The sequence below is a fragment of the Rhipicephalus microplus genome, chromosome 2, assembly GCF_043290135.1.
Source record: "Rhipicephalus microplus isolate Deutch F79 chromosome 2, USDA_Rmic, whole genome shotgun sequence".
In the NCBI taxonomy this organism is placed as follows: Eukaryota; Metazoa; Arthropoda; class Arachnida; order Ixodida; family Ixodidae; genus Rhipicephalus; species Rhipicephalus microplus.
In genome coordinates this window covers 114,075,359-114,139,231 of record NC_134701.1, presented here as the reverse complement: position 1 = coordinate 114,139,231, position 63,873 = coordinate 114,075,359, and the positions used below count along the sequence as shown (strand labels likewise).

Here is a 63,873-nt window from a genome sequence, read left to right as displayed (position 1 = left end):
GCTGGTATCATGGTCTGGACTAGACGTAGCTGGCACTGCGGGAACATTTGCTTCGACAGACGCTGGCAGGCATGTTGCAAGCGTCACGCCACAGGGCTACTGATGAAATGAAATTTCATGACCCGCTAAATGAGACCAGGGTGGCGAGCAGGAGCCTGACAGAGCTTTGCTGTGTTACATGCTTTGCTGTCATCGAGAACGAGGAATGTTCGACCACATTGCTGGATGGTTTTCCTAGGCTTCAGGAAAGAAAGGTCACCCGTGAATAAAACTAATGGTTTTTTCACCCACACATTGTCTTCTAGTGCCTGTGTTATTGGTTCGGCGCTCGAATCCAGTTAGTGTAGAATTTGCTGCAATTTTTGCTACGCTTGACACATCGCCGCAGCATTGCCAGTTCCTGGTGGGGTATCTTCGTGAACGACTCTGGCGATAAGCCGAAGATGTCAGAATTTTTTCTTAGTAGCCTTCCTTGTAGAAACACTGCAGTAGCTACAGCTTTGTGGTTTGTGGTGTACACCAGTATGCGGGGAGGTAATCCCCTGCAGCAGTTCACAGCAAGCGCTGTTCCAGACGAGCCAGCTGGAGGTAAGTCTTGAACGTGTGGTTGAACCTTTCGATCTCTCCATTTCCATATGTCTAATAGATAGAATGATGATACAGGTCCTTCACTCGTTCTTATAGAAAGTTGACGGATTCTTTAGAGGTGAACTAGGGCCGATTATCGCTGACCATCTCGTCAAAGTATTCTTCCTGTGGAAATACTTTGAGCAGAAACTCGGTCAGTGTTCTTGTAGAAATGTCTTTTAAAAATTGTACTTCTGGCCATTTTCAGAAGTACTTGTTGCAATTTTCGACAAAAATGAAACCGTGGCATTCACGCACTGCTCGATGCCTCAAGATTCGTTCTGCTTCGCTTGTTTGACCAGCAGGTCAAGGGCCTGTTTTCTACCACATTAAAGCCTTTAGGTTCACTACCAAAGGCATTTGTCTCTTCAAAGTGGTGCCAAAACCCGGGATCCATGGAATGACGGCATCTACAGCGACCGAGGGCAGACAAGCGTCTGGTTATCAACTAGACCGCTCAATCACCCAGGCTGCTACATATCAAGCGACCGCCATTATGATCTCGACGAAAACAAGCGTAAAACTGACCACACCTTTTAATGAAGATGGTAAATGAAATCAAGGCGGCTTTTTCAAACGACGAAGCAAGTTTGCACGATAAAAATGTACTCGCAAACCGATTGGAAAGTGTCACAGGTGAGTTAAAATCTATTTATTTAAAGATAGTGCTGCACTTAATGTGCCCTGATGTGAGCAAGAATTCCTTCGGGTTGCCGAGTACATTAACAAGGCTGTTTCTTACTCGTCCAAACTGCAGTACCGAATTCTGCAGTTGCAGTCATCGGTAGAATGTGCAGCACCAAACCCAACTAAAGCACGGTGGATGGCCCGACCTTAGTCACACCTTAAGGCACGTGATTAGAACTACTGAACTTTAACGGAACGCCTCGCAACTGGCCTGCATTTGGGGAACATTTTCAAGCCGCATTCCACGAGAGCCCCAATTGGAACGATGTAGACAATTTTGCTTTTTTGAGATCACGTCAAGTAAAGTTTATTTCCAACACATCAAGTCAAAGGTCCCTAGGCAAAAGGATCTCACGGACGTTTTGAGAGAGTTTAAATACCCGTACAATAACAGAAGGCATTTCAATATATCACGGAGTTAACTATACATGCATAAAAAAATAAGAGCTTGTTTCTTTTAGGGAACAAAATAAATACAGAGATTGTACATGGGTTACATAAATATTGTGTTCACATGCACAAAAATAACACTTTTCAGAAAAGGAATAAATTCAAAAAACATGATAAAATTCAGACAATTCCGTTTGACCACATGCCATATGCTGAAAAGCAGACTTTACTCACTTTTCTTGAACTTACGTTCAGGTAGCTCGAAATTACTACTAATTAGAAACTTGTTCAATATAGTAGGCATCTGATAGTTTAGAAGGCATTCTCCGTAACGTGTGCAAGAAAAGGGAACTGGTCTGGATTGATTTCGGAGAGTATACGGCATGAGCTGTCAGCCGAATGCCGATGATGTTTGTTATATGTGTAAATGTCACGTGCTCTAGTGATATCATGGTTTATAAAGAGCGGGTGAGTACCTAGTTCGCAAGAAAGTCCATAAAAATTCAATTATTGTAAGAACGCTTTTTTGCAACAACTCTAATTTCTTCATGTTCTGTGCAGACATTTCTGCCCCTATAGACATTTGAAGTGTTGCGGAAGTACGAGGACCACTCCAATAGCTTGGAAGACGTGTGCTTGGCAGACTGTATCGCTTTATTCCTGCCAAAAGCACCATGATTCAGCCGTCATGCGTTACCGCTGTTACTCCATTGACAACTCACTAAACTACAAGCGCGAAGCGGTTGCACTGTTCCTTCCTTAAAAGAGTATTTGTATGTTATTGAGTGTATGTACGCCAAAAATGTGGACGCTTGGCTTCTGAACAGATCCGAATATGACAGCAAGCTGGACATGTACGATGTGCGTTACATATGCCTCCAGATGTGCGCAGATGGCTCTCATGATACCAAAGTGCATACCTAAATAGACTCATGGTGTGCTCGGTTGGTCGACCAGAATGACGACGAAGACCATTGATAGGAGCCCCTGATGCTAACTTAGTAGCGGCAAAAGGTCGTTGTGCCGCTCTATGCACACGTCAGGATGTCATTACTGGGAATGCCTGCAGAGAAATGATGCGGCTCAGCAAAAAAAGCAGTTCGAAGTTGTTCGCGAAGTCATGCACTGACTAACGACACCCACTTCCGGCCCATTCAGAATTTTCCTGACTGGCATAGCGGATTGAGGCAAGACCATCGTTCTAGACGAGTACAACCATTACACCAACACCGCCTTCACATGGACGCACAATGCATACGTCTCTGCGCCACAACAGGCAAGGCAGCGGTTACGATCAGTGGACTCACCGTGCTCGCTGCCTTCAAGCTCAGCATGCGCAACGACGGGGGCTTGCGCGACGGAGACCTGAGCTCCTTGCGTGCAGCGTTCGCCAACGTAAAGCGCGTCATTGTAGACGAATGCAGCATGATGAGCAGCGACACTCTCGCTCACGTGGACGACCGTCTGCGACAGATAACTGCAAATTGTAATGATCCTTTTGGCAGCTTGGACTTCATAATGCGTGGTGGCTTGCGCCAGTTGCCCTCCATTTGCGCGAGCGAAGTGTACAAACGCAGTAGGACACGTGAAATTGTCTTTAGCACCCGTGTCACATGGCATCAGCTCTAGTACTTTACGCTTGCGCAAGTGGTCCGCCAGAGCGACGCCAAGTTTTCCAGCGCCTTGTGTAAGATCGGCGATGGTCACGCGCTCGAACAGGAAGAAGTCCAGATGACTCAAGCCTGCTTCGTCTCCAAGGAAGACGTGAAGCACCGCTGTCCTCACGGCGTCAGGCTATTATATTGCAACATGGAAGCGGAGGCATACAACACGCAGGATGTCATGGAGGACATGGACGCTATTTGCGAGACCCATGCAGATGACACGATTGTGGGCTGCCACAGGGATACCAACTGTAAGATTTCGAAGCGTCGGTTACACTCGCTTACCATTGCTGAGGATCGCAACCTACCGCTAAAGCTTGTGCTATCTTTAGAAAAGCCATACATGCTTACCTTCAACACCGATGGGTCCGATGGCTTGGACAACGAAGTGGAGGGTGGACACAAGTACGTGCAGTTGGATGAAGTGGGCCTGCAGAAACGTGTTAGGCTCCACTTTCACCCCAAAGCGACAGGCGACATTGCTCAAATCAAGTCGAAGTCTATTCGTGAAGTTTGGGGCCCTGCCGTGCCTGTTGACTCCGTACCCATCGAACTGCGCGCACCAACTATCACTTTTGACAAAAAGAAAACAAAACGAGAGTTGTTTTCGTCGCAAGAAGTTGCCGTAATACAAGCGAGCGCTGTCACCATAAAAAAATTCTGAGAGGGGTGATGACATACAGCCAGATGGTGTACAAATATCACAAACTCCATCCTGAAAAGGTCGTCTACGTAGCTTTAAGTCGAGCCATCACACTGGAACGACTGTTTTTAACAAACGCAGAACAGGACTTCACCTTTGCCCATGGCAGAGAAAATCTGGTTTGAACGTTGTCGGATGACTTCGCCGATTAGAAACCATCATTGACTCGATACGATCACCACCCATTGCTTCGCCATCATCCAGTCACCAAACGCTTTGGAAATTTGCAGCGTGAACGTATGCTTGATGCCCACGCACGCATCGATGTTCCGCACGATCATATTGTCTGCGAAGTGCTTCTACTGTGCTTCACGGAAACGTGGATGGACACTGTCGTAAACTGCCAGAATGCAAGTGCATCACCCTCGGAAAACAGCGAAACCATCGAGTTGCTGGAGTTGCCATTTACGAACGCTTCGGCGGGATAACGCTTTTACCGCGCTGCGTTCCATACCAACTCCACTCATTGCACCAGGTGACTTGTGGCGATGCATTTATCGTCAAAACATCACACGGCTTTATAGTCACATCAGTCTACATCTCGAAGGAACCTCACGGAACGACATTAATAAGTTCTCGCTCCACAGCCTCCGCGCGATGTGCACAGAGGATGTGCCAGTAGTCGTGACAGGAGACTTTTGCGTGAATAAACTAGAATGTACTTCGATGCGCAAGTGAGCGGTTTGTAGCGTTTCTCGCTGCCGAACTTGGGCTTCACCTCCTGTCTGACGTCACAAAGCCAACCGCACGCAAAAACACGTGTCTCTATATTGTGTTCTCACGTGTCTCTATACGTGTCTCTATATTGTGTTCACACGTATCTCTATACGAGTGCACTGCGTGCCCTCGCCAACATACTTCAGTGACCAAAAGGTGGTAGTCGCTGTCATTCAGTGGACTATGTTTCATGTATATTCAACAGTGATTCTATAGAATACTATACTAGCTGCCTTTAACACATTCGCATCAATTACTACGCAATTTACTTCGCCATGTGGGCACTGCACTACTCTCATTTTGAACACACCCGAGGGAGGGCCTCCACACATATAGATGCGCTCTATACATAATGAACTGCGAACCGTGGCGACACACCACGTATAGCCCTTAGTACCACCATGCACTGCCCACGGGAGGCGCTACTAGTCAACGCCATCACTATGCACTAGCCTTGTTGTGGTCATCTACTGTGGCCACGCCGCAGGAAACTTGGTTACTTAGCAAGCGCATGTTTACTACAATTATTATTACCCCTAAAATTGCTAGCATTCCGTCGTAAAACATTCGCATATGTTGCTATTGCATTCTTTGCTTCGCCCTTTTGGTGAAATTGTGTTTTTTTATTCTCGGCGTTGACTATGGAAACATAAAGCGAAAAACAGGAGGCCAGAGAAAGAGCTTTACGTTTGCCCGGCTTGACTAACATCTTTTAACTCGTCACTGACGTCTCAAATCTTTGCTAGAGATCATTTAGAGCTGAGTATGACCTTAGAGTGGCCGCGAGAAACAATAGTCAAGGACCTGCAGCAGCTTACTTTTTCTGTCACCCGCCACCCACCTTCTCCATTGCTCGCCCTTGCTTTGCCAATATCGCGAATTTTGATGTTGGCTGGTAGGCGTAAACTTTCTGTCAGAAACTTATGCCTCTCACGGCTCTTAGAAGGAAGTATAATGGTCTCCAGGAGCGCTGATGATGAGAATAGTTATTTAAATATATACCAGGTCTATATTCCAGGGCACATATGACAACTTCTGTGACAGACCGGGCCCACTGAACGGGAGGGGAGGAGGAGGAAGCAACAAAAGGGAGAAGGCAGGGAGGTTAACCAGAAAGCCATCCGGTTGGCTACCCTACACTGGGGGATAGGGGTAGGGGACAAGAAAGACGAGAAAGAGAGGGAAAAGAAAAAGAAGGGTGGGGAGAGACTGACAGTAATTTCACTGCAGCGTGTAGAACTCTACCACATGTCAGAGGCGTTCACACAAGCCTGTCTTTCTCAGGAAACACAGCAGGGCTTTCACTGCCTTGTGGGCTGTCGAGGCATGTGGACGTTGCTGTAATAGCACCTGCACAGAAAGAGGCCGATCATTCAGTCGCCGCATTGCGTTGGCAAGTACTTGTCTATCTGAGGCAAATCGAGGACAATGGCACAGCAGGTGTTCGATATTTTCGTCAGTGCCGCAAACATCGCACGCCGCACTGTCAGTAATTCCGGTTAGCGTGGTATAAGCTTTCATGAAAGCAACTCGCAGCCAAAGGCGATAGAGAAGCGAAGCTGCACGTCGATGTAGGCCGGGTGGAGGCCGGAGTTGTAGTGAAGGGTCGAGCTCATGCAGTCTTGTAAGTCGTATGCTTGGTGTGTTCCACTCAGTCAGTGTGAGACTGCGGGCCAGTTGACGAATCTTCCTCGCCGCATCCGCTCTTGAAAGCGGAATCGGAACGCTGTTCGCTTCTTTATGTGACGTGCGAGCAGCATGATCTGCAGAATTATTACCGCCTATACCACAATGCCCAGGTAACCACTGAAAGACGATGTCGTGGCCTTTTTTTATTAAAAGGTGGTAAAGTTTCACGGTTTGGTAGGTCAACTGGTCATGGCATCCGCGTTGGCGAACTGATATCAGGCACTGTGACGATGGTTTTGAGTCAGAAAACAGCCCATTTACCTGGTCTTTCTTCTGAATTGATGAGTTTCAGTGCATTGCGTAGAGCCTCGAGTTCTGCCGTCGTTGACGTTGTCACATGTGAAGTCTTAAAACACCGAGCTACCCCTTGTGATGGTATAACTATTGCTCCTCCTGAACTGGACGGCGTAGTAGAGCAATCCGTGTAAGTGTGCACGTGGTTACAGTAGTTTTGTTCCAGTAGGAATAGACTCAGTTGTTTCAGGGCATGTGTCGGTAAGTCCAATTTTCTCCCATTCCTTGAATCATTAGGTGAACTCGTGGCCGGCTCAAGCTCCAAGGAGGAAGCAGTGGCTTTGATGCAGGTGCGTACGTCTCAGTAAACGATGAACGATGCTTGTAGACAGTAGTGCCGTATGTCGTGCGGGGCCTTTCAGCAGCTAGGCTCGCCAGGGTGAGAGGGTGCCTGGCATAATGCCTGAGGTGCATGCGAATTGTTTGGGTAATAATATGCGTCTTTATCGAGTGGTCTTGAGTGATAGCAATGGTTTCAGCCATCGAAGCACTGCGGGGTAATCCAAGGCATATCTTAAGTGCTTGGGCTTGAATGCTCTGACTTGCGCGTAGGTTGGTCTTGCCGGTGTTAGATATTGCAGGTAAGCTGTATCGTAAGAATCCGAGAAACAACACTCTGTACAGTTGTAGCATGGATGGTATGGGCACTCCCCAATTCTTTCCTGCAAGGAATTTTAACATGTGGCATGTTGCGATCAGCCGCTTCTTGACATAGTTCACGTGTGGAGTTTACGACAGGTTTCTGTCTATTATGACTGCCAAGAACCTGTGGCTACTGCTGAACGATATGTATTCTTCATTAATCGATATGCTGTAAGCAGACATTAATTTTCGCGTGAACGCTACCACTGCACATTTTCTGCAGGACACCTCGAGGACTTCTTTACGAAGGTAGCATGACGTCGTTGTAGCAGCCTTCTGAAGGCGGTCGCGACGCTGAGGACTTGTCACACCTGATGTCCAAATGCAGATGTCATCAGCGCAGACAGAAAGTTCTACAGTGTTAGGTAGCTGCTCGACTAGACCAATGAGAGTTAGGTTGAATAGTGTAGGGCTTAGCACTCCTCCCTGAGGAACTCCTCGGCTGCTGTAATAATCGGGTGTTGGGCCATTCGTTGTCATCACGTAAAATGATCTCAGCTGTAAGTAGCTGTACACCCACATATATATCTTGCCACCAAGACCTACTGTTTCCGAAGCACTAAGGATGGCTTCATGGGTGACATTGTCGTGAGCCCCCTTATTGTCTAGAAACAGGGCGGCGCACAGTTTCTTACAGGCTTTCTGGTGTTGAACATATGTCACCACATCAACAACGTTGTCGATTGACGAATGGCCGCCCCTGAATTCAGTCATGGATACTGGATAGATTTCGTAGTGCTCTAGATACCACTCCATTCGTGTTAGAGTCATTCATTCCATCGTTTTTTCCACACAACTGGCAAGTGCGATAGGACGGTATGAGGCAATATCCTAAGGAGATTTACCAGCCTTTAGAAGTGGAATGAGGCGACTTGACTTCCGTGCCTGGGGAACCGTACCGGTCTGCCAGGAGTCGCTGCATAGGCGTAAGAGTGCCTTCCGAGCTTCGTCTCCAAGATTACAAAGGGCATGATAGGTAATGGCATCAGGTCCGGGTGCTGAAGAACGTCTGTAAAAAAACTGGCATTCCATACGGGGACCACGTGAGGGTGGTGGGTTGTCAAATGTTCCCATTCTTGATACTGTGGAATTGGAATCACCGGCAATTCTTCTACAGAAATATTCTGCGACGTTAACCTCTCTGCATTGTAGGTGAAGTGCCAAAGATGTAAACAGCTGTCGCTGACCCAAGGTTGGGCTAAGACCCCGGACAGTTCGCCATATTAGTGATAGGGGCTTTCGTGGATCCAATGATTCGCAAAAGGATGTCCAACGTCGCCTAGCCAGTTTATTCATGTGCTGCTGCATTTTCTTTTGAATGCGTCTAGCCAGCTTCAAATCATCTATGCAATTTGTCCGTCGATACCTTCGTTGTGCACGACGGCGTATTGCGCAAAATTTCTCAAGCTCGATGTTGAAATCGGTGCGCTTGTGACTACTCAACAGTGAATGCGTGGTATTCTGCAGGACATTCTTTATCGAGTCCTCCAGGTTACATGATGAGCCATCGGTACAGCAGTCTTCCATTACCATTTTGAATTTCGGCCAATTGGTGTATTTGAGGCCTCTTGAGGACTGGAGCTGGTGAGACCTTCTATACACTGGTAAGTTGGTGTATGGTCGCTGACCCGCGTTTCCAGATCCAAAAACCAGTGCACTTTCCTGGTAAGTGAGCGAGAAACCAATGTAAGGTCCAGGCAGCTGCTATAGGCTGATCCGCGTAAATATGTAGGGCTTCCATCGTTACAAACGCAGAGTTCGTACTCCGAGGCTAAGGACACCAATTTTGTTCCTCTACTGGAGCTTCTCCATAGGAAATGGTGGGCATTGAAGTCGCCAGTGATCACCCATGGCCTTGGAGTCGATGTCAGAATAACGCGGAAGCGCTCGCAGTCAAGGCGGCTTGATGGAGATAAGTAAGCTCCGATAATCGTGAAAGCAACCTTATCCTTCTTCACAGTAAGGCACACATACTGATTCCCTTCATCAGGCGAGACTCTGTGGTGAAGGTAAGCGAGGTCATGGTGCATCAATACAATAACTTCGCTGCAGTCTCTGTGAGTGGAGGACATAAATCACTCATATTCTGACAGCTTGATTGAAGCAGACAGGTTAAGTTCACAAATCACGATAATAGGGAAGCGGTTCACAAATACAAACTGTCTAAAGTCAGACATGCGCGACTTCAGTCCTCTGGCGTTCCACTGAAAGACAGAAGAAACGCCAACTGAACGCCAACTGTTGCGCGCCCGCTGAACGAGCGCGCAACAGACCTCAGGGGCACAGTCGTGAAGAGTGCTTTTCCACTGCTCTTGGGCACGGTTGAACTGAAGGATTGGTGGAAGGGGAGGGAAGTGGGCAGCGGTGCCCTCAACGGTGATGTTAAAGGCAGAGTTAAGCTGCAGGTTTAGCGGGAGATATATACATTGCAAGTTAGCCATGAGGGAAAAGAAGTGACAGGTAATATTTTCTTGCAGTTATAAAAACACGTCACATGCTACGACAAAAAAAAGAAAGCCCCAACATCGAACAGTAAAGTCATTTATCAGCGATGTGGCAGCGAGAAATCACGTACACACATTTTGACGTCATAATATACCCAAAAGGTTAGCGGTGGAAACGTGAGTGAATTCGCGTCATATCTATCCTACTGTATACGTGTTTCTCTTTTAGAACATTCTATATGACTCAGAAAAAAAAAGCATAAAAAACTTTCTAAATTGATTCAGTGTTTGGATTTCCTAAACTGAATTGTCCGTCTTAATAGCCTAGGTTGGCTTTGTTCAAGCTGGTGCTGTCAAAATCAATCATTCCACGGCTGTCGGGCCCCGGAAGTCAAGGCATGCTTGCGCCTTCCCTTATAGTTTCTTGGAAGGATATATAAGGTCAACACAAAGCACGGGAACGCTCGATGACTTCAAGAGTAGTTTATTGCAGGGTGTCTACGAACCTGGAAAGCCTCGGAAACCTTCAAATGTCACATAATTTTGTCCCGTCTGGAAAAGTCAGAGAATTTTCGTAAAACATGGTCAGCTCATGGAAACTGACAGTATGTCTGTGTAACGGTCACAAAAATAAGCATTACGATTTACCAAATCTTAAACAGTCCATTCGTGTGTTCATTCATTTGGGCGTACGGAAAGACTGACGGACGCACCTACGGAGGGACGCATGGAGAGATTCACTGACGGACGAACCCACAGATGAACGGAAGAACTGAGGGACGTACGGATAGACGGAGAGAAGCATGGGCGGATGGACGCACGGACAGATGGAAGCATGTACGGTCAGACCAATGGACGCACGACCGGATGGGAACACGGGCGCATGGATGGACGCTTGGCACCACTCATGATCCATCACTCCGTGGATATGCTGTAAAAATTACTAATGCCATCCAGTTATATTATTCCAGAGGACATGTACACACAACGCCATCTATTGAGTAACTCCTAAACTAGAGAGGGGCTATGTCTGCAAAGGAGGGAACGACCCACTGCCTAAGGACCTTGGCTCCTAAACAATAAACGAAACCGGCATGCTGTGACGCAAGGAATTGGAAAGTGAGTATACCAGAAACAAAAAAGAAGACAACGCACTGGCACTAGTGCCATGCTCAAACACGAAAATACCAACGAACAACTAGAAATAAATTACTACCGCAAGAGATCACTGTCACGCGTTAACAGAAGTAATGCAAAAGCACAGACACTACTGCGTGTAGTACGGCTCGAGTGGCACGACGTGCGCAGTTTCAGGTCGAAGTTGTCGACGTGAAGACACTGCGCCGTCCAGAAGTACTTCGTAGGTAAGATTTTTCACACTTCAGGATAACGTTGTATGGTCCGAAATCACGGATCAGAAGTTTTTCAGACGAGCCTGTTCGTCGAATAAAAGTTTACAAGCACGCTCGTTCACCAGAGTTGCATGCGACGTTTTGACGGCGAAGGTTGTGACGTCTCGGATCGGCGTATTCTTGGTGACTGACGTCTACGCGAGCCAGTTGAAGAGGTTCATGGCGTGCTGAGTGTATTGCTTGGATTCTGGAGCACGTTCATGGCTGTTATTACGCAGGAACACAGCGTGAAACATGGTTTGACACTGTGCCTGTGAACAATGCGGAAATAAGAAAATCGCGTTGATTCTTAAACGACCGTTTTGTATGCGAACGCGACGTATGGAAGGATAGTGTCCCCGATTTTGGGCTGTACATCGAGGTTGTACGTTGACCGTATGTGTGCTTTGGTCTTGTTGGGCATCTCTGCCAGTCCATTTGCGTGTGGACGGCAAGTTGTTGTGTTTTTCGGTGGCTTGTGCAGCTCAGTCTGGAAATGTCCTACAATATTTGTGCCGTCAATGACGCTCCTCTGTCCGTAATCACACAAGACGGTGCTCCATGCCGTAGGACGATGCTGTATACTTCTGCACCGTGCCACTGTGATACGCATTTGTTTCCGCATAAAAGATCAAGTAATCGGTTGTCACATAGTTCATTTCTTTCCTGTGGAGGACAAATTGGAGGTTTATAGAAGGTCCACTCCCACAAGGTCGAAGGGTGCTCGTGGTGGTACAAAGGCCTCTCCCATAGTGCACAGTCAACCCGGTCTTGTGCTTTCTCCTGCCACGTAACACCAGCGAACTTTTAATACTCATCGACTCACATAACTTTCTGTCTCCCCTTCGTGCATTTGCCTTTTTGAGGACCTAGTCAGCTACCTTTAATAGGCAGTGGGTATCCTGCCTACGTGCTGACAACTTTATCATATCAATGCTCATGCACAGTTTTTTATTACTCGGAGCAAACTATTGTAAGACTTTTGGGAACATTTTAGATTCTAGTTAAAAAAAAACTGCAGAGGAACTGGTCTTAAACACGTCCTAGTTGTGACTGTCAAAGTGTGTTGTGAACACTGACATACGTGTGCGCGCATCACTTCCCTTGTTACTTTCCTTCTATATTATTTCCCTCCCCTTTTCCCCTCCCTCCATGTAGGGTAGCAAACCACGTACAACCTGGTTAACATTCCTGGCTTTTTTGCCTATCTCGATCTTTTCTTACGCGTGGACACGGGCTGCTGTCTTTGTACTCTGTTTACACACGCCTGCCTCATGCATCGAACATCCTATCCAAGGTGGACGAGGATGGAAGTAAGCCAAAGATGGTCTTGGCGAAGAAGTCAGGTCTCACAACGTCAATTTGCGCGACTGTTGAGGTTGCACTTGTGTGGGAATGGCCGTAAATAAATATATAAAAATCATCTCCAACATCTTCGCGTTAATACATTCATAACGTGGTTCTTCATGGTTATGAAATTTTGTGGCTTGGATTTATCGTGTCAAAGCACTTCTTTTGTTACCTTCGCTGCAGCACTGTGGTATCACGCAAAAAGGTACACTAAAATTTGGAAGAGACGGGTCACAACGTGAGACACAGCCCTCCAGATTGATTATTTAAACACGTGTACCGGCCACATATTTACCAAAAATTTGACTGATAACCATTCAGAGTTCTCGCTGACGTTGATACAGCCCTGAGAAAATAAACGAAAAGAAACGCCAACTTTCTTTTGCCGCAATATAAATTTCCATGGTTTCAGGTATACTAATTTCTGATAATACGAATGTATTTGGTGGCTCCACGTGATTCACTGTGTTCTAATTTTGCAATGTGCTTCTGCTATGATCGCTTCAGTGAAGGTGCTGCCTCATTCGATGAGTAGTTAAACCTGCTGCTTCTTGTGAGCCTTGTGAAGAGTATACTTTTGTTGGCTCAAAGTAAATATAATACCGTAAAACATCAATTAGCACTAAAATTCTAGCTTGAGATTTTCTTCTATTTATGCCAACGCAAAGCATCAGTCACTTTAGAATAAATAGATTCCTAATTACAGCTCACTTATGATGAGTTACTAGAAGACACGTAAATTAGCATGCAATGAAATATTTTTGTTGCAATAGAATATTGAGTAGCCTGAGTTAACGCTGTGCCTGTTTGACACATTCACAATCTCACGTGGCATCTGAAAGGGCTCAACATACACAATGAAAAACATCAGCATTTTCTCCGCAATGAATCACTTAGCCATCGTAAACTATATATGCTATTTTAAGTACAATATTTTTAAAGTAGCGGCTCTAAATTATATCGCTGTGATTGTATCTGTTGTCCCACTTCCGTTTTGAGAAGGAGATAAAAATAAACTCTCACGTAAAGTACCTGTGGCCTTCCGTATAAAAGCTCGCTAAATGCGATGATAGAACATCGGCAATGAACAGTAATAAACAGCTTGCTTCTTCAATTTTTTTTTCAAATTTTTGCTATCTGTTTCTGTTTTTGTAAGGTTGTAGGCTAGTTTCGCATGTACTTGAGAAATATGAACTTGCACTGCTTGTCTGTTCTGTTCTCTGTGCTCAAAAGACAACTGGTTACGAATTAGGGGCTTTTGTCACTGGTATAAGTATGTACTTTGTACACGTTGCCATTTCAGCACGAATTTGGAAACTTAAAAAAATGAAAAAGTCCCCCTTTTTTTCAGTTTGCCAACTCGGCCAACGCTTTTCCGAGAATTTCGCATGGCTTTACTGCAAAGCATAGTAGCGCCAATGTAGCGCACGGGAAGTACCAGAACCTATGAATGAGAATTTCACTTCCGCTGAAATAACTTACTGTATGATTTTGCAAAAGAACATTGCTATAAATGTATAGCAGCGATTTTTTATGTCTGTAATACCTTTGTAATCTTGCAGCAGACGTCTAATAGTTTCAGTCACCTTTGTCCTATAGCACGAACAACTAGAAAAAAAAGCAATCAAGTCATACAGCTAGCCAGCGAGCCAGTCAGTGCACAGACATACCGAAAAAAAAACAAGAAGCAAGCGTTTTAGCTCGCAAAATTATTGGTAGATGGGGTTAAACGTCTCAAAACCACAATATGTGTATGAGGGACGCCGTAGTAGACGGCTCCGTAAATTTGGAGTACCTGGAGTTCTTAAACATGCACCTAAATCTGAGCGCACGGGCCTCAAACATTGTCGCCTCTATAAAAAACGTGGCCGCGGCAGCCGGGACTCGATCCCAAAACCTTCGGCTTAGTAGCCCAGTGCCTTAGCCACTTGAAAACCACAGCGAGGTTACGAGCTCAAAAAAGCCGAAGTGGGTATTTTAAATTTATGGTTATTTCGATACGTGTTTCAGAGGAGCTAGCAATTGCCACGTGCGGTCATCCCCAACGACGACTGTCTCTTGATTTACGAGGCCGCTATTGCTCGGACGTATATCTCAGAATGATAGGCAACTATGACAGCCGTTTTTTTACGAGTTCAAGTGTTTACTCGAATACTAGGCGCATGTCACAGTGTCCCGATAACTGCAGTATCAAAAAAGAGGACCCGTACTAATTATTAAAGCTTCAAGAGCGCAATCATATGAAAGAGTTACATATAAATAGAACGGTAGTTCGTGGCCTGAAGCTACGCGCAACTTCCAGAACATCAAAATGGTTCTGTACAGTGCCTCTGTGCTTCTTCTTGCCATCACGACTTCGACGGCTCAAGACGCTGGTGTGCCGGTAAGCAGGAATATTAGCACTTTGAAAAAACAAAGCGGCAAAAATGATGGCGTTTTATTATGAACTAAGCCCGCGTCTCTATAAGCACTTCGAGCCAGAGAGATATTCTTCTTCGGAATAGGCGTCACGGCAGTGAAAAAAGATAAGACGCGACAAGCCCGTTGCAAGTGACCTAGAAATCAAATAAATGTGTGCATCAGAGGCCGATTTTGTTCGCCGTAACTACCTTTCTGACTCACTAAAAAACCACCAGCACAGTTCGCGGTGTCATTGTATTTTCGAGCTTGCTTTGATCCTAGTCCTTATTTACTCTTTTTGATAAGTTTCTATTGAAAACAGTCACCATCGGAATACTTTCGTTTCTGCATTGGAGAACCTTATAAGATGCGCGAGTGCATTTTCCAAATGAACAGAGTACGCACATCTTCGCTTCGACGTTTGCCGTCGCTGCGCATGCGTCATACGTAAACTTTTCGCTTGCATGCGTTATACTTAAAAAATAGCATACTACCATATCAGAAAAAAAAAGTCTTGCACTCAACAACGCTAGCGATTTGTGCACAACGGACTTATTGCGAAGCTTCAAAAAAAAAAAAAAAAAAAAACGTTCGTTTTAGAGCAATACTTCACTTTATTATGTTCAGTGGTCTTCAAGTTACCGCCACTGCCTTATTATTTGAAGCTCGATTACGCGTGATTGAAGCTTCGCATGGAAGGAAAAATTATTATGTGATGGGACTCTATAATGAAACTTTGGTATGCTAATAAAAAATAGTAGCATATCCATGGGGTGAATGACGGAGAGTGGGGCGAAGCATTCATCCGTCCATTCCTTTTTGGTTCCGTCCGTCCATGCGTCCGTCTGTGTGACCGCCTGTGCTTCTGTCCGCCCATCCGTGCGTGCGTCTGTTCATGCGTCCACGCGTCCATCCGTTCGTTCACGCCTGCGGCCATCCATGCATCCGCTCCGGCGTCCATCAATGCGTCCATCCGTCCGTGCAGCCATCCGTGCAACCGTCCATGCATCTGTCTATGTGTCCGTTCATCCATCTATTCAACACTCCAAGTACCACCATCTCGCATCTTTTCATCATATATTCCCCATATAGAAGCACCGCCATCCAGCGGACATTCCAAGGACTAAACCAGAGGTGGCACACACACACTTTCTTACGGCTTGCGCTTCGGGCCCACTTCCCACCTTTAACAACATCTAGTTCATGGTATATACTAGTTCACTGTATTCATGGCACTGCGGCCTAACGCTCGCTAAACCTTTCTAAACCCAAAGATGTTACGCTTAGCGAGTATAACGTAGTAACCATTTCTTGTATGACAGTGGTCAATGTACATGCCAATGGCTGCTAATGGCGAATGAGAGACAGGAAAATTCGGCTTTTAGTTAACGTGCACGCCACGAACGTTTTATTGTTCAACAACGCACAGGAGAAATGTCCCACCGGCACTACCTTGCAGGTCAAGACGTAAGACTGGTTACACACTACGACTATGACTACGACTATGAAAGACAAACGGGTGCCGCTATAAGGAGCTCCGCCCCTGAAACGTGCCTCTATATCACTTATGTTGGAATGTTAATGGATCTCACTAGAAACACTGTCTAGTCATTTTCGCTTTCACATGAAACTAAGAGGCGGCAAAAATTGTGTATTTTGTGCCTAAGGCTCCTTTAGACTCAGGTTCAACTAACTTTGCTGAAGCCGTACTCACACGTCAAAAATTTACTTCATCTGTTCACTCGCACCCAAACTCACCAAAATATTGCTCACCAAGACTCACTAAGACTCACGCCTTGATCTTAGTCTGAGTGAGTCGACTCACGATTTCACCAACTCATGCATGAGGCATTGACGTTTTTGAAGTTAGTCTTTAAAGTGAGTTTATTTCAATGGGATCTCTTGGACTTCAGGCAAGCGGCACAGAAAAGTAGGACGCGAACGCCAAATACATGCAGAAAACATTTGAGAATAAACATGATTATATGGTATACTTTATGCTCAGATGAAGGCATGCCTCACTTTGGGCGTTAGAGTGAAGCATTTGTGTGCAGTAGGGCTTGAGGGAGTTCTTGCTTCATTTGGAAGCGTATTTTCTCGTTAGTCTGCATCCGTCCAACTATCGCTCGTTTCGAGCGAAGTTTCAGAAAATTCAAGAAATAGAGAGTGAGATCTTATTATAAGGCAGAGAGGTCGGCCTGAGCTAGTTGCTGCTGCTCTACACAGGAGATAAAGAAAGAAGAATAGAATAAGGAATGAAGGATGATGATAGAAACAGAAAGATGGGGCGCGTATGTACAGTAGCCACTTTGCATTGTATTCTACAGCTCAGTATCCACAGCAGTGCTTTGATAAAGTCTAAAAGAGCCCTTCATTCAAGGTCCTACTCCACACCTGTAAGGACCCTGCGGTCTTGAAGGGCTTTCTTCTGGGTTGTTTGGTTCATGTTTCTGTTCAGGCGAGAAAGTCCTAACTTTTTTACGTGACGAAAAAACGAGAAAAGGAGTCAAGGGGAGCACAAAATTTTGACTGTTAATTCATCATATTCTGCACAAATATCTATAGGCCTCAGACATGCGCAACAAGCGAGGCATACATCAAGTGCAAACCAATCTCTATATATAATCACAGCCTGTGAACTAGGAACATGCTTTCTGCCGGCGAGAAAGACATTGACGCATTAGCGATACGAGAAGAACCTCGTGCTTTTATGTGGAATGCCTCCAACCATTCTCCAGCCGTGGTGTACCTGATTCAGCTGATAACTTTGACCTTTTTTAGGCACGTCTTGCACTTATGAAATATGCACTGCGTCGGCAAACGTGCTTCATCTTTACCTTTTAGTGAGAGCTACTGCCTCGTTTTTTCGCCACGCAAAAACAGCCATACCTCTGTGACCTGTGCAGTACAATGCAGACGAATGAGCGCAATCCCACAGCAATACCTGAAATACATAAAAAACATAAGCTAGAAGCTCAACTTTGATAAAGCAGTCATGATGGCCACGTCGTAACAAGGTTCTTGAACTAGCCCCGACTTGGGGCAATAAACATCGAAATTCGCGCTTTCTTGACGGAATAAAGAGCCTGCATCTTTCTAATACTCACAAGTATTCGCGTGCGTAAAAGTCATCCGCGAGGCTGTGAAGTACCTAAATGCATAGAGTTTCCTAAATATACTCTAGAAGGAACTCTGGCGCTAGTGTTGAGCTTAAACGCACGACACTTTAGTGAGCATGCGAATGATAGGTAGTATATGAATTCGTCTAATCTTCGTACTTCTGGCTTCTTTTGTATTCGCGTGGCTTGAAGCGTGGCTAGAAGCTTTTTTGTCACAAAACAAGGATCAGCAAACGTTCTATGGTTACGCTTCACCTCCTTAAAATTTTAGACTTACCATTCCAGATAGGGTACCGAAGTTCAAAAGGGTTCGTTCTTTTCCTCGAAACAATACTGAAACACAACAAGAAACGAAGTCACAAGTTTGATTCGCCGCTCGCAAGTATGAAGGCTAGGCAAATCCGTGTACTACCCATCATTCCCATGGTCGCCGAACAATGCCAGCGCCAGAGTCCCTTCAAGTTGATTTTAGAAAACCTTATGCCTGTATGCGTGCAGCCGTGTGCCACAGCCCCTATCAACATGACCTGCTCTGATAGATGACCAACGAATATCTCCCGGTACTAAAATTTTGAGCATGGTTACTGCATATAAGTGGACAGGAAATGTAAGTGAGGGAGAAAGAAATAAATATGTGTACAGCTGCACACAAAACTCCAGATGCTCAACATCAATCCAAAGTACTCAGTGCAGTTTTAAATTTCGTCCATTCCTGATTTTTTTCATCATTAGTTTACGAGGCTGTTTAAGTAAATTGGGCTCAGCTTTAAAATATTATGCAATATTTACAAGCAAGCCGCCTAATATTTATTCTGTTGGCACGTTCTATAGTATTTGTAAAGATCCCTCTAGCAATTAACAGTAATAAACGTTCCAACTTTTAAGTACTGCTTCAAAGGACGAACTGTGATGGTTAAAATTCTATCAATAAATGTGCAAATAACTAAAGAGAGGAAATTTCAAGCCCTTTTCATGCCAAAATTAATACGGGAATGAGAGATACCACAGGGAGGAACTATAAATGAAGTTTATCAGCCTGTTTTTTAATTTTGTATAGTGCGCCTAAATCAAGCAGGCGGACGTTATTGCAGCCCCGCCGCGGTGGTCTAGTGGCTAAGGTACTCGGCTGCTGACCCACAGGTCACAGGCTCGAATCCCGGCTACGGCGGCTGCACTTCCGACGGACGTTGAAATGCTCTAGGCCCGTGAGCTCAGATTTGGGTGCACGTTAAAGAACCCCAGGTAGTCGAAATTTCCGGAGCCCTCCACTACGGCGCCTCTCATAATCATATGGTGGTTTTGGGACGTTAAACCTCACATATGAATCAATCAACAGACGTTATTTTATTTCGTTACTAAATAAGTTGTTTCTGGAATAGTAACTACACGCCAGAAGTTCGCCGTTCGCATTGCATTAATTACTGTGCCTCCCAGCCTTGCAAAGCAACCGTTTAGCTTTTGAAAAAATAACACGTGAGCACTCACTCACTCGCATAGGTCCTCTAACTGAGCACTGTGGAGGCTGTATGGTTCCTTAGCCAATGGGAAGGTTGACTAGCCTCCACATGTTCACGCTGCGTTGTCTGCTGAATGTCCCCCTGGCGTCTGCGCGCACACGTTCAGCGAGCAGGCGGCAGCGCAGAAAAAATGGAACATGGCTGCACACAACGACGCTGGTGACTTCCGCTTCGAGTTCATTCTGTCGTCGCGTGCGCTCTGCGGTCTGTGAGTTTCACATTGGCACTTGTATGTCCTTCAGATTTGTGTCTTCGCACTGCCATACTAAGGAAAATTGCGGTGACACTTTCCACATGATGTGGGCGTGCCTAAAAACCCAAAAACTCACCACCCAACCCTTCCCGGAAGGATTGCGAGGCAGCCCTGCTCAGAAGCTCTGCCATGGCAGCGCTCCCGTAGTGCTTGTACGGGGTGGCCACTCCAGGACCGGTCTCCACACTCCCTGCTCATAACTTCAATAAACAAATGCTTTTCATCAGGATAATCGGCAGCAATGTATTCGTGACAACTGCGCTATATTTATAATCCAGTGTCAAATTCTCGGCAAGGTAACGTAGCAGGCGTGGTTAAATAAACAGGTTATCTCGCCCATAATGACCGATCCTATCAAATACTTTGTACAGATCATGAAATGGCACAAAGCGATAGCTCTTTACACCATTAATTTGTTGCTGTGAGCGTTCTGATTGGGCGTAAAGGGGAAGTTCGCATCGAAGCGGGTAATCTGTGTGCATGGGCTTTGCCATGTTGATTTTTAGCCCCAGTTCGCGGCTATTGCCGATGCAGCAAACAAAAAAAATACGACGTGACACGAATAAAAATACGTTACTTGGTAATGTGCAAAAGATGCTAGACGAGGGCAAATGGCTCAACCTTGCGAGGCATTTATAACTGGAACTATGTTTTCGTGCGCAAGCATGTGGCTTTCTTACACCCTGCAGCTTTGACATGGATGACTGGTAGTGGCAGATTGAGTGTAGGAACTAGCATGGAGCAACAGTCGATCCATCGAGCATGCTACGAGCACATAATTGATTTTAGGCGCCGACTGACTGCTTGAGCCGGTACTATTAAAGCACAACCAAACCACCTTTAGTTCAAGGGCCGGACAATAGTTTCTGTCTCGCCTTCACTACCTTTTCTACAAGCCCTATCTCCTCCTCTCCACTTCTTTTTTTGATACAACACTGAATGTGAGCACTAAGTGTTGAGGCAGTTTATGAATCGTGGTCTTCGACTATACACACTTCAATTTCTGCTTGCGCAGTCACAAAAGCAAAAAAAAAAAACCCGGAAAGATAACAGATTATCACACTCGATAGTCTTGCAAATGATGCAATACAAGGCAGAACTATTTGGCGGGACTATAATAAAGCGAGCCTTTATGGCAAAACTATGGAGAAAAAAAAAACACAGGATGGAGCATGACGTCACGCACCCAGCCTTGGCAAGCCAACCCACTTTGAAGCCATCAAAGTCGGCCCTTTTGCTGTGAGATCACGGAATAAACAAGACTTGCCGAAATGTTGTTTGGTTCTCCATAGTGTTTAGTGGGAGAGCGGCAGTTAGGGTGCTTCACAGAGCACCCAGCTGATCCGTACGCTGCTCGGTGTACCCGCCTTCACATCTGATCGGGGTCTCTTTACGTTTCTTTCAGCGCTTGTAAGGCTTAGTTCGTTCCGTGCAAGCGAAAAATTCTGGCGGGCCGTGAAAGGATCCCGAACCAACGTTAAACGTGCACTTCAGTCGAATTAGCGAGAGCATTGTGAGAACAGAACGCATGTATTCCTCACCCGTTTGTGACGAATAATATTATTGTGTATTCTTCCCGGGAGGGGATAATCATCAAGCAGCCGGCAGATTAGTGCGTGCGGAACTTGGGCGGCAGTGTTTCATTAGCCGACTGCAGTCACATGGCTATAGTGGCGACTTCGTTTAGCAAAACGCACTTTGCCGGCACGGGCATCTGTTGGAGTTTTGTTTCGCGAGCGGCCACCAAGTGAAGAGCGCCAGCAGTTTACACCGGTAGCGCTATTCGCCGGTACTTTGATTTATTTACTGCGTAACTAGTACACTGTAGCATAAACACCACAGAAAGCGCAATGCCGTGACGACACAAGGCGGTCGTACCGGCTGATTGATTCCGCGAGCGGCCGGCCGCAGTTTCCGCGGGGACAATTATTTGCCGGTATAGTTTGAGTTAATCACGCCATAGCCTGCTTTGGAAACATTATGTGACTACTACGAACCAGTAGTGGTTTGACCGGCCGTTCGCTTTTCCGAGCGGCCGGCTGTCATAGGAATGCCAGCATTTTGCGCGACGACAATTGTATACGGTGGTCAAAGCATGTTTTCAGAGCACGCTATGCTGTGAATAACTCTAACTATGCCGGATAATAACTCTCTCCGCGCAATATGCCTACGAATTCTTCGCTTTTTGACGGCCGCCCGCGATCAAAACCGAACTGCCAGTCGAAGTGCCACTGACGGGTAGCTGTACCAGTTTGCACCTCATGGCCGCTCGCGTAAAGAAGTACCAGGAAGGCGTGTTTTGCTACATGAATCCGCACAAACAACCTTACTTGCAACAGGGCACAGACACTCATTTGGACATTTTCGCTCGTCAACTTCTCGCAATAATCTTACGCCACATTCTTTGAGACGTGTCTACACAAGATCATTGACAGCTAAAACTCTTTTAGCTTCCAAAAAAAAAAAAACTGTGATTCGATGTCCAAGTTCAGAAAAGTGAGCACAGTGTTCACGGTAGTGCTTCTGCGCTACGAGTGATGAAGCACTTTTCAGAACAAAGCAAAACCGGGAGAACTGAAATCTACCACATGCGCTTACGTTTTGGTCACGTGTTGGACCGACTTGGTGGGCTTCAATCGCGTTGCGCAACGCTCCCTGCTGTATATTTCCTTTCTCTATGGGAAGGCAGAGTCCAAAACAGTTCGCAAGAGGTACCTCTCGTATATTGAATAATAGAGAGGTTATTTGATTTCGATGTCACTTCAACAAACTGCTGACGTCACGAATTTTGACGCAGGAACAGGAAAGTAGAGCGCTATTTTTTGGCCCCTAAACAACCTCTGTGTGCGTCTGCGCGCACACAGAGGTTGTTTAGGGGCCATTTAAGCGAGAGGTGGGTCGAATACACTTATCTAGACTTCCAGATTTTCAGAGAGGGCTTCTATGTCGAAGCACTGAACCTAATCGGACTATAGTTGTCAGCGAAAAACGATGTTGTGCTTTCTTGGTGCTCTGTCGGCATTTTCGCTGTGACACATAAGACCACGGATAAGAAATTTTGTAGGGGCACTTGATGGTGAATTGAAAATGATGAGTGGTACCGACACCCCTCATCATTTTCAATTGCGGTCTGTTTGCCCGAAGCGTTGATCACTTGCTGTTAATGTAACTGATCCTGGTCACTAGGAACGCTGAGGTTTTGAGTTGCTAAGCTGAATGCTGTCGGCTCATTCCTGCCCATGGCGGCCTATTCAAACAGGGGAGGGTAAATCAATAACGCCAGAGTACTTATAAATTGAGTAAGCCTATCAGGGGTGTAGTAAGACATTTTTTCCATGGGGGGTGGGGGGTGGAGAGTTCACTTGTACATCGAGCATGTTCGTGCATGTTTTTGTATATGTACACGTATACACACATAAGCAAAATTGAAAAGTTTTGAGCACTTTGAAGCACTCTTTTTTGGGCTATGTCTATGAAGGTTATAGTTGTTTCTGAGTCTCCTACTATATAATAGTCACCTCATAGTCACGTGGTGTGTAGGCCAGCAAAACGCCAAAAATAATTGTTGACAATTTATTTATTTTATTTATTTTCAAATACTGCAGCCCCATTATGGGGCTATCGCAGGAGTGGGTACACAGCAAGAAATAATAAAAAGGTACAAAACAAAACAGCTGAATTCACAAGTACATTGGCAGATCGTAGAAATACAAAAATTTTACAAACAGAGTTATACAAACAATGAAAGGTTTACAGCACACCGTCTTTTAATGCCTTCAAAAATTCATCTTTCTGCAAAGACCGAATGTGACCTGGTATGAGGTTCCACATTTCAATACATCGAGGAAAAAAGGTGTACTTGAAGAAATAAGTACGAGGATGAAACACAGATACATTAAGTGCGTGGCTGTTTCTGGTGGATGATGGTTTGGCAGGTGTTATGTAGTTGTTGTGTGGTGAATATTGTGGTGAATTAAATAAAGAGTGAAAAAGTTTCAGAGACTCGATGTCTCGTCTTTTAGAAAGTGATGATAGATCAAGCTGCGCTAGATGGCATGATGGTGAAAAATTACGATCATAGCGTCTGTAAATGAGTCGAATAGCTGTTTTCTGGATGGATTCAATGCGTTTTATGTTAGTGATTTTATAAGGGTACCATACAGTGGCTCCATACTCAAGAATCGGTCGTACGAGGGTTTTGTATGTAAGCAGTTTTGTTTCCCTTGGGGCTAAACGTAGTGAGCGGTTAAGGTATCCAAGTTTCTTCAGAGCCTTGTTGCATGTTGTATCGATGTGACTAGACCAAGATAAGTTAGTAGTGAAAAGGAGACCAAGGTACTTATATTGTGAGACCCGCTGCACTACGTAGTTATTAAAAGAACAATCAAACACAGATGGGGTTTTCTGTCTACTGAAACACATAGCAGCTGTCTTTTGAAAGTTAATGCTCAACTGCCAATTTTGGCACCACCTGCAAAAGTTTAAGAACGATGTATGGAGTGTATGATGATCATCAAGTGAATTTATTACGTGATATAAAACGCAGTCGTCAGCGTAAAGACGAATTTTAGTGGAAACTGTGTCGGGTAGGTCATTTATATATAACAGAAAAAGTAACGGCCCTAGCACGGATCCCTGGGGCACTCCGGAAGATACACGTGCTTTAGATGAATGGAAGGTGTTAAATGATACGTATTGGCTACGACTTGAAAGGAAACTTCTGATCCACTGAACAAGCGATTGGTTCTTTAGTAAGAGATTGAGTTTATATAGAAGTTTTGAATGTATGACAGTATCGAAGGCTTTAGAAAAGTCTATGGATAATGCGTCCACCTGAAGACCTAAGTAAAGAGCTATAGATATGTCATGAGTGAATTCTGTTAGCCGAGTTATGGTACTAAATCCACGCCATGATGATGATGATGTGTGGCGCTTCATGGCGCAAGGGCCAATATGGCGAAAGAGCGCCATTTCAATGACTAGAGATGTGAACAAAAATTATTTTTGCCATAGCAGTCGTATGGACCCTCCAGGTACAGTTTGGTGTCGCCATGAGGTTGAGTGTGAAGTTCAAGGGGTATTAATTTGTTACACGTGTACTATGTTTTATGTGTGAGTGAGAGTTTGCGAGAGCCACTGGCGACATTGGCTGAATCGGACATAAAACGTTCCGGCCATCTTCAACTGATCGAGAGGCGCAAAGGAAATCCCGGGGAAACCGGCGGGGAAGAGAGTCTGCGTTGTTCAGACACGATATTTTAATCGTTTAACTCAATAAGGGCTGAACCAGTACCAACTAGCCCAATTATCTGTGCTACTATGATCTGTTTACCTTGAGCGACCTGGCACAATCACGTGCACCCCATCCTGTGAGTTATCAATAGATCACTCATACCTTTTTATGTGATGTGCATACCGCTTAGTTTGTACCCCGGTGTAGTGGTCTAGGGGCTAAAGTACTCGGCTGCTGAGCCGCAGGTCGCGGGATCGAATCGCGGCTGCGGCGGCTGCATTTTCGATGGAGACGAAAATGCTGTAGTCCTTTTGTCTCAGATTTGAGAACACGTCAAAGAACCCCAGGTAGTCGAAATTTCCGGAGCCCTCCACTACGGCGTCTCTAATAATCATGTGGTGGTTTAGGGACGTTACACCCCACAAATCAATCAACGGCTTAGTTTACATTGAAGCGATAGACAGCGCGAAACAGGTTTCGCTCGTGGAAGCCGCCGCATTTCCTGATGCCGCTGTTTTGATTATTTGCGCCAGGTGGGTTGTTAAATCAGTAGGCTGCTATGGCCTTACTTCGTGCAACAGTCCAGTCTATTGTGGCTTTTGTAGGTTCTCTTTTGCGGAGAAACTGCGTCTTTTAGAAGGCTGTGCTCCAGCACCAGTTCCCGCGTTTGGCGACGTCAGTATCACCAGCGTCCTTGGTATACTGACAGCCATGAGAACGTAACCCATGCACATGAAAAAGATTAAAAAATGCGCAGAACGAATGAAATGTGAACGATGGCCCTCAGCATCACAGTCGAGTATTCTACCCCAAGGCAGCACTGGCGCTTGAATCTGATCAGCAAAAAAAAAAGAAAAAAAAAAACGTATACAGACTTCAAGTTGGACAACGAGTAACGTTAAGCTATGTAATATTGCACGACATTTTGGGACGTTAAGCCCCACATATCAATCAATATTGCACGGCAGAAGATTCTTTCATAATATTGAGACCAGGGCTTTTTTGTCACAAAACCACGCTATTATTCCGAGAGACGCTGTAGTGAAGAGCTCCGAAAATTTCGACTATATGGTACTCCTTACATTGTATGATATTTAGCGCAAGCTTGACTCTCGAAAACACTCACACAAACACTCACACACCTACCCGAGTAACACGCACAATACTCCGGTGGATGTGTGAGTGAGTGTTTGCAACGTTCAAGGTGGCGTTATATATCGTACGTGACAAATAGCAAACTAGTCCAAGAAGTTTAATTGATATCCTTTTATGTGCACGGACAAATGACCACCGCTGTCAGGATCGAACCCGTGACCTTCGGCTCAGCAGCCGAGCACCTTAGCCACTCATCCATCTAGACAGAAGACTGAAATGATAAACAGCCTTGCCAGAAAACTAATTGCGCAAAGAGTGCATGCTTAATGGTTCTCACTCACTATAAAGTGCTCAGCCATAATAATTCACTCTGCTCAGCCACATGCAGCAACGACAAAATGACAGGAAACTTGCTTATATCCAGAAAGGCGAATAACGACACTGTGGGTGCTGTCCCATTTGAAAAAAAAAAAAAAAAACATGGTTCAGGCTTTCCGCATTGACCTTCACTCATGCGGAAACAGTTGGCCTAGCACCAACATGAAGCGACTTTCATTATTCGCATTAGGTTTTATCATAATCGTCGGAGATTTTTCGCTATATTACGCTCGCCGTTTACTTGAGAGTGCGAACGTCACGTTTACTGGAGAGCGCACGAGTAGTCACGTAATACTTAGCAAATCTCGCACAAGTGATTAAAAGCCCTGAAAACACTATGTTTGCAAGATAGAAACTTTTTGACCTTATTCATATGCTGTGCAACTGCTCCATTGAAGATGTGTTGAAAAGAATAGTTTAAATATTGTCTACTTCATTACGGCTAAATTTTTTAGCTTTTTATGTATACTTCTATTTCATCCTGATGAAGCCAAACTGTCCTCCGAGTTGAATTGATTTTATAAGTGCACACGAGTAGTTGAAAAAATCAGAAGGTTGGTGCGATCAGCTGGAAGGCTGATTTACATGTAAATTTTGTCTGTAGCAAATGTCAGAAGTTTCTACTGGTTCGCGGTTCTGTGCTTAAGCGATTGCCCAACGTGCCACCACAGCTATGTACCGATGAATATCGTTCCTTTTCAGGTAACCACAAGCTCCCAGCTAGCCGACGCGCTGTCAATAATGAACAATGCGGTCGCCATATACAGTACGCTCGACAGTCCACTGGAGCACTGCTTTAGCGCAGAACTGACAGCACTTCGGCCTGAAGACCAGTTGGCCACCTACGTTTTTCAGTTACAGACTCTTCTTGGTTACATTCAGTACGTAGACTGATTTACTGCTGATATTGTGAGATCTGGTAGTTGTTGATATACTAAATTGATGTGACAACGAAAGGAGATAGGCAAGAGCGAGTGTTTGCAACGAAGGTGTAAAGGTACCACTTTTACCGCCACATGCAGGAAGAAATGTGCCCACACGTGGAGGTTCATTTCAGGATTATAACGGAATGCAATGCAAACCACGAGGTGCGAGCATGGCCGTATGAATACAGCGAATGCCCGAATCGAATGTCTCGCAGGGTTGACTTTTGTCATTGAGCTTCCGTATCGCCGCTTTTAACTTGCAACACTCATGCTATTCTCCACTGCTCCGTGGCGTGGGTGTTCGATCACTTTCTCTGAAATATTGATTTTTATTCACGCATGCATGCACACAAGTCCACAAGCACACACACACGCACACGCCCAAATACTAAGACACTCATACACCCACCCACACACGCACAAACATATACACAGACGGTGCGCTCACAGGCACGTTTTCTCAAGGACTAGTTTCGAAGGAATTCTTTCAAAAATTCCGCAGATACGTCTTTAGAGACCACCACGTGTCGTGCTGACACATGGTATTGCACACGCAACACCTACTGTAGTACACTGATACAATTACCTGGGAGAGGTTACATACTACTTATGATTTGTTCGCACGTATTTGGCTGGGTCGAAGTATACCAAGGAAGAAGGGGAACGCGAGAATACAAGAACCGAGGATGCCTTGAAATCAATGCAGAGCGCTTTCGAACTCAGGTCAACAAAGCAATTTTTTTCCTTGTCTTTTTATGACGGAGTAGAGTATGATCGCAGAGAATGAAAACACTATCGTCCGAACACTTTTACAAGAGGAAAGTAGGCAAGTCATTTTCTTAAGTGATGGCACAGAGATAATGTATTCGCGGGAAAAAAGAGTATTGAACTTCATAGCATACGGACGTAAATCAGTTAAATGCATACAGTCGTAACACAACTACATTTTCGTGTAGCGGTAGCAACAAAGTTTTGAATTCCTTAAGTGTTGAAAGCTTTGAACTGCAACTTAATCAGTCTTACGAATTTTGTAATCTCGGCTGATTATTAAACATGACATCGTAAGTTAGAAATGTCGAAGGTATCGTGCTTCTGATAGGAGGAGTACTGAAGTCATATAAATAAACGAACAAGTTTTCTAGTTTCGCAAGTATATAGGGTACTGTTGCATTCAGCAGGAAATGCAAAATTACCTTGCTTGTTAGATAAATCTGCCACTATTGAAGTATGTAGCTTGCTTAACTAACTTGTTGCCTCACAAATACACAGGCGGAATATCTATTATGTTAGCTCTACATTTCAGTGTTACACGGCTCTTGCACATTGATATTCTTATCTGCTATAGAATAAATATGCGGCCATTGAAGTCATTTTTATTTACACAGGATGCCACCTTTTTGCATCAACCTCACTACGTCGGCTTCGGGTGAATTCCTCTTTGGTCCTTGCGGAGGTAAGAACACGCCGAATTGGGTATATTAACCCTTTGTAGGGCGGGATATGTTTTTTAAAAAAAAACAGAAAAAGGTTGTGTTATTTTACTAACCAAGCCAACAGAAGTAGTTTGAAAGAAATTTCAAGGATGTACAACGAGTACTTTATTAAAAAAAACTGGGACACATTTGTCCCACTAGCGCTAAATTAAAATTCAAAAAATAGGGCGCATTTGTCCCAATGCTCTTTGAGGGCTCCGGGGTTACATTTGGGCGGCGTGAAAAAGTCCAAAACACGTTGAACCAATGCTCCTTGAGGGCTCCTTGGTTACATTCGGCCGGCATGAAAAGGTCCAAAACACGTTGAACAAAGGGGCACATTGCACACAGAACACAGAAGGTTGGTGCGCGCTTCTTTCTTGGCAGTCGAGCACCAACGACACCGCCTCCTTTTTGCAATCTTCTGAGGGTGATGTTCAGCTCCCAGAAATCGGACTTCATCAGCAACGCCTACCATTTTCTGGCCATGTTTGGCACCTTTTTTGTTGACTCGATACGGGCGATTGCTGGACCCTTTGAATGTTTGCCCGTTTATCAGCTGGCGACCAAGGACGAGCCGGAACCAAAGGTAGCTCATTTCACTGACTGCTTTCATTTGAAGAAAAGCATTTACTATTGCTGCGTCCAGCAGAAAGTAAAAAAAATTCCACGACTTCTTCGATCGTCGATCCACCGGGTATGCGTTCCTTCTTTGGTCAAACTTGTCGACTCCGCCCATCCAGGTATTGTAGTCGGAGACTGCTTTTGGGCACTGGACGGATATAGATGAGCCATTAGAAAGCTTTCGAACAACGTCCTCAGTGTCGCTGGGGTGATTAAAGTTGGACAGCACGTGTACGTTTTTCGTGTCCCGCCACTGATAAGCTGTGATGCTCGCTTTCGCACGCCAGATATACTGTCCCTTCTGTAGCTTGTTATCCCGTTTGATTTCGTCAGGTAAGTCCTTGCGGTTTGGGCGAACCGTTCCTGCGGCCAAAATGTTCTTTTCTTTGAAGGCCTCCATTAGACGTGTGGACGTGAAAAAGTTATCGAAATATAGCTGCGTGCCAGCCTCTACTCGGTCAATGAGGGAGAGCACAACATGCTCATAGAGACCTACGTTCGCTGGTCGGTCTGCACCTTTACCTTCGTAGACCTGAAATTCAATCAGGTAACCTGTTTGAGAGTCGGCTCTGCACCACACCTTGTATCCCCGCTTGATAGGTTTCATTGGAAGGAACTGCTTCAGTGAGGACCGGCCTTTGAATCGTATCATACCCTCATCAATGGCTTGGTGCGCTGATGGAGTGTATTGTCTCTTGAATCTTTCATTCAGTGCAAGAATGAGAGGACGCACTCTTGCCAATCTGTCGTACCCTTCTTCACCTTTCTTTTTTTTCTTGGTTAGGTCGGTGAGGTGCAAACAGTTCATAATGGCTTGAAAACGACGGAACGACATAACCTTTGATATTTCAGGACAATTGAAAAAACTGTCACTGCTCCAGTACAGGTACATTTGATGTCTGGGTTTTGTGCTCATCAGCAGAAGTATGCCAAAGTATGCACGGAGTTCATCAATTGTAAGCTCTTTCCAAAGCTGTCGGCCTTTCTGTTTGGCAAAGCGGTTTGTCTCAGTCACCAGTGTGTTCATGATACCTTCGTCAAAATGAAGAGAAAAAGCTTCACAAGGTGTCGTCGGGAGATTTGCGCTGTATTGTGGGTCCCAAATTTTTGGAACACGAATGACGGCATCCGGTTCACTGCTATTCCATGCCCCAACCTCCTCCTCTTCGACTTCTGCTTTGTTGCAAATTCTAGGCACATTCTTTTGCTTCCTCTTCTTTCTTGAATAGGTAGCCTTTCGCTTTTGTGGTTTCCTTGTTGATTCCGCCGCTTCGGCTTCACTGCTTTGCTCATCTGAATCGGGCGGAGCGAGCTCGGGTGCGAAGTCTTCATCTGTATCTCTGTCGGAATCACTCGACGTAGGGTCGTCAGGAAGGCTAAAATATAATTCCAGCGCTTCCTCTCGCGTCAGCAATCGTTTACCTGCGTTTTTACAAGCAAACAGAAAACAAAAGAGTTGGTGAAATGTTTCACTACACATCAAATGCAGGCAGCGGTGGCAGTAGGCTTATCCCATCGTCATGCAGTTTTTGCCCTGGCACCATTCGAAAAAGCTTTTAGGAGTAAGTATTGCTTCTATTGTTGAAAACACTCGATTATTACGTGCTGGAACTATTTCTTTCGAAGCACAGAAAATGGTACACTCATTTGTCATCTTGAATTATTCTTTTCCGGAGACTCACAATGCGGAAATTTGTGCCGCTGGTAAAACAGAAAACACAATTTTGAAAAACATGTACACCTAACGCCGCCTATTGTACAACTTCCAAACGAGATTCAACAGAAGTGTAAAAACCTCAATGTAGACGGCAGCACAGAAAAAATGGGCTTGATGCTTCCCATTGTCTTTCACGAGCAATTCTGTGGGGAACAAAAAATGGGACATATATTTCCCGTTGCCCTACAAGGGGTTAAGAAGATCACAACGGAACTTTGGCCACCACGTGAGAATACCATCAATAATTGAAAGAAACTAGCTATTGTATCACTTTAGCTTTTTAACAAATGGCAGAACTATATTACTTATGGGATTAGCATGTATACTCCTTGGTGACCCCCCCAAATATACCTTTGATCCCTACTTTGCTACTCAATGCACCCACCCCACTATCATAAAGAGATGAAAGGCAGTGAAATCACGAGAAACTAAAAAGATACCCCAATTTGAAAGAATAAGTAAATTTTCTATGACTAACTGTTCTAAAAGAGCTCCTTTATCTTTTTTCTAAACCATATGTGACTCGCTGGGCAAGTAAATGCGTAGCAACATTATAACCTACCAAATCATGCCACAATTTGAGCACATCAATGTCACTGTGCCATCACAGACTGCAAAAAGTTTCTTGTGTTTCGACCTCATTGGCCTTGTCAAACTTGCTATGTGAAGTGTCTGATTCGTTCAGCATGCAATATAATTACTTTGACATAAGAATTGCGGAGAAGACCGTATCAGACTTAGCTAAAATTTACTAATTAGCTCTGTATTGTGTAATGGTGTCAAACTCTCAATGATTCCATCATATTTGACAGCATTCAACCGGCTCTCGTAGCTCACCGAGTGCGCATCACCGGAAAAGCGTGACAGAAAAGGCCGAAAACTGTGTTCGCAGACAGACCAATACGAGGTGGTGTAGTATGCATCGCCATCGTCATCGGTGCCAATTGTATGTGGTGACGTCGGTCATGAAGTTTCAGGTTAATTTTAAGTTAGAGTGTTCTACATTAGGAGAAGGGGTATGGGAGTCACGGTCGCATAGTGAGCCAAGTCGCGAGTGGCAGAAATTGCGGCTATTACACTGCTGTTATACAAAGTAAGTGTTGACTACATGATTTATTAAGAAAATGAAAGCCAATTGGCGTAGTCAACATTTTTTTGTTGCTGTCTTCATACTTTAGGCCATGAAGTTCAAATTATCGAGCTTTTGCTACGTTTTCTTATTGCCCATTTTTATTGCTTACCAAGAGTCTTCTTCTGACCGGCGAGATTCTATTGAAATTGTGAAAGGGTGGCTAATGCAAGAAAAATAATTTTGCTGTGTAGTGTTTCTTCAAAATTGAATATGCGTTGCTATAGAAACACAAACAAACAAAAAAGAAAGACATTTGCTAGTTACTAACCATTGTCTCATTTGACGCCCTCATGATTATTTCGTTGCGATGTACGATACACGAAATATATGCATTTGATCGCAATGATGATTTGAAGCTGCCTCACCATTGTGGGATTCGCATGCCAGAGGCGTCGTTATACGCTTCTAATTGCTAGGTATCGGGCTTCAGCTTATTGAGAGAGCTCTGCAGCGAAGCTTGTATTGCCCGAACTGCGAAGGTGGTTTGCGGTGGTTAGTTGATTGGTCAAACTTTAATGATAGTACGGAGACACAAGACTAGCGGTGTTTCCGAAAAAAAAGTTAGTTTCATCACAACGGCGAAGCAATGAATAAGACAGCAACAAGGAACCCGCCGAGTATGTCCACATAACTGCAGTTGCATAAGAAAGAAGGAAAGGAAGAAAAGAAAAAAAAGCTGCCTGCATATTCCCATGGGAGGAAATCGAGTAAATTTTTGGGGTATCGCGTGAATGTTGCGTAGTTAGGTATAGTTTGGGGATGCCCAATTGTTTCGTCTTAGTTATTCTTATTTACTGAATGAAGGAGAAGCGTCGCCTTCAACGAGTGGTGGGACGCTGATATTGAGTTACACTCCACTACTGGTTCAAGATACTGCTGCTTCCATCGCATCTAGTCCAGTGAGGCATATCGTCAAGTCAAGCGTAAGCCAAGTAAAGACGCTCTGAACTAAATTTCAGGCGCGCGATGCAGTGTCCATATACCAGTGCAGTTTCCTATTGACTGTATCTTATAATTTAGTTGTTCAGCGCTGTGTGGCCCGTAAGTTCAAAACGCATGCGTTGATTTGCTGTATATTTACGTCCTGAAGCTTCCAGACCTGGCTTTTTTAAACTCCTGTCAGCGGCACCTTGCAGCGCTTCTCCGGGGTACTTGCGGAAACAGGGACGTACGTTGGATCACGTTGACGAGGAGCTGACCAAAAGTACACGTGCACACTCGCCTGGTCACATGTCTCTTGTGGGCATGACTGCCTGATATGCTTCTCACAGCTTATCACTTCACTGAAGGCTGTGCATAATTTCATTACAAATCTTCCATAACCAATCAACTGACTGCCAGACCAAGCCCACGCGATTATAATGCTTCGACATAACTCGTCTCTTCACGATAAAAACGAAGCTTGGGCATGAGTGGCAGCCTTCTCAGATGATCTCTGCACGTCGTTTGCTCCATGCCTCACGTCCTCGATAGTTCCAGCTTTCTAGCGCGGGCTTTTGCTTTGAGACGCGTTCGCGGTCTTTGCGTGCGTCTTCTCCGGCTTGCGAGTGAGCATGCACACTATCGATAGGCTGCGAGCGGAAGAGCCTTGTTTTTGCTTGGTCGTCGGCAACGGGTGGCGCCGTACTTCGATGCTGCGTTTTGAAGTCGGTGGCGCGCTCATTTGTGACAAGCTTGGTCAGGAAAAAGTTGTGATGTTTAGTCTTACTCAAACATTACGTCCACAAAAGCAAACGTGTGTAGGACCTTTAAGGCAAAATTTTCTGGTGCCTTTCAGATCTCTTTCCTGACTTTCCTGCTAACGTGCTTTACTTCAACGGCGAGAACTGCATCATCGCCAGCGTTGTTCTCTTTGGAGCCCGGCGTAAGTAAACACTGTTACATGCATTCCTATTGAAATACGAAATGGCTCGAGTCATGTGATACACTCACTCTACATTTGAATGACACCTTGCGTAATGATTGCAAAAATGTTTTGTCCGAAATCTTTGCAACAGATATTTTAGTATGATGTGTTAACCGAACGCGGTAGATGTCAACACGACTATATTGAACTCGAATAAATCTACTGTTCTCGGGTATCAAACGGTTTTCGGGCTCAAAAATGCTTTGCCGCTAATGCACAGGGAAATTCCGTGGCTACATCAAACGAAAACAGGTGGGACGCTTCATAAGTCAACGGACGGGTGGCGCGAAACGTCCCAAGTCATTTTTCCTAACAGTAGTGCATTAGGAAAGGTGGATTCACTTTGTGAAAAGTAAAGCCATTACATGCATTTGTGTGTAGGAGTGATGTGATTAGGAGGGCGATGCTTGGAAGCAGTCCTGCGCTGTCATCCGTAAAATGCTCTTGCTTAGTGTTTTCGTGTTCTTGTTTCGCTTATCCGTGACGGTTCACCGTGGAAACACGGGAAAATGATTATAAAACCTGGAAAAAGGGTCCGACTGCGAGATCTGAACTCGGGGTGCTACTGTTCCAAACCGCTTTGGCACACGGCCTTGTCTCCGCAGGTGGAGCTTGGTCATTACTTGGCTCCTTTCGAAAGTGTTTACTCGCTCTCCTCTTCCGGGGCTTCGTATCGAAGAAGTTTAAAAAAAATCAACCCACAAAAGCTGGTTCTGTGGTGACCGACCTTGGTAAATCACTGACACACCGATAGCTAAGAGTGTGCGCTAAGTGCTTGCAAAAGTGATAGGCTACAGGCTCACTGAACACACATCTGCAGTGACTCCGAATTCCTGTTGGAGGGAGACGTGCATGGGATGCTCGCACACGCATGACGCTTGAGGAACTTCTGTTGCTCTGTTAGCAGGTGATGCTGCGAGGGGCCTTTTAAGGCTGCCGAAACACATTGCACAACCTATATGCGTGCGCACGGTTCGCCTTCGGGGAGGAAGAATGTTTGTCGTATCCCCCCTCCCTCCCTTTTTGCCAATAGGCCTCTCAGAGTTTGCTGAATATAAATACCTGGGTTTATGGTTCACTAATAACCTATCATGGTCAAAACATATAGATGTCATCACAAATAAAGCGTGACGTAAATTATTCTTCTTGCGACGATCCTAAAATTAGCAACTCTTCCTGCACGCTTCCTTGCATACCAGTCAATTATATGTCCCATGCTTGAATAAGCCGTGCCCATTTGGGACCCTTACACCAAAACAAACATCAGCAAATTAGAAAGAATACAGAAAAAAGTAGTGCGTTATATTTATAATTCTTATGGTCGTTCGTCAGTTACTGAGGTCATCAAACGAAGTGGGCTCCACACAGTTACGAAGAGAAATAAAATTTGTCGACTGAAACTTTTGTACCAAATAGTTAAAGGACATTACAACATAGATACCTCCCACATTATCACTTTTTCTGAGGGTTATGCTACCAGGCAAAGACACTCTTTAATGATAGCTCCTTTATTTCCACGAAATAATTGCTTCAAATACCCTTTCTTCTGTAGAACTATTGCTGATTGGAACAACCTAACTAATAACATTGTAACACAAGAATCATTTTTATTGTTTGAAAAATGCTTAGAGTATTTCTTTAGTACTATTGATTATATCTTTTGTTGCATTTGTTCCTTTTTGTGTGTCACTTGTAAAATTCGATTATCAGTTAAACGGAATCTTTTTGCCAGCGATGTATTCTCTGTATATTCTATATACCCTACTTGGCATTTCACTAATCACTTCGAATTTTGTTTCGCATTCCTATTTGTGTTGCTTTAACTGTATGCATTATATTGTCCGCGCTATGCTTTTTCAGCGTGTATATTATTTTGCCCTTTCCGAATACTCTGTACCTCGATCTCACACCTGCTATAGTCTCTGTTCGAGACTGAAGTATCAATAAATAAATAAATAAATAAATAAATAAATAAATAAATAAATAAATAAATAAATAAATAAATAAATAAATAAAAAATAAATAAATAAATAAATGTATAGCTCACTGCTTTCGCATTATCTGCGAGATGCAACGCATGAGACGTACGCGACCTCTAGAGCAAAAACTGGGGAGGCATCTACTAATCCAACAAACTCCTGCCTTCCTATTTTTTTTTTGGAGCGAGATTTTTTTGTGTGTTGTTTTCCCATAGGCGCTGGTGGATTTTGCAATATTGGTTCCTGGAAAAGGTGTCACCCTAACAAATCAGTTATTGGTCTGTTTTAGTCCTTTCTTATTCTTTATTTTCGTGCCATAGCTGTTCCAAGGTGCATTTATATGTCCGCCATGTTTTAGCAACTAGTTCCTAGCTGCGCGATTATATTACCTAATATTTTCTTCGACTGTTTCAGAGTGCATGATGGGAGTGACGAAAGAATTCAAGGATTCTGTGCCGGAAGAATGCACGCAGCAGTTCGATCAGCACTGCGGCCCGAAAAGGTACACGCTGTACAGCAAGGAGGAATGCACCTGAAGAACTTTGTCTTATGTTAATTAGCTGCGCCAGTTCACGCACTAGCACCGGCTGCTGAGATGTAGAGGACTGTAAATAAACTGTTCTTGTAGCATCTTCTTTGTTGCGATACCTAAATTGCAACTAGATTGCTAGCACTAAGCCTCGCCGCCATCGTGCTGACGCATGGTAAGCACACCTGTTAGCCATTATTCACACAGATAAGTAAACGACTGCCACGGAGGAATTCTTTGCAGCGATTGTGCTCAGCCTCTGTCAGTGATCTCCATCTTCATCACTGAGCAGCTATAATAGGTCAGCTCTCAATGTCGTCTTTCACGACGCCGCTGTTTTAACGTTGCAGCTCATGCCCAGAGGTCGATAACCTAAAAGCAGAAAGTGCAATTTTCCTTTTAACTTGGTAGTAGTGGTAATTTCGGAAAGTCATGTTTCATGCACTTCTGTGCTGCGTGTTGAACCATAACTGAACAGGAAAGCAACATGAGTAATTAAACCGAAACTGATTTCTTGTACTATGCCCGAACAAGATATGCCCAAAAGAGATAAATAAATAAATAAGAAATAAATAATAAAATAATAAATAAATAAATCAAATCAATTAATAACAAGCGCATTAAAACCAAAGTTATTGCGCTCGTGCACAAGTAAAGTACACCGTTAGTATTTAACAACGTAACGAGGCCCATCTACGGAAAAAAATACAAATTGGCGAGAGGTAAAACACGAAAAATAAAATATAATAAGAAAAATGTGCTAAGATACATCAACACAAAGCAGTAAATATAGAAGGAAACTGATAAACAGCGTTCAGGTGCAACGGAAGAAAACCGAAGGAAATAAAATACAAAACGGTAAAAAAGACAACTTGCGCATTGTGCGAAACCTCGCTAAAACAGCACAATGCTTGAAATAACTTTAATTCTGGTCTATTGAATATGGTGCGGTCATTTGTTTTTCGGAAGACGTTACTTTTGACACCATGGCTCACGAAGTTCACTCAGAGAAAAAATGAATGGAGATGGTGGTGGTAGTGCTGATTGTAATGTTGCAACAGGTGTGGTTAGCCTGACGTACATGGCCCGAGCGCCTCCTGAATTGTAGCTGTACATCACTACGCATAGAGCAGCCCGGGGCTTCAAAGGAAGACAGTGAAAATTCTTGGGCGCTCCTCGTCGTTGCCGTGAGGTCTTCGGGGAAAATTAGGAAGCTGCGGACCATCGCTGTTCTATCCACATCGAAATGTGGGCAAAGCCAAATAAAATGCTAAATTGCGTAAATGTCAAGACAGAAGGCAGAAGACAAAGAAGGCTATCGGCCAGTTTTTATGCGGTTTCAACTGCGTCTCTTGTTCTCGAGGCAGCTCTATAGGACTACATACGCCTGGAGTGGGAATGATGGGGGACATCATGGGCCACACATTAACTTTTGCAGGCTCTTCACTAGAGTATGCATATGGCAGCTGCCTGGGAAGACGCATACGGCGACAGAATAACAGGCATTCAGACTGAGAAAGGCCACTAACCCACCAAGTACAAAAACCCTGTACTGCGCAGCGAAATGTTCCGGAGGTATCATTGTAAGGAGAAACTACCAAACAATTTTACTCTTTTACTCATGTTGGCACTGGTATATAAGAGCCATTTACACGACTGTAACCTTGAGTGCTCTAGCGCGTGACGGCTAATTATTTAGAAAAGCTGTTACAGCGGCCAATCGCCGTTGGGTTTCAGAGAGCACCGAGAAAGGGGGAACCATTTAGGGATGACTGATCAACTGTTTTCGATAGATTAAACATTAGTCGTATAAAGATGTTACCGCTTCTCGAGTGAACTCCGTCGAAGGTTAATTTTTTCGTTCATTAGTCAAATGATCCTCATTCTGGTGGATGCTTTCAGCAGGGATAAAAGATAGTATATAACCATGTATCACCACATTTATTTTTCTGGTAAACCGTACAAAGTTAAAAAAAACATATGAGCTTTGGTGCTTCACAATATACTAATAGTAAAGCATGTTATGAACTCAAATAGGGCAATAATCAAGGCTTTGTTTTATTCAAAATACATGATCTTTTCTACGGAGCATATGAATGTCAAGTGCCTCAGGTATTTGATATCTTAGTCATGGCTACACAGGAATAATCGCACTGATGTTTTGGCGACAAACGCTTCCTGTAATCTTTACAGTTAAGCACCAGTACCATACATCAATATGTAATTTGATATTATGATTATTACGAAGGGATGATTTTGTTAAAAAATGAGCCTGATTCATGTCACGCAAAATGTTTAAGCAGTGGAGCTGGTGGCATCACATAGGCATTGAATTGTTTCACTTTGCTCTGCAGCTGCTTTTACACCATCTGCACTTTTTAACCCGTATTCCTGACGTTGGTTCAGGAAAACTGCTTTAAATTCCCCAATTAATAAGATTTAGTCACCTAGTGGTGAGCACTGGCAAGGCCTCTCCTATTTCTGCGACACATAGTCGCTAGGTGCTCCGTGATTCTCCGCAGGGATTAACCTCGACTCTAAGCACCTCTGCCGTTAATATGAGTATGTTAGCCAGCCTACTAGTGAATTGAGAGACCTCATAACGAGCGTGTGAGAATAACCGCTGGGACGCTGGAGATGTGGCAGGCTATACTAGACAGTCGCTTCAACTCGCCCACCATGCGCACTCCACAGCATCGCCGTCGCTACCCTTCCTTAGCCTTATAATATATGTTCGAAATTCTCATGCCATTCTTGTCACTATATTTAGGTTGATCAGTTGAAAAAAAATAATTAGGTCAAGTAACACATCGGTGGGTATCGATGAGGATCAATTATTTTGAGAAAAATATTTATTCAGTAATAGAGTGACTGGTAGAGTAATGAATATCACTATCTTTGTTATCGAGCTGTTCTTTCGTAAACCCCTGGCGCACTAACAGAAAAAATGTCGTCTTACAGGTCTCGAGCCTACACAACCAGATTGTGGCACCACTTTTATACGTTGTACCACATGCTCTGGCAGTGCCCATCACTACAGGTTCGCCAATACATGTGAAGAACCTAGAAGCTCAGGCCATTGGAATCAACTTAGGGCAGTCCAGATTTCGAACGACATGTCGGTTAGGCTTGCCTTATCCATCCCGACGCGGGAGAGACCAGCTGCCCCATGGCCCTTTGGGGCAGAGTTCATTACGACATAAATAATGATATCTTTTTGTCTGTCGATACATAAAACATTGGCGCATCACGTGCACGTGAACACAGCTTTAAAAAGTGGGTAGAGAGCCCAAGCACAGAATATTTCAGTCAGAATCAACTCGTTACGAAAGTGTTGGTTAGTTCTTTACATTGAATACAAGTTGAAGTCGATGACGCGATGTTCTGCGTTTGAAGGTGTCTTTCGTAGGAAACATATTGAAAGTTATTTAAAATGCAATCTATGCTATATTGGCTGTTAGTATTGTGTATACTTGCAAGGGTGAAGCTGCCTAAGGTCGAGGCTTATTCGTTGGTGACGTTGGTGTGCACCGTAGCAGTGATGACGCTGATGACGATGATCATCATCATGAACGACTGGTTTGTGCAGTACATATTGTCTCTATATGCTTTACGATGATATTCGTGTGACTGGAAATAACCATAAACCTCCAGGAAAACTTGCACAGACCTCGTCTTTACCAACTTCAGACTAGACCTATAACACAAATCTGTAATAATAAAGGCAAAATGAAATTAAGAACTCAACACGTGATAAAATAATTGACCAATAAGCTTTGTATAGAACTGTGCGCCGCTTTGTCACTCATCGGCATGCATGAGGGGTGATGTACGGCATCACGAACAACCCCACTGCTTCACCCGCTCATCATCATTCAAGTGGTGGATATGGCCTGTTTTTTTTGTGTGTGTCTGCACAAATTCATCCCATTGATTCTGTCGTCATTATTTGGTCAGTAGTCGTTCGAGGTTTTTAACACGTACCACCCTGAAAGAGATACTCTACTGGGCCACATTACTCGTGAATTCACTATAATTTTTATATAGACCGACTTTAATTCATCTGTTCTCTGTTTCTTTCTGTACATTTACGATGGGTTGAAGAACTTGAGGGTCGCTCAAAAAATTCACACTACCGTCAAAAGGGACATCACAAGGCTATGTTATATCACCAATGTTCTTGAACTTAGCCATGAGATCACTGTCTAATCTACTAAAACGAGTAAAAGGCATCAAGTACGCACTTTATGCCGATGACCTCACAATCTGGAACACAGGTGGATCTACCGGTACCGAACAGGATCAGCTGCAAGAAGCGGTGCTCGTCACTGAACAATACCTTGCGACATGTGGTCTCTTGTATGAACCAAAGAAATTGGAACTCCTCCTTTTACGGAAACGCACGTGAGGGCACCCGCCGCATTGAATTCCGGACCCTTAAGTGACTTTTGGGGAATCAGTATTCCCAAAGTCTCTACGCTATGCATTCTTGGCATTGTTATTGAAGAAGATGGAACCGGTGGAGCTGAGCTAGAAAAGCTACAACGAAGAGTTCAACAAGTAACGAAGTAATTAAGCGAGTTGCCAGCAAACGCCATGAACCCAAAGAGGAAGAGTGCATAGTTATGATCCAAGCGTTACTTATAAGCACCACAACATACGAAACTCCGTTCATGCACATGAAGAACGGTCAGCGTAACAAGACGAACATCCTCATCCGCAAAGCATATGAAATTGCCTTGGGACTTTCACCCACGAAGTCTATCACAAAGCTTATCAAGATGGGGGTCCATAATACTTGGGATAAGTTAATTGAAGCCCAAAAGGGGAACCAACTAGAAAGATTGAAACCTTAACAAATGGGACAAGCATTTTTAAACAACGTTTGATATGCAGTAAAAAAAAGCCCTCCTTCTCCTGTCTATTTCCCCATGAAATCATTGACAAAATACTTGTGTGCCAAATACCAAAAAACGTCCACCCAGAACATGACAAAGGAAACAGAAATGCATGGGCACAGTTGTTGCAGCAATGGCTGGAGAGCTATACCAACAATGAAACATTCGATACAAATGTGCCAATAAATACCGAGAAACCAACTGATAAGTAGCCTGCGTGCTGAATGAAGAAGGTACAGAGCTCACTGCCACTTCGAGATATGCCAAAGATGCAATCACCACGGATTAAGTGTTCATTGCGTTAGCAATTAGTTCAAGTTCTTGGTCAGTAACAGTCGTGACAGACTCACAAGAAGCGTGTCGCAGCTTTCAAAAAGGATCAATTGGCAAAGCAGTCTTTCAAAACTCCCTAAAGAGTGACTTCGAAGACGCAAGTATCCTCTGGACTCGGGGCACAAATCCCTATGATGGAACCGAGCTGCACATGCTACAGCCCAAGAGCATATTGCCGCCATTGATGAACGAGCCGCTGTGGCTCATACTCGTTTTGGGGCAGGGAAGAGTAACAGAGCATTTTTGTAGCTCTGGTTCGGGTGAACTCCTGGCTGCAGATCTTGTTTTTGCTCGCGACATTACTGGTGGAAGTGCTGGGTACGTGTACTTCGGCTGTGTCGGCCATCGTGGAGACAGCTACATCTCCCAGAGCAAGAAGCAGCCACCGTCTGCGTGGGTTACCCCCTGAATTTGGTCCCTTGACATCGACACCGAGATGGTGGCAACTCCGATGACAAGTCAGGCGGTCAAACCAGCGATGCCCATGGTTCTCTTCTTGCGCATGTTTTTCATGCGCCACAGATAGCAAAGCCGTTCCATGGAGACATCTTCGAGGATGTTGATGACAGGCTCGACCACTATGATCGGGTTGCCAGTATTAACGAATGGGACGATGTTCACAAGCTGCACCGAGTTTACTTCTACATAGAGGATTCTGCGAAGACGTGGTGCGAGAACCACAAGGGCTCCTTTGCAACCTGGCAAGAGTTTAGCCGACAGCTCCGTGACGCCTATCGCAACACCGAGAGGAAGGAGAGGGCTGAACAAGCCATATCCTACGGAAACCAGCGGCCGAACGAACGAGTATCCATGTTTGTCGAGGACATGCTCCGGCTCTTCAAGCGTGCGGATCCTGCTATGCCCGAGGAAAAGAAGATGCGGCATTTGATGTGCGGAGTGAAAGAACAGCTTCTCGCTGGGCTCGTGCGCAATCCACCGACGACAGTCACCCTGTTCATCAATGAGGCAACCACGAAGGAACGTATGCTGCAGCAGCGGTCGTCACGATACGAACGCTGAATCCCGCCCACCGCATGCTCTATCGGCTCCGAAAGCGAGAGACAGGCCCTCGCAGACATCATTCGAAGTATTGTTCGGGACGAATTGCGACAGCTTCAGGCAGTGGGGTCCCATCCACTTGTGTCCTTGCGGATGTAACCAGACAAGAAGTCTGGCAGGCCGTCGCATCCCTGGCCCCGATCGCACCACCGATTCCCGAGGCCCCAGTCTTGACATACGCAGCGGTATTGCGATCCCCTGCGCCACCGGGTACAGATCCTGCTATGCGGCTAAGGTACCAGGCTATCCAGCCATTCCAGGACACTGCTTCGAGCCCACCTCTCGACTCAAGGTTTCCGAGCACACCCACCTAGCTGCCGTCTGCCTCAAGACAAAGTGGTAGCAAGGCAAGCACGTGGCGCACCTCGGATAACCGTCCGCTCTGTTATCACTGTGGCGAAGCGGGTAACGTATACCGGAACTATCAATACCGGCAACTAGGTCTCCGCGGCTTCCATCATCATGCTCGATGCCCGCGCTACTGTGAGCGCCCCCGCGAAAGCGAAGCCTATCTCACGGGCCAGCGAACACCTTCGACTGTTCAGCACCACCAGTCGAGATCACATTCGCCTCGCCGGTCTACGTCACCCAATTTGCCCTCAACGTCTTCCGCTCCTTTCAGGAGCCGGTCACCAAGTCCCCGCAGGGTAATCTAGAAACGGCGACTTCTGGGGGTGAAATCGCGGTCCTGCAAACTATAAAAGATCTTCTTCGACGACGCGACCGGACGAGGACAATTCCGGTTTTGCAATGTTTTCCGACAACAGAAAGATCATTTCCACCGAAATCGCAGTCTCCGTTGACAATCACACTGTCAACGCCCTCGTCGACATCCGTGCCGACTATTCCGTAATGAGCGCCACACCGAAATCTGAACTGAGGAAGGTTACCAAACCATGGCAAGGACCCCTGTTGCGCACGGCAGGTCGCCATCTGGTGATGACTACTGGTATATGCACGGCACGCATTTGAATACGTACGTCGACATTTGCGGGCTCTTTTCTGGTACTGCGCATGTGCTCTCGGCCAGTCATTCTAGAAATAGACTTCCTTCGTGAATAGGGCACCGTCATCGACCTCCGTGAATTACTTGTGTCGTTCGAGGATTCCTTTTGCGCTGCAACTGACAGTACACGATTCCGGAAAAGAGCGCTCCGTGTTACCGACGATTCTCTGATTCTCCCACCTCGAAGTAGCCTCTTTGTCAAAGCAGAATTGGGACAGGATGTGTCTGACGTGGTAATTGCAGAGGCCAATTTATCTATCCTTATTTCACGACGAATCTGTGTTGCCAGAGGAATCATTAGGCCTAGACACAAGCATGTTTCAATTTCAATTTCAATTCTTTATTTGCAAACTGTAAAACATACAGAAACATCACGACTGGTTGGACCCATAGCCGAAGGCTAAGTTCGTGATCATAGCCGAACGCTGAAGTTCGTGATCAGCAGGTGAACAGCAGGCTGTTCGCCTGCTGATCACGATTTTCAATGACGATTATCACCACTTAACGAGACACTGCCATTGCATATTGTGAAGAGCTTGCCGATATCTATGGTTCGTACACTATAGCTTCATTTTCATCGAATGGCCACCCTGACGAGGCCTTCGCGAGCACTTTCGACGTAAACGAGAAACTATCGTCGGCTCAACGAGAAAGCCTTTTGCGTATACTCGGCTCATTTCAAGCCTGCTTTGCCACTATGTCAAAGTTTAAACAGACACCACTTGGTCAGCATCGTAGTATCACGGAACCTACCGACAGACCCATCCGACAACATGCCTATAGTGTGTCACAAAAATAGCAAGACGCTATAGTGATTAAATCCAGCAAATGCTTCAGGACGACGTCATTCAGCCATCGACCAGTCTCTGGGCTTCGCCAGTTGTGCCAGTAAAGAAGGAGGATGGTACGTTGCGTTTTTGCGTTGATTATCGTAAACTGAACAAGGTCACAAAAAAAGGACGTTTATACTCCACCCCGGATGGCTGACTCGTTGGACCGTATACGCAAAGCTAAATATTTTTTCTCTATGGATTTGTGTAGTGGCTACTGGATGAGCGCGACCGCAAAAAATGGCGTTTATTACTCCCGACGGCATGTACGAGTTTAAAGTGTTGCCTTTTGGTCTATGCTCAGCGCCAGGTACTTTCGAAAGAATGATGGATACGGCCCTCACGGGGCTCAAATGGCAATCATGTCTTGTTTACCTTGATGACGTCGTGTTCTTTGCAGACACGCTTGAACAACACGTCCAAAGCCTTGAGGCAGTTCTTCAGGCAATCAGAACAGTGGAGCTTTCTCTCAAACACGAGAAATGTCATTTTGGATATGAAAAACTGAAGTTCCTTGGTCACGTTGTGAGCCATGCCGGCATCAGCTCAGATCCGAAGAAAACCCAAGCCGTTGCCACCTTTCCCGTTCCCACAAATAAGCACGACCTACGCCGATTTCTGGGGTTCTGCGCGTATTACAGGCGTTTTGTCAAAAACTTTTCGAAGGTTGCTGAACCTCTCAACAAGCTTACAAAGGACGGTTTCTCGTTTGTTTGGGGTCCCGATCAGTACCATGCGTTCGACACCCTCCGAAACGTCCTCCAGGCTCCACCTGTACTGGGCCATTTTGACGAAAGCGCCGACACGGAATTACACACTGACGCCAGGAACGTTGGACTAGGAGCGGCATTGGTTAGGTGGCATAATGACGTAGAACGCGTGATCGCTTATGCGAGCAGAACGTTATCCCCAGTGGAGAAAAACTATTCTGCAACCGAAAAGGAATGCATCGATGTTGTATGGGCCATAACAAATTTCCCTCATACTTGTATGGCCGCCCATTCAGGGTAGTTAGCGACCACCATTCCCTTCATTGGCTCGCAAATCTCAAAGGTACCTCAGGTCGTCTAGCACGATGGAGCCTTCGGCTACAAGATTTTGATGTCACCATCGTCCATAATTCTGGACGGAGTCACACCGACGCCGACTGTCTCTGACGTGCACCGGTCGAAAATGCCAACACTGACCTTGAAGATGACGACACTTTTCTTTCTGCCGTATCAGCAACCCGCTTGGATGAGCAACAGCGTCATGACTCGGAGCTCATCCCGCTCATTGACTACCTGGAAGGACGCCATTCCCACCCTCCTCGAAGGTGTGCACGCTCACTATCCTTCTTTTGTTTCCGCGATGGAGTGCTTTATAAAAAAAACTTTCATGCTACACAAGCTAAGTATCTGCTCGTGGCGCCAACTACACTTTGTGGTGACATTTTACGTGCGTGTCATGATGAGCCATCGTCCGGACACCTCGGCTATACGCACACGTTGCAATGGATTCAACGCTTCTACTACTGGCCACGTCTCGCAAAGACTGTGAAGCACTACGTTCGCAGATGTGGCGACTGTCAGCGACCAGCGGGACTACTGCAACCCACAAAAGGCCCACAAAAGGCGCCCTTTCATCAGATTCGCATGGACTTGCTGGAGTCATTCCCCATGTCTTCGTCAGGAAACCGGTGGATTGTGGTCGCTACCGACAACTTAACACCCTACTGTGAAACCAAGGCACTTCCAACAGCCACCGCAGCAGACGTCACCCAATTTTTTGTTAACAGCATCGTCTCACGTCACGGTGCGCCAGCTGTCGTCATAAATGATTGTGAGACAGCTTTCACCGCAGAAATGCTGCAGGAAGTTTTGTGATTAAGTGTCCCGGAACATCGTAAAACTACGGCTTACCACCTGCAAGCAAACGGGCTGACTGAACGACTCAATAAGACAATTGCAGACATGCTGTCAATGTATGTGGATATCAATCACAAGAACTGGGATGCCATACTTCCTTACGTAACTTTTGCGTATAACACTGCTGTTCAAGAAAGTACCAGTTTCACACCATTTCGCTTAGTCCACGGTCGCGAGGTAACGACGATGCTCGATGCCATGCTCCTGCCCGAAAACTTAGGAATATACCACACGGATGCCGCCAAATTCGCGCATTGCGCAGAAGGGGCCTGTCAACTTGGTCGTCACCGTATTCAACATCACCAAACCACAGACGCGTGCCGCTACAATCTTCGTCACCTTGAAGTTAATTTCAATCCTGGTGATGAAGTCTGGGTGTGGACCCCTATGCGACAGCGTGGCCGTTCAGAAAAGCGTCTTCGCCGCTACTTCGGCCCTTACCAGGTCGTACGATGTCTCAGTGACGTCACCTACAAGGTTCTTCCAGACGGCACTTGGAGACGTTCTCGTTGCACTTGGAGACCCCGCAAACTAAAGTCATTCGCGTTTCTCAACTCAAGCCATACTTTTCGCGCTGTGAATCGCCAGTGAGTGACTGACTTTATTGGTAACTTCGCGTCTTTCTTTTTGTTTCTCTTCCTTGCAATCTTTCCTATTTTTTTCTGATTTCTCAATTAATTAACTCTTGACTCCAGAACCAACTGTGTTATTCCGCCTTATGCCATTCATTTTGCTTGTATGGTAATTTTTGTCTTTTTTCTTTTTTTGCCTTCATGTACAGCATCAAGACGATGCTCCTTGGGAGATGGGGTAATGCCACCATTGATGAACGAGCCGCTGTAGCTTATACTTGTTTTGGGGCTGCGAAGAGGAAGAGAACATTTTTGTTGCTCTGGTTTGGGTGAATTCCTGGCTGTAAGTCTTGTTTTTCTCGTGACAATATACACCGAACTTCTCTGCAGTGGTACTCGAACTTCGATAACGAAGATGAGCCAATACCGAGAAAATACTCTGACATGCTTGCACACAACCAGAAACAACGACGCCAATACCCACCTGCTGACAAAAGGCTGAGTAAAGAACAAGCGGTGACCTGAAGAAGGCTACAGTCAGGCACCTATCCGCACGGTACACTACTACACGTAATGTGCCTCAGCAACTACAGCAGGAACTGTCACAACTGCTCGGACTCTGCAAACATCCTGTACCACATGGTATGGGGCAGTCGAAACAACCCGAGTGTCCCACCCATTGACAAACACGGCGTACAAGAAAATCCAGAAGACCAGTGGAAGGTGTTGCTGACGTCGGTAAACTCTGAGTACTAGCTCCGGCTTGTGGAAAGGGCTCGGGCATCGGCGGCTAGCCATAACTTCCTAAAAGGAGGAAGTCACCCATCTCTGGGCGAAGAGAACGCACGCCTGGTCGAAAATAAAGTTTGTTTACCTCTTTCTGTAGAATAAAAGATTAAAAAAAAGAAAAATGCTTAGAAGCTTGCTAAAGGCCTTTGCTGCGAAGTCACTGTGGCTCAGAGATTATCACTAGCACTTTATTGAAAGCGGGAGAAGAACGATAAGAAGCATCTAACGCATAATAAACATCTATATAAGAAATGTGCAGACATATACAATGCCATGCATGTACCATAGAACATGTTAGTAGAGAAAGTCATGAAGGTATTATTTCACGCTTAGGCGTCACATTCGAACCGAACTCGTCTTCGTCGTAGCCTTGAAATGCCTCACTTGAAAGGACTACGTTGCGACCAGCAGACTTCGAACTTGAAACAAACAAAAGATAGTATGATAGAATATAAGAATGCGCTTCCTGGCTGGTATACACAAGGGAACTGATATCGCATTATAAGATACGGACAAAGAAAAAGACATAACAATGCGCTTCTTCCAACAGTTATTTTAATGAGCCTATGAGACCAATAATACGTTCACAGTTGCGCGCAGATGCTGAGACTATCATTGGACTAAAAAACTAAATATATTTGAAAGAAACGAGGGAAGGGTGGCTGGATAGAAAATAAGCTTCTTGATATGCTACACCTTGTTACTTGCCACTGCATTTCAAGAAAAAAAAACATAACTTTTCTATACTAGATGCTGCAAAAGCGCAAGAAGCTCCAATTATGGCCATTGCAACGGCCTGAATAACCGTGCGCGTCACTTTCTTGTTGGCTCTGGCGATGGCGAATAAAGTTATCAAATGAAAGCGTACCACCACAACTTTTACAGTATTTACAAATATTATCAGCTGCTACATAACGACAGCTGTTGAAATGTTCAAGAAATTTGTTATTAAGGCATTTAGTGCCTGTTTTAAATGGGGAGCATTGCTTAGTCACACGACGCCATGTGTCGTGCGTTGGTGGGGATGTTCACACCCCTCTCTGCGTATGCTAGCGCCTGCCGTATCGTGCGGCATGCTTGCGTCTTGTGCCAACATTTGCTCTCACCCTCTGTCGCCTCGCAAGGTTGAAAAAGGCGGCATCTGCTAGTAAAAACCGGCTGCTCGAGCTGCACAACTCTTCACTGGCCACCCTGTACATGTAGGCACTGGTTCGCAAATCAGCGTCCCACCACTCATTGATGGCCACGCTTCTTCTTCATTCAATAAATAGGAATAATAAAGACGGAATAAGAATTTAGCGTTTTGGAACCATAGCCAATTAGGCAAAATTCACGCGACACCACCCCCCCCCCCCCACTCTGCGACACATTTACTGGGGTCTCCTCAGTGGGAGTATGTGGGCGGCATTTTTTTCAATGTCTGCCATTGTAGATCAGGGGCTAGGATGCACGCATGCTGAGCCGATAGGTGGTGGGTTCGATGCCAGCCATGGTGGTCGCCTATCGATGGAGGCGAAATGGTAGAGGGCCGTGTACAGGGCGATGTCGTTGGACGTTAAAAAACGCCAAATGGTTACAAATTCCCGAGTAATTTTTACGGCATCTTTCATGGCCATATGATGGTTTTGGGACGCAAAACTACACATGCTACTGTTGTTTGGGCAATGTATTTTAATCCGAACGTTAGTACAAAAAAAAAAAGAACCGACAACTTTCTCACAAGAACTGAATAGGTTTCTATGCTCTGTGGCACCCATGCAACGGACTGATATAAAGCCAGCGTTACGATGTTAAGAAAGTTCGTTACGGGCAGAAAAAAAATTAGCTGCATTCTTGCTTTGTTTCCTATGTTCTTGAGACGATAAAATATATCATGTATGAAAGGAATGATGGGCTTTACTAGCTTGCATTATGAAAACTAGTGCTCTCTAAACGCTGATGCCTGCTTCGTTTGACGGTCTTCCAAAGCTCTTCTGCAACTGAAAGGATGACGAACGTAGGTATCGTTTTTCAATTAGGCAATTTGTTTGGCTGGAACACTGGTCTCAAGTGCGTGCGACTAGGCCTTGCATAAAGCGCGCTTAGGGACCTATTGATATTAGGTTATACATTCGCCTGTTGACGCAAAACACCGTAATGCTGACACCACGATGCCAGCACCACGCGACGAAGTTCACCGCACGCAACAATGTGGTGCTTATAGACCCTAAAATCCCACACTAAAGCTTTCCTGTGCAGTGGGAATGTATTAAGGCAGTGGCTACTACCACAATTTTTGTAGAGCAGTGTGAGCCACCGCGATCTGGCACAAGCTTAAACGGAAACTCGTTGTGGCTAATGCGGATGCCACCCGAGGTCATTTGCATCTGGGTTCAAGCCGTCTTTGACGCTGTCTTCCTTGCTCAGGCTGATAGCGATGGGGTCGAAATCAAAATGCGCAGCGTAAACGACGTCGTCGCCGCTTCTGCTGCTCGATGATTCATAGCCCGACACTTGGGCTGATGATTGTGCCGACATCAGGGCGATGGTACTGGTACCACTTCACAGCGGATGAGGACTGGAAGAAGACGACGAAGCTGTTGCTGCTTGGCTAAGTAGCTCTGTCTGCTGTTATCGTTTTTTTGTTTATATTACGGCTCAGCACTGCTCAAGACGTCGGACGACTCGAAAAGGTACCTGCCGTATCGGCGACCGACGGGTGCTGCGCAGCCCGCCGCGTCGAAAGGTGCTAGAAGAAACGAGACAAGCATCAGGGAGAGCGCCGCCATGACCTCCCAAGGTGTGACACAAGGTCAGAAGCACCAGCTGGTCTGCGCAAGCATACCTGACTGCAAGCGACAACACAGCGCTGAATCAGAGGACGAATCAACTGTCGTCGGGGACCACAACGGGGCGAACCTCACAGATCAAGACATGGACGAGGGTGGTTTCCGCCTTGTACGACATCGCAAAGACAGGACGGTGGGCATTCCTGTCTTAATCGCTCCAACATTCGAAGGAGCTAACTTGAGGCAAGTGAATCCTATTCACCTATACTCGGAAATTGAAACGATTCTCGGTGGAGCCCCAGTCAAGAGCCGTTTCACAGCACAGGGAGCCCTGCTTTTGGATATAGAGACCGAACATCAAGCTAATATGCTTCTAGAGACCAACACTATCTGCGGCCTTGCCATATCTGCCCGTGTACCACACAGCTACATGAAAAACACCTGCATTATAAAAGGGGTCCCAAGATGGTACTCGGACGAAGAGCTGTTAACCTACCTGAGACCTCAGGGAGTATACCACGCAAAAAGGATCATACGACGAGTCCAAACCTCATCCACCGAATGGGAATCAAGGCGCACTGACTCTGTAGTTCTCACATTCGCTCCCAATTCGGAACGTCCAGAGAAAATCAACCTTGGCTTCACCAGACACGAGCTGGTAGACTACGTGGAGACGCCACCACGCTGTTTTAAATGTCAGCGTTTTGGACATGTTGCCAAGCACTGTCGTGGGGAACAAAGGTGTAAGCGCTGTGGGGGGCCTCATGACTTTAAGACGTGTACAAGTAAAGAAAAACTTGTGTGTGCAAACTGTGGCGGCGACCACCCAGCTAGCTACGGCCGATGTCCAGCACGAACAGCTGCGCAGCGAAAAAATAAGACGTTTGTCCTCGGCCCGAAGACTGTGAACGAACCATCGCTCACAAAGAAGACTTCCGGCGCGCCACAACTTGGCGTTTCGGATAACGAGTGCGCAGGAAATTTTCCACGCCTAAATCCGACAACAGCTGGTACTGAGTCAACGCAAGTGCTCAACGCTGGTGAGAAATGTATCACGAAAGAGTCCGCCAAGCGCACCTACGCTGATGCACTGAGCCCATCTCAAGTACCATCTGGAAGCCAACAGCAAGAAAACCTCGAGCACGTTATTCGCGCTCTGTTCACAGCACTGCGTTCACACGTCGCTAAGATGCCTGCGAGTTCAACGAAGGATATGTTGGGAGCAGTCCTGGCTTTAGAGTCAGTGTTACTTTGCTCTGCTTCCACAAACACACAGTAGAATAATGGCGCTGTCTCGCCCACCTGGTCTATTTCGTCCTTCAAAAGTGCCCTTAATAATGCAATGGAACTGCGCAGGTCTTCTAAAACGCCTGTGCGAACTCAACCTTTTCCTGCGCGACATTCCAATTCCGATTCTAGCCCTCTCCGAAGCCGGTCTACCGAATGCAAGGACGCTCCCAGGGTACATCCGACACGGCAACCCGAGCATAACGTCGTTTGCAAATGGAAGCGCAATGATATACATAAGGCGGGAAATACCTCACGTCACCCTACCAGTGCAAGACCTCTGTTCCAACTCACTGGAAGTCGCTGCTGTGCAAGTGTGTCTGGGAAACCGAAAACTGAGTGTGGTATCGGTGTACATAAGCCCACGAAAAAAGGTCTCTATGGAGACTTTCCTAAAGGACCTCTGCACTCGATGTCCCGCTCCTCGAATAATCTGTGGTGATTTTAACGCGCACCATCCACTCTGGGGAGATAAGAGTGTAGATTTTCGAGGCAGGGAACTTCTAGCAGCTGCAGATGCTGCCGACTTATGTGTGGCGAACGATGGTAAACCTACATTTTTCAGGCCACCTGATTCATGGAGTGCAATAGACCTTGTACTTCACTCCACGGACCTTCTGGTATCATCGACCACGGCCCCAGACAAGATGGGCAGCGACCATTTCCCCATCTTCACCAATATCCTGGGATTTCGAACTGCTGGTCGGCAATTCTGCAATGTAACACGTTGGGACACCTACAGAGAAGTGTTGGACAAATCCACTGGTGAGCTGTTCGCAGATATGTTGCAAAGCAAGCGATCAGCAACTTCATTGCTGAAACTGCCTGACCATTTTCCTGCTCCAGACTTGATATTGAAGAACCTCTGCGCAGCACGTAGACGAGCGGAGCGGAAAATAATGAGAACAAAAGGAAATCCGTCTGCGAAAACCGAATATAACAGGATAAACGCTGCAATTCGTCGCCATACAAAAACATTAAGACGAAATCAATGGGCCGCTTTCTGTGAGAGTTTATCAACGTTTGCGCCCTTGACAAAGATATGGGCAGTAATAAATAGTCTTTCTGGGAAGATCCGAACAAACAGGCCATTCGAAGCACTCGCTTTGAAACAAGGGATAAATTTGCAAACCCTTGCAGAGGATTTCGCAGACGTGTACATACCTGGTAGACCAGCAGGAGCGGCGATTCCTCTGTCACCCCAGTTTTTCCACACGATGGATACGCCATTCACCTTCCGAGAGCTGGATATGGCACTTAGCAAATTAAGAAGACGCTGTGCCGTGGGTCCCGATTTGATCAGCAATCAAATGCTGACAAATCTACCATATGAGCGAAAAAGGGCTCTTTTGGACATATTTAATCATGTCTGGAGCACGGGAGAGATCCCACTTGTTTGGAAGACAGCATGGGTGGTGCCAGTCCTAAAGTCCGGAAAGGATCCTGCGAGCCTCGCGTCATATCGACCGGTATTTCTAACATCATGCGTATCTAAGTTGATGGAAAGATTAATATGTACAAGATTAACTTGGTACCTTGAACAAGGAAGACGATGGCCACCGTGTATGACCGGATTTCGCCCACGACTGAGTGCCCAGGATAGTGTTTTGGACCTATTAAGCCTCATTGAACACCACCGCGTCAGCGGACTCTCGACACTCGCCGTCTTCATGGACGTTGCCAAGGCATATGATTGTGTGCTTCAGGCAGGCATCGTGAACGAGCTCCAAGCCATGGGTGTGTCGGGAAATGCTCTTCGGTTCGTACATGAATTTCTCAGAGACCGCTGTGTCCGTGTTAAGCTTGGAAATGTAACGAGCGAAGAGAGACGCGTTTCCCTCGGCGTCCCACAAGGAAGTGTTCTATCTCCCTTGCTTTTTAACGCTGCCATGGCCAGGCTTCCCGACATTCTGCACTCAGCTCTGAAAGCAGTTAAAATATCCATCTACGCCGATGACATCTGCATTTGGATCTCAGGGTACCAGCACAAACGTTTGGCCCGGATAGCACAGAGCGCTATTTCAATCATTGAGCGTCACTTGTTGACACTTGGCCTATCTTTATCAGCGGAAAAGTCGGCCTTCATGCTCTTCCCGGGAGTGCGACGGAAGTCAACACGTCTGTCGCTGAATATTCGAGGCCACTCAATTCGTTGTGCAACAAGTGTTCGCTTCATGGGGATTACCATCGACAACAAGCTATTATGGCGACGTGCGGTTGATGGTATAGTAACTGCATCAGTGCAAAGGATCAACGCTCTTCGTCGCATGGCAGGGGTCCGTTGGGGCAACAATCCTATGTCCATGCTTAAATTGAATGATGCGCTTATAACAAGCCGCATTCTTTATCAGCTGCCCCTGATATCACCATCACCAAGCCAGTTCGAACGCCTAGAGGCAGTGCACAGAAAGGGTCTTCGCTTGGCGATGGGAGTCCCTCAGGCGGCTTCAAACACGAAGGTCACCAATGAAGCCGAGTCTCTTCCGCTCCGCCTTTTGGCGTCTCAGGCCTTATTGACGCAGCTGTCAAGACTGGGCGAGTCCTTCACAGGCACGGCGCTTCTCCGGCGGCTAAGAGCAAGAACTGGCTCACATTTCAACGCGGCACTAAACACATTTCAATATTTAGGCTTGAAACTGCCTAAACGGCGCCCTATGGACCCGCCATGGTCTTTTGTGGATGTTGCGTGCAACTTCAGCGTACCCAATCTACCAGCGAAGCGCACCATTCCAGCCGTGGAAGCGAAATTTCTTGCGCTGGACCACTTGAGCACCATGTACCGTTGCCACCTACAAGTGTACACCGACGGATCAGTGTGCACACAGACTGATAGCTGCGCAGCGGCTTTCTGCATACCCAGCCTGGGCGTGTCATGGTCGGGCCGCCTGGATCGCGTGGTTTCGTCCACAACGGTAGAAAGCGCTGCAATTACGGCGGCTTTGCGAAAACTGCGATCCTTTTCTGCACGAGATGTTGTAGTGCTGACGGACTCCAAATCGGCGCTACAAAGACTGCATCGTGGCCTACCTCAAGAAAAGTTCACCAGGCAATCTCTGGCACAAATCAAACACCTAAATGGCAAGAGTTTTAATATAAAGTTCCAGTGGATCCCATCCCACGTTGACATTGAGGGCAATGAAAAGGCTGATGCCCTTGCATGCGAAGCACGTACATCGTTTCCAAAAGTAAGAACTCCCAAGACTTACCAGAACAACAAAGATGTGATACGCAATCATTTCAAGGCGATCTACAGGTTTCCACACCAAGCATGTGTAATTCATGGACTTTCTCGTGAAGAAGCGACGCTGTTGTACCGCATTAGAACCGGCTCCGCATACACCCCGGCCTGGTCATTCAAGACTGGGAGATACGCTTCCCCGTTCTGTGCCTTCTGTGGTGACATCGGGGATATTGAACATTTCATTTGGCTTTGCCCACAGTTTGATGCGCAAAGAGCAGCGATGATCCGCACCTTGCGAAAAGGCTGTCATAGGCACCGGACAGTTGATGACATCATCTTTCCTGAAGGACCCGCGGCAACTGGGAGGAACGTGCAACGAACTTTGTTGGTCTTCCTGCGAGACACTGGGCTGTCTGACACGTGGTGACATTTTCCAAATTAAGGAGATGCTCAGGCGGAACAATTGCCGGCCATGCAGGCCAGGCTAACCCCGCCTGCTGCAACACCACCACCACCACCACTTCACAGCGCTAAATTGATTGATATGTGGGATTTAACGTCCCAAAACCACCATAGGATTATGAGAAACGCCATAGTGGAGGGATCCGGATATTTCTACCACCTGGGGTTCTTTAACGTGCACTCAAATCTAAACACACGGGTCTACAACATTTACACCTGCAACGGAAATGCAGCCGCCACAGCTGGGATTCACTTCGGCGACCTGCGGGTCAGCAGCCGAGTACCTTAGCCCCTAGACCACCGCGGCGAGGCACGCAACACTTGCAACACGTGCGGACCGCGCGACAAGCAAGACTATCAACACTGTGAACACACTGACCGCGTGCCGAAAGAGCCGCTTCGCAGCAGGCGGTGGCACTGCTCCAATCGGTTTGTGGCGTCGCGCACGCCACCGTGAAATAGCTGTCACCGGCGTTGGGCGGAGTTTGCAGCCGAAGACTTCTATGGCCTATTTCGGACTGAAATAATCTTTCTTTCTGAGTTCGGTTTTCGCACGTGTACAAGCATAGCGAACTTCGGCGACATTGAGCGTATCTATCTATCTATCTATCTATCTATCTATCTATCTATCTATCTATCTATCTATCTATCTATCTATCTATCTATCTATCTATCTATCTATCTATCTATCTATCTATCTATCTATCTATCTATCTATCTATCTATCTATCTATCTATCTATCTATCTATCTATCTATCTATCTATCTATCTATCTATCTATCTATCTATCTATCTATCTATCTATCTATCTATCTATCTATCTATCTATATATCTATCTATCTATCTATCTATCTATCTATCTATCTATCTATCTATCTATCTATCTATCTATCTATCTATCTATCTATCTATCTATCTATCTATCTATCTATCTATCTATCTATCTATCTATCTATCTATCTATCTATCTATCTATCTATCTATCTATCTATCTATCTATCTATCTATCTATCTATCTATCTATCTATCTATCTATCTATCTATCTATCTATCTATCTATTTACCACTTTTAGTTTTCCTGGCCGTTAGGATAATGGTATCGATACCGAAATTGCTATGAAAACATAGATGTATGACGAACATAAGTGACTAGTTATAACATGAAAATCATGACATCTATGTCATAATTCTTATTTCATGTTTTGCTGCTTTTGCAGTGGTTTCATTCAGATGACATGCTGTAAAACTAAACTGACATGGCATGAGATGACTGCATGGCGAACACAGGTGACAGGCCCTAACATAGAAATCATGACATGTATGTCTGGTAAGTCATGAGAACATGCCACGCTCATGGTGTGCTGGTGGTCATTTCGCTGGCATCGCATGTACCAAATTTAGAATTACGGGACGTGGATGGGTGACCAGGGTACGTTACTGGTGGAAACATGATAATCATGAGATGCGCGTCATCTTACAACATGGCTACATGCTATACTCATGATGTGCTGACGGTCGTTTCGCTAGCTTCACATATACAAAATTTGTTGACACGGGACGTGGAGGAACGACGAAGGTATGTGACTGATGCAAAGAGTATAATCATGGGATGCGTGTCATGTAAGAATGGCTACATGCCACGTTCATGATGTGTTTGCGGCCGTTTCAATAGCTTCACATATGCAAAATATGGTATTACGTGACTCGAACAGACGGCAAAGGTAAATGACATGTCCGAACATGATAAGCTTGACATGCGTGTCATGTAGCAACATGGCTATATGCCATGAACATAGTTTGCTCACGGTCGGTCTGCTAGGTTCCCCTACACCAAAGTCGGTATCACGTGGCGTGAATAGACGGAGGTCGAGGACCCGTTCGAACAGGATAATCATAATATTGTCGCGAGCAAAAACAAGATCTGCAGCCAGGAGTTCACCCGAACCGTAGCAACCAAAACGTTCTCTTCTTCTTCGTAGCCCAAAACGGGTATGAGCCACAGCGGCTCGTTCATCAATGGTGGCATTACCCCCTCTCCCAAGAAGCGTCGTCTCGATGCTGTACATGAAGGCAAAAAAAAAAGAAAATGAGATGAAAATTACCATGCAAGCAAAATGAATGGCGTAAGGCGGAATAACATAGTTGGTTGTGGAGTCAAGAGTTAAATGAGAAAAAAGAAAAATAGGAAAGAATGTAAGGGAGAATAAAGTCAGTCACTCTCTGGCGATTCACAGCGCGAAAAGTATGGTTTCAGCCGTGAAACGTGAACGACTTCAGTTCGCGGGGTGAAACGGGAATGTCTCGAAGTGCCTTCTGGGAGAATCTCATATGTGACGTCGCTGAGACGTCGTACGACCTTGTAAGGGCCGAAGTAGCGGCGAAGAAGCTTTTCTGAACGGCCACGTTGTCGGATAGGGGTCCACACCCAGACTTCATCACCGGGGTTGAAAATAACTTCACGGTGACGAAGATTGTAGTGGCGTGTGTCTGCGCTTTGGTGATGTTGAATACGGTGACGAGCAATTTGACGGGCCTCTTCTGCACACTGCGCGAATTTGGCGGCATCGGTGCGGTATGTTCCTAAGTTGTCGGGCAGGAGCATGGCGTCGAGCATCGTCGTGACTTCGCGACCGTGGACTAAGCGAAAAGGTGTGAAACCTGTACTTTCTTGAACAGCAGTATTATACGCAAAAGTTACGTAGGGAAGTATGGCGTCCCAGTTCTTGTGATTGATGTCCGCATACATTGACAGCATGTCTGCAATGGTCTTATTGAGTCGTTCAGTCAGCCCGTTTGCTTGCGGGTGGTAAGCCGTTGTTTTGCGATGTTCCGTGCCACTTAATCGCAAGACTTCCTGCAGCATCTCTGCGGTGAAAGCTGTCCCACGATCAGTTATGACGACAGCTGAAGCACCGTGACGTAAGACGATGCTGTTCACGAAAAATTGGGCGACATCTGCTGCGGTTGCTTTTGGAAGCGCCTTCGTTTCACAGTAGCGTGTTAAGTAGTCGGTAGCGACCACGATCCACCGGTTTCCAGACGAAGACGTGGGGAATGACCCCAGCAAGTCCATGCCAATCTGATGAAAGGGCGCCTTTGGTGGGCCTATTGGTGTCAGTAGTCCCGCTGGTCGTAAAGGTGGAACCTTACGTCGCTGACAGTCGCGACATGTGCGAACGTAATGCTTCACAGTCTTTGCGAGACGTGGCCAGTAGTAGGAGCGTTGAATCCGTTGCAGCGTGCGCGTATAGCCGAGGTGTCCGGACGATGGCTCATCATGACACGCACGTAAAATGTCACCACGAAGCGTAGTTGGCGCAACAAGCAGATACATAGCTTGTGTAGGATGAAAGTTTTTTTTGTAAAGCACTCTATCGCGGAAACAAAAGGAGGATAGCGAGCGTGCAAAGCTTCGAGGAGGGTGGGAATTGCGTCCTTCCAGGTAGTCAATGAGCAGAATGAGCTCCGAGTCGTGACGCTGTTGCTCAGCTAAGCGGGTTGCTGATACGACAGAAAGAAAAGTGTCGTCGTCTTCAAGGTCAGTGTTGGCATTTTCGACCGGTGCACGTGAGAGACAGTCGGCGTCGTTGTGTTTCCGCCCAGATTTGTGGACGATGGTGACATCGAAATCTTGTAGCCGAAGGCTCCATCGTGCTAGACGACCTGAGGGATCTTTGAAATTTGCGAGCCAACAGAGGGAATGGTGGTCGCTAACTACCCTGAATGGGCGGCCATACAAGTATGGGCGGAACTTTGTTATGGCCCAGACAACAGCAAGGCATTCCTTCTCGGTTGCAGAATAGTTTTTTTCCGCTGGGGATAACGTTCTGCTCGCATAAGCGATCACGCGCTCTACGCCATTATGCCACTGAACTAATACCGCTCCTAGTCCAACGTTGCTGGCGTCAGTGTGTAATTCCGTGTCAGCGCTTTCGTCAAAATGACCCAGTACAGGCGGAGCCTGGAGGAGGTTTCGGAGCGTGTCGAACGCATGACACTGATCGGGACCGCATACAAACGAGACACTGTCTTTTGTAAGCTTGTTGAGGGATTCAGCCATCTTCGAAAAGTTTTTGACAAAGCGCCTGTAATACGCACAGAGCCCCAGAAATCGGCGTAGGTCGCGCTTATTTGTGGGCACGGGAAAGGCGGCAACAGCACGAGTTTTCTCCGGGTCTGGGTGGATGCCGGCATGGCTCACAACGTGACCAAGAAACTTCAGTTCTTCATATCCAAAGTGACATTTCTCGGGTTTGAGAGAAAGCCCCGCTGTTCTGATTGCCTGAAGTACTGCCTGAAGGCGTCGGACGTGTTGTTCAAACGTGTCTGCAAAGACCACGACGTCATCAAGGTAAACAAGACATGATTGCCATTTGAGCCCTGTGAGAACCGTATCCATCATTCTTTGGAAAGTAGCTGGCGCTGAGCATAGACCGAAAGGCAACACTTTAAACTCGTACAGGCCGTCGGGAGTAATAAACGCCGTCTTTTCGCGGTCGCGCTCATCCACTGCGATTTGCCAGTAGCCGCTACGTAAATCCATGGAAAAAAATATTTAGCGTTGCGTATATGGTCCAACGAGTCATCTATCCGGGGTAGAGGATAAACGTCCTTTTTGGTGACCTTGTTCAGTTTACGGTAATCAACGCAAAAACGCAATGTACCGTCCTTCTTCTTTACTAGCACAACTGGCGAAGCCCAGGGACTGGTTGATGGCTGGATGACGTCGTCCTGAAGCATCTGCTGTACTTGGTCACGTATAGCGTCTTGCTCTTTTTGCGACACCCTATAGGCGTGTTGTCGGATGGGTCTCTCGGTGGGTTCCGTGATGATACGGTGCTGATCAAGAGGTGTCTGTTTAACCCTTGACGTAGTGGCAAAGCAGTCTTGAAATGAGCCGAGTAAACGCAAAAGGCTTTCTCGTTGAGACGACGGTAGTCTCTCGTTAACATCGAGAGTGCTCGTGAACGCCTCGTCAGGGTGGCCATTCGATGAAAATAAAGCTAATGTGGGCGAACCATCGGCATCGGCAAGTTCTCCACAAAATGCAATGGCAGTGTGTCTCGTTAGGTGGCAATATTCGTCACTGAAGTTCGTGACCAGCAGGTGAACATGCCTATTGCTAGGCTGAATGATTCCTCGGGCAACACAGATTTGTCGTGAAATAAGGAGAGACAAATTGACCTCTGCAATTACCGCGTCAGACATGTCCTGTCCTAATTCTACTTCGACAAAGAGGCTGCTTCGAGGTGGGAGAGTCAGAGAATCGTCGGTAACACGAAGTGCTCTTTTCCGGAATACTGTACTGTCAGTTGCAGCGCAAAAAGGATCCTCGAACGACACAAGCAATTCACGGAGGTCGATGACGGCGCCGTATTCACGAAGGAAGTCCATTCCTAGAATGACTGGCCGAGAGCACACGCGCAATACAAGGAAAGAGCCTGCAAATGTCGACGTACGTATACGAATGCGTGCCGTGCACATACCGGTACGCATCACCAGATGGCCCCCTGCCGTGCGCAACTGCGGTCCTTGCCATGGTGTGGTAACCTTCCTCAGTTCAGATGCCAGTGCGGCGCTCATTACGGAATAGTCGGCCCCGGTGTCGACGAGGGCGTTGACAGCATGATTGTCGATGAAGACGGCGATTTTGGCAGAAACGATCTTTCTGCTGTCAGAGAACACTGCAGAACCGGAATGGTTCTTGTCTGGTCGTTGCGTCGAATGAGGGTCTTTTACAGTTCGCCGGGCCGCGACTTCACCCCCAGAAGTCGCCATTCCTAGTTTCCCCTGCGGGGACTTGGTGACCGGCTCCTGAAAGGAGCGGAAGACGATGTGGGCAAACTGGGTGACGTAGACCGGCGAGGCGACGGTGATCTCGACTGGTGGTGCTGAACAGTCGAAGGTGTTCACTGGCCCGTGAGATAGGCTTCGATTTCGCGGGGGCGCTCACCGTAGCGCGGGCATCGAGCTTCAGGATGGAAGCCGCGGAGACCTAGTTGCCGGTATTGACAGTTCCTGTATACGTGACCCGCTTCGCCGCAGTGATAGCAGAGCAGACGGTTATCCGATTTGCGCCACGTGCTTGCCTTGCTACCACTTTGTCTTGAGGTAGACTGCAGATAGGTGGGTGTGCTCGGGAACCTTGAGCCGTGAGGCGAGCTCGAAGCAGTGGTGTGGAATGACTGCATAGCCTGGTACCTGGGCCGCATAGCAGGATCTGTAGCCGGTGGTGCAGGGGATCGCAATGCCGCTGCGTATGTCAAGACTGGCGCCTCGGGAATCGGTGGTGTGATTGGGGTCAGGGGTGTGACGGCCTGCCGGACTTCTTGTCTGATTACATCCGCGAGGGCAGACACAGGTTGATGGGATCCCACCGCCTGAAGCTGTCGCAGTTCGTCCCGAACAATACTTCGAATGAAGTCTGCGAGGGCCTGTCTCTCGCTGTCAGAGCCGATAGAGCATGCGGTGGCCGGGATCTGGCGTTCGTATTGTGATGACCGCTGCTGCAGCGTACGTTCCATTGTGTTCGCCTCACTGATGAACTGGGCGACTGTCGTTGGTGGATTGCGCACGAGCCCAGCGAAAAGCTGTTCTTTTACTCCACGCATCAAATGCCTCACCTTCTTTTCCTCGGGCATGGCGGGGTCCGCGCGCTTGAAGAGCCGAAGCATGTCCTCGACAAACATGTATACTCGTTCGTTCGGCCGCTGGTTTCTGCAGGATATGGCTTGTTTGGCCCTCTCCTTCCTCTCGGTGTTCCGAAAGGCGTCACGGAGCTGACGGCTAAACTCTTGCCAGGTTGCAAAGGAGTCCTCGTGGTTCTCGTACCATGTCTTCGCAGAATCCTCCAAGTAAAAGTAAACTCTGCGCAGCTTGCGAACATCGTCGCATTCGTTGATACAGGCAACCCGATAAAAGTGGTCGAGCCAGTCATCAACATCCTCGAAGATATCTCCATGGAACGGCTTTGGTGTCTGTGGCGCATGAAAAACATAGGCGAGAAGAGAACCATGGGCATCGTGGTTTGGACCGCCTGGCTTGTTATCGAAGTTGCCATCTTTCTGGGTGTCGATGTCAAGGGACCAAATTCAGGGGGTAAACCACGCAGGCGGTGGCTGCTTCTTGCTCTGGGAGATGTAGCTGTCTCCACGATGGCCGACACAGCCGAAGTACACGTACCCAGCACTTCCACCAGTAATGTCGCGAGCAAAAACAAGATCTGCAGCCAGGAGTTCACCCGAATCGGTGCAACCAAAGCGTTCTCTTCTTCTTCGTAGCCCAAAACGGGTATGAGCCACAGCGGCTCGTTCATCAATGGTGGCAATATGCGTGTCATTTGAAACATGACTACGCGCTGCGCTCATAGCGCACTCGCGACTGTTTCGCTAGCTCTGCATATACCAAACTTGTTATCACGTGACGAAGGTGAATGACGTGTCCAAATATGATAATCATGACACGGAATATTTACGGCATAGTTTACATACACCTCATAACATTGTGCTGATCTTAAATTGATATACCAACCTTCCTCATTCGTGCTTCGCATATCACCGATTTTCACTGTATCAGGGATCTGCCAACTTTTTTGGAGGCGAAGCTCCTTAAGCCGTGGGTCCGTAGATGCATGTCTCCTTTCGTGCGTGACCGCTTAGTTTTATGACTCACTCAGCAGGTGCAGACGCATGAACAGACAGACAGGTGAACAGATGGACGACGGAAGGACGGAGAGACAGAGAGACTGACAGACAGGCACATAGAGAGACATACAGACGGATGGACGGGCGGAAAGACAGAAAGACAGGCAGACGGACGAAGGATGGATAGATGGAGGGACAGACAGACAGACAGACAGACGGACAGACAGACAGACAGGCAGGCAGACAGACAGAGGATTC

The 63,873-nt window shown here is 46.1% G+C and overlaps 1 protein-coding gene across 1 annotated transcript; it reads left to right on the top strand.

Moving 5' to 3' along the window:
• The first annotated feature begins 14,861 nt into the window (after positions 1–14,861).
• Positions 14,862–36,979, top strand: LOC142785602 (uncharacterized). Its single transcript, XM_075883896.1, has 5 exons — positions 14,862–14,981; positions 27,296–27,474; positions 28,905–28,972; positions 34,242–34,328; positions 36,764–36,979. The coding sequence occupies exons 1-5, from the start codon at positions 14,910–14,912 to the stop codon at positions 36,883–36,885; spliced, it is 528 nt and encodes a 175-aa protein (XP_075740011.1). The 5' UTR covers positions 14,862–14,909; the 3' UTR covers positions 36,886–36,979.
• Positions 36,980–63,873: the final 26,894 nt, after the last annotated feature.

Coding starts and splice junctions, on each gene's coding strand:
- LOC142785602 (XM_075883896.1), top strand. CDS start 14,910: ATGGTTCTGTACAGTGCCTCTGTGCTTCTTCTTGCCATCACGACTTCG. Junction 14,982..27,295: donor CTCAAGACGCTGGTGTGCCG/GTAAGCAGGAAT, acceptor GTTCCTTTTCAG/GTAACCACAAGCTCCCAGCT. Junction 34,329..36,763: donor TGTTCTCTTTGGAGCCCGGC/GTAAGTAAACAC, acceptor CGACTGTTTCAG/AGTGCATGATGGGAGTGACG.